Below are 72,089 nucleotides of genomic sequence, written 5' to 3' on the forward strand. Positions count from 1 at the left end.
TAAAACTCCTGTTAAAGAAGCTAAAGAAATTCCTTTGTTTATTCCCCATGAAATACCTGCTCACTTAAAATCTAGTTTTTCCAAGACTAAAGAAGATTTACTAGAACAGATCTCTAGCAAATTAGAAAAATTAAATATTGATAATAATGCATCCACTTCAAGACAATCTCATATTAATGTATTAAGTAAGACAGATTCACCTGATCTATCTGATTCTGAAATTAATAATCTTGAAAATCAATTTAAAGAATTACAGATAAACAAAATTAAAGGAAATCATAGTGGGCAATTTTATCCTAGGGAATCAGCAACGCATACTTTTACTACTCGAAATTGGTATCCAAGGCCTACCCCTCCGGATATACAATTCGAGGAAAGAGAACATATAGTGAGATCTGCTTTTGCATCAGATGCATTATATGAATGGAATATAGATGGATTATCTGAATATGAAATATTAAATCATTTTCAAGAAATGATTATGGTAGCTAATGTTTATAAAGCCAGTAGAAGATCAGATCATCAGGTAGCACATGTTCTAGTTACAGGATTCACTGGCCAATTAAAAGGCTGGTGGGATCATTATCTTACACAAGAACAAAGAATAAGAATATTAAGTGCCTATAAGCATGATGAAAATCTGCAGGAGATTAAGACAGAAGATGGTCAACCTATAGAAGATGCTGTTAATACTCTAATATTTATATTAACAAAACATTTTGTAGGTGATCCTTCCCAATTTAAAGAAAGAACTAGTGATTTATTAATCAATTTAAAATGTCCTAGATTATCTGATTTTAGATGGTATAAAGATGTCTTTCTAACTAAAGTTATGATCAGAGATGATTGCCAACAACCATACTGGAAGGAAAAGTTCATAGCCGGACTTCCATATTACTTCGCCCAAAAGGTACGAGAATCTTTAGTAAAATCAGATGGTACTATTGATTTTATTAATCTTACGTATGGAGATATAATATCTTCTATTAATAGAACTGGTCTGACTATGTGTAATGATATAAGATTAAAAAAGCAAATGGAAAAAGAAAAGAAATTTGCTACAAAAGAATTAGGTACCTTTTGTGAACAGTTTGGTTATTCTCCATTATTAGCTCCTTCTACAAGACACAAAAAAGGAAAAAGAATTTATAAAACTTATCCAACTAAGAAAAGAAATTATAAGAAACCTTATAAAAAACCCAATGAAAAATCCGTATATAAGAAACCAGTAAAGAATACAAAAAAGTTTAATAAAAAGAAAAAACAAATTGTATGTTATAAATGTGGAAAGGTTGGACATTATGCATCAAATTGTAAGGTTAAAAAAGAAATTAATGAATTAGATATACCTGAAGAAGTAAAAGAAAAATTATTAAATATCTTTATACAATCAAGTGAAGAAGATGAAATTTCTTCAGAAGAAGATGAAATTTACCAATTAAAAGAATCAAGTTTTTCAGAACAATCTTCTGATAACAAGTCAGAAGAAGATGAAATTCATGTTTGTAATTGTTTAGATAGAAATAATTGTATCTGTAATAAAACTATTAACGTATTATCGTCACATGAAGATATTATATTAGAATTAATAGATAAAATTAATAATCCACAAGAAAGAAAAGAATATTTAGAAAAATTAAAAGATACTTTTAGTAATCCCAAGACTTTTGAACTCAATTCAACCCCCTCATCATATGATTTTATGGAAATAGTAAATAGATTTCAATCAGAAAAACAAAATATTACTTTAAAAGATTTACATCAAGAAATTAATGAAATAAAGAAAGAAATTAGAAATTTGAAAGCTTCTAACACCAAACTTGAAGTTTCTAATGAACAATTATTACAAGGAATTATACTATTAAAAATAGATAAAAATAATGATACTCATAAAAAAGAGCAAGGAGAAAGCTCAGTAAAAATTACAAAAGAAGAATCAGATAATTTTATAAACATACTTAATAAAATGAATTTTCAAAAATGGTATACTGAAGTAACTATTTCCATTAATGAAGAATTCTCTTTTTCTGCAATAGCCTTATTAGATACAGGTGCAGATTTAAACTGCATACAAGAAGGAATAATACCCTCTAAATATTTTGAAAAAACAAAAGAAACATTATCTCAAGCTAATGGAGCAAAATTAAATATAAATTATAAATTATCAAATGCGCATATATGTAATAATGGAATTTGCTTTAAAACAACATTCATTCTGGTAAAAAATATCAACACCAAAGTAATATTAGGAAACCCATTTCTTGCTTTACTTTACCCTTTCTCTGTAATAGAAGAAGGAATTTCTACTAAAATATTAGGAAAAGAAATTCAATTTAAATTTTTATTCCCTCCAGTCTCAAGAGAGATTAATTCCTTAAAAGAAGCATCATTGACTAAAGAAATTAATTTTTTAACAAAAGTCAAAATCAAAAGAAAAGAAAAACAAATAAATTTCTTAAAACAAGAATTAAAATACAAAAGGATTGAAGAACAATTAAAAGATCCTTTATTAATCCAAAAAATTAATAATTTCAAAAATATAATTGAAAACGAAGTATGCTCTAATTTACCTAATGCTTTTTGGAGTAGAAAACAACATATAGTCGAATTACCTTATGAAAAAGAATTCTCTGAAAAGAATATTCCTACTAAGGCCAGACCCATTCAAATGAATAAAGAATTATTAGAATTCTGTAAACAAGAAATTAATGATCTATTAACTAAAGGACTTATTAGAAAGAGCAAATCGCCATGGAGCTGTGCTGCTTTTTATGTACAAAAACAAGCAGAATTAGAAAGAGGTGTTCCTAGATTAATTATAAATTATAAGCCTTTAAATAAAGTTTTACAATGGATTAGATACCCTATTCCTAATAAAAAAGATTTATTATCCCGACTTTATGCTGCTACTATATTTTCAAAATTTGACATGAAAAGCGGATTTTGGCAAATCCAGATTGCTGAAAAAGATAGATACAAAACTGCATTTACAGTCCCTTTTGGACATTATGAATGGAATGTTATGCCTTTCGGATTAAAAAATGCTCCTAGTGAATTTCAAAATATTATGAACGAAATATTTACACCTTTCACCCATTTTTCTATAGTTTATATAGATGATGTATTAATATTCTCTTCATCAATTGAACAACATTGGAAACATTTAAATACCTTTGTTCAAATCATTAAACAAAATGGATTAGTAGTTTCATCATCTAAAGTCAAATTATTCCAAGACAAGATTAGATTTCTTGGACATGATATTTATCAAGGAACTATTACCCCAATAAGTAGGGCCATAGAATTTGCTAATAAATTCCCTGATGAAATAAAAGTTAAGCAACAACTACAAAGATTTCTAGGAAGTTTAAATTATGTTGCTGATTTTTATCAAGCACTTAGACCTTTATGTGAACCATTATTCAAGAGATTAAAAAAGAATCCACCTCCATGGACAGAGGAACATACAAATATTATAAAACAAATAAAGGCCCATGTTAAGAAATTACCATGCTTAGGACTCCCATCACCTGATGCCTTTAAAATTGTTGAAACAGATGCCTCTGATCTTGGTTATGGAGGAATTTTGAAACAAAAATTATCAGATGGAAAAGAACAGATTACTCGATTTCATTCAGGATGCTGGAATCCTGCTCAAAAGAATTACAGTACTATTAAAAAAGAAATTTTAGCTATTGTATTATGCATTTCTAAATTTCAAGATGATCTTTTGAATCAAAAGTTTTTACTTAGAATTGATTGCAAATCAGCCAAAGAAGTTTTAGTAAAAGATGTTAAAAACTTGGCTGCTAAACAAATTTTTGCAAGATGGCAAGCTATTTTAAGTATTTTTGATTTTGATATTGAGCATATTAGAATATTATTACTAATTAGTTTTTTAATCCATAATTTAATTAGAATATAATTATTAATTAACATATAATAGATAAAATAGTAAAATATGATAAAATAAAATAAATTAATAATTATAAAAAATTTAAATATTTTTTTAATTATTAATTATCTATTACTATATAATAAATAAATAATTTAATATAAAAATGTGATATAAATAGTCAAAGTTAAATTATTATTAAATTATTTTGTTATTATTAGAACTTGTAGTTAAATTCCTCTTTACATCAGCTAAAATTGTCCAGTAGCTTTAGACAACCATTGATGGTGCTCTAAGAGCATCCCCATCCGGTTCCCCAAAGCACTAAAATCCCCATAATTTGAGGTTTATTTTGAGGTTTTGATCAAAATACCCCCTACATCCGGATCCCTATTTTAGGGAAAAGGTTTAGGGAATAAACAGTAAGTCCCCATATTTGGGGACTCACTATTCAGTCCCTAAATCATTTTTATCAATATTTTATTCTAATATATAAAATAAATAATTTTTCAATCATCTACACTTTCTCTCATACTCATATTTATTATAGTTTTAAATAATAATTTTAAAAATAATTTAATTAATTACGAAAATATAAAAAATTTAATTTTAAAAATATTATCATATTCACAAAAAAATAATTTAAATTTTTGTTTAAAATATTCACTAGAATAATAGTTCAAAAAATAAGAAAAAATATTGAGTAGTTAAATTTGTAAATAGAAGTGAAAGAAAAAAGTAATAAAAAAGAATAGAAAAATATTATTTAATAGAATAGAGATAGGGATGGGGAATGGGATGTAGGAGGTTTTTGAAAGATGAATAAAATTTAGGGAAAAATTTGAAGAAATGTGATTTTGAGTTAAATTTTAGGGATGGAGATGAGGAATGGGATGAGGATGCTCTAAGACATCCATAAACTAATCCTTTCGGTAGACCAGTGCCAACCGCAGCCACTGTGCCGACCCAACCCGCCTTGGAGAACAAATTCTGGTCAGCTTGCCGGAGCTAGTCCCTCTAGGCTTGGCATCCGATAGAAGATTTAAGGTAATTTCTATACCTAAACGCTTGATTCATGTTTATACATTGCGCAATAATCTAATAGAATGGAAGTTGATGTATCCTTATGAATGATGTCTTTCTCTCTCAACAAGAAGGACAAGCTTTTTCTTTCCATTGGCTCGCTACTAATCTCAGACATTTCATTAGGAATTTTGAGGTAGACTTCCGACTTTCGCAGGTCGTACTGTTTTTTTACCCTCTTACATGTCGACCTTTTGCAGTGACCTCTAATTTTGTTTTTGTTTTTGTTTTTTTTTTTTTTTTTTTTGTTTTTGTTTTAGTTAGGAAGCCGTTGGAGATAGATTAAAGCTAAATTAGATGGAGTGCGTGGTTCAAGGAATTATAGAGACACAGGTGAAAGTTGAAACCTCAAAGGCTTATCCCTTCTTATTGGTCCTCTTGATTTTGTTGTGGGTGCTTAAAAACTTTGTCCAATTCTAGTTGTGACGATAACTTCTATTCTCTTCAATTTTCTTGGATTAACTATTTATTTAACAATTTAGGAAGAAAGATTTTTATTTGAATCATTGGCTTTAATTTGTGCAGAAGATGATGAAGGTGTTGACTTGCTTAATTAAAATACTTACCGAACAATTTTATGACAACAATATCTTGATTTAGATGTGTATCTTTGGACAAGTATTTAACTATAAGATCATCCAAAAACTCTAAAATGCATTGAAGCTTTAAGTTATAACCTTGTCTCTGGGGATCTTAAATCAAGTTTCTCTTGGGTTTCCTTACGCGTGATAGGAAGTTATACACTTTAAGCAACGTCCATGTGATTGTAACCTCATAGATTTGGTACTATATGCATAGAGCAGAATTGATACGTGGTTGTAGTTTGGGTTCAATATACTCCATGTGTACTTGGGCTTTGCCTATTCTTATGAATAAAACTTCTTGATTATTGATTAAAAAAAAAAAATTATCAATACATTTAGATTAAATTTGCGTTATTGTTATGCTTTCATTCACGTGCTTATGCTTTGTATAGAATTTATAGTTACAGTTCAATTTGCCTTCCAAATTGAGTTTGTTGGCACACTAACTTGCGAAGTTGTGAGACTGATATTAGAAATGAGTAAGAATTATTGAAGTCTTTGGTCATTTGATATTGAATTATCGGGCTTTACCATCTGAAAGAATGCATGTCGTAGGAGTAGCTGAAATGGCATTTCTTTCCCTAAAAATAAACGGGTTGGAGAGTGAAGTCAAGTGTCAAGATTGGAAGTAATTAATGAAAAATAGTCTCTGAAAGTTTTTGTGTGTACACATGTGCTCCTGCCTATATGTCAGCTTGCTGCTTTCTACTATTATTTAATTTAAAGTGTTTGAAGCCTACGGAAAAAAAGACTCTGTACCAATGTTGGCTTCTGATCCATACTAGACCCATCCAACATTCAGCTTCCCTGCTCCTTCTTTCTTCAATAAGATTCTGTCTGTTGACGACAACACTTTGGAGTTCTTTGCATAGGTAATTGTTTTTCTTGGTAGTGAGGTCCAATAAATCCTCCCAACTGCATAGGTAAATGTTTTTCTTGGTAGCGAGAAAACTCACATCTCAACCATCTCTTTTGATGCTCTTTTCTATATACTATATCTCAATTTATATAAATATATTTATATACATACACTTTTTCATCTTGTTTTCTTATTTTTTTTTTTTTCTCATTATGGTAGCTCTCTTGACTCACTTGTGGAGATCTTTGCCATTAGGGCACTCTGGACCTCTCCTGGGAGTGCAAAGCATATTTCCTCTTTGAACCTGACTTACTTTTACCCTATTTTTCAATCTTAAATAAAAAGAAAATGTAATTCCAGCCTTTGCCACTTTATAACCTTGCATTGACCCTCTGTTGCAAGCGGTTTTTTTGCCTTTAAATTTCCTTGGCCTTACTCCTTTATCTTCTGCAGTAATGAATTGAACCTTCTTGGTACAATTTGTTGTCTTGGAATTGTTATATACTTCTGGTTTCCTTTGGTGGAATAAGTCTTGGAATTGTAATTCTATTTGCAAGTCCATCCAATTTTATTTGCTTGCTCTTTGGGCATTTATGAGCATGTGTGCATGCCAATTCAAATAAAATATCAAAATTTTCTTGTACTGACCTTATCACCAGAAGTAATTTATTTAAAAAAGGGAATCAAATGAAATTTTACACAGAAATTACTGGGGTAGTATTTCAAGTTTTGTCTTAAACGTTATTCACATTTTGCAGCATGTTGAGGCCCTCGAGATTCTTCTTCAGGGTCTTTGTGGTGTTCATAAAGAGCGTTTGAGGACCCATGAAATATGCCTTAAAAGTAGCCCAAACCTAGGTAAGTTTATGCATTGTATATTTCCTTTCTGATGTGGACCTGTGTAGCTAGGGCAAGCTTGATATGCATGTGTCAAATATCAGGCAAAGTTGGAATGGCTCCTTGAACATTTGGTAAACCTATACTGAACTCAATTAAATAACCTCCGTGGTTATTTGACACTATTTTGACCCACCCATCTTGGTTGCCTGTCTGACTCTTTCACTTTGCGCCTCTAATTATAGGCTTATGTTTATTGGTCACCTTGCTTCCAGCCTAGTCCAATTGAATGAACTTGGAATGGGTCCCAGTAAAATTTAGGTGGAACTTGTAGTTTTGTACTTATTTATTTATGTTTTGATCTGCATGTTTTGATATCATACATGCAGCAGCAAAACTTATCATGGTTGCTTACACAGCCACCTAGCATTGAAAGAAAAGGAAAAGTGAAAAAGGGTGGGAGTAGAAAAGCTCTTCTTGCCATATACGTGCATAGATGAACGTTATAGTCATTTATCAAATTCTACCATATTTTATGCACAATAATTTTTCAATGATTACATTTGTACATAATCAAGTTAGCATGTCAGAAGAGCTTGCCCAGCCACATACAATAGAGATCCATGCTAGTCACATGTTAATTCCTATGCAATATGCATAATGTTAGCATGTCATGATTTTCTGACAATGTTAGAGTCACATGTTTTTATCTGACTTCAAATGAAAAGCATATTAATTAGGTATATTAGTGGTCTCTGTATAGCTGACAATGAAGTCATCCTCTCTCTCTCTCTCTCTCTCTCTCTCTCTCTCTCTCTCCTTTTTATTGCTTTGTTGTTTTTTTCCTTACTTTTAGGCACTGTGTCTTCGGAGGTTCGAATCTTATGTGATCTTGAGCAGCCTGAGCCCACATGGTAAAATGTGGAATTTTCCCTCTTCCCTACATATTTTTTTAATTCTTTTGTGTGCGCGGTTGTGTGCATCTATGCTTCTTATTGTGCTCAAGAGAAAAATTAAATTCTGTAGGACTGTTAGACATATAGGAGGTGCAATGAGGGGTGCAGGTGCTGAGCAAATTTCAGTTCTAGTAAGAACCATGGTGGAAAGCAAAGTTAGCAAGAATGTGCTCCGCTTATTTTATGCACTCGGCTACAAGCTGGACCATGAGCTTCTAAGAGTGGGATTTTCATTCCATTTCCAAAGGGGAGCTCAGATCACTGTTACTGTGTCCTCGGTTAATAAAATGCTGAAACTACATGCAACTGATGAGGCTGTGCCGGTAACACCTGGTATTCAGCTTGTTGAAGTGACGGCCCCTGCATCAGCTGAAAGTTATTCTGAAGTTGTCTCTGCAGTATCATCTTTCTGCGAATATCTTGCACCGTAAGTGCTTTATTATTTTATTAGGATGTGTAATTAGTATGCTCGCAATAATTGCCAATCATGCTTATCGTATTTAAGTATAGGACACTTGAAAACTGGCCAGACTAGTCCATGACTTTCTCTCCTGTTAAACATGCATTGTGTGAAGGAAACGCTCCAACATTGTTTGACTAGGGAATTTCGTTGATCTATCGCATGGCATTTATGTTGTAGGGTACTTTTAGATTATGTGGTTGTGATCCTCAGTTTCCAGGAACTTGATAATTAGTGGTCTTGATCACTGCAAGTAGGTTAGAACAATAAAAACAAAGTTTAACTCACATGCCATGAAATTTTGAAGAGGCCTGAACTTAACATCTTTAAGCTTCTGACATTTATGCATCAGGCTCCTGCATTTGTCAAAACCAGGCATTTCAACAGGTGTTGTTCCTACTGCTGCTGCCGCTGCTGCCTCTCTTATGTCAGATGGTGGGGGTACACCCTTGTAGCAGGGTTATAAAATTGCAAGATTTGTGGAAAGTTCTGTATTTATGGCGACTTCTGTTGGAGACTCCACAAAAATTGGCAGTATTTGAGTACTAAACTATATGAAGTCCCTGTAGAGTCTTTGTACAAAAGGCTTAATGATGGAATAATTCACTTTGGTGGGTATTGGTTTCAGAAATCTATTTTGGAATCATTTCCCGCAGGTTTGGTAGAATGTTTGAAAGGTGGGTTAGTTTTTATTAGGTATCCAAACTTTTGGGGCCACAAATGATGGCAGACAGTCTGTTTTGATGGCCAATTATTTAGGTATTTTCCAGAAGCCGGTCTTTTCTTATACTACTATCCATTCTCTGCCTCTTCTCTGTACTTGTCGGCCTGAATATTATCCTGTTCATTTTACCTATTACAAGTTCATGATTATACCTTATAGCAGGGTTATAAAACTGTAAAATTTGTGGAAAAGTCTCTATTTATGGCGGACTTCTGCTGGAGACTCCAAAAAGTTGGCAGTCTTTGATTATTCGAAGCAGCTGTAGGGTCTTTGTACAAAAAGCTTAATGATGGAATGATTCACTTAGGTAGGTAAATTGATTTCGAAAGCCTTCTTTTGGAATAAATTTCTTCAGGTTTGGAAGAATTTGAAAGGTGGGGCTAGTTTTTATTAGCTATCCAAAACCTCAACTCAAGAAAGACTTCTTTGGGCCACAAATGATGGCAGACAGTGTTTTGATGGCCGATTATGTAGACATTCCCCAGAATCAGGTCCTTTCCTCTACTACCATCTGTTTCTACTTTTGATGGACGTTTTCTTGATGAAAATGCTACGCCCACCGAGAAACAATATCGAGAATGCGTTCCTAATAGTGCTCTGTGTTCTTTTTTTCTTGTACATTTGTGTGTATTTCTAGTATATATATTTTAAACATTATACACGCTGTACACATTTTGATACCCTTTCTAGGTGGGAGTAGCAGAACCATTTCTTTATTAAAAGCCAAAAAAAAAAACAGAAATCTCTCGTTTATGTTTTTGTGATTTCCATCTCGTGTCATGGAGTGACACAATAAAAAAACAGAAACAGCCATGGCTACCACTGTCTAATTTAAAAGTCTATTGCCCTTTTCTATTTATAATCATCCAGGTTAAAAATACAAAGTATTTCCCATCACTCCTTTCATGTCGAAGATTTTAAAGTCCCCAAGATATTCAGATGTTCTTTACCCAAATGAGTGCTTTGGATATCTACCAAATGTTATTTACCAAATGCAGATTGACAGAAAGTAGGCAACCCAACCAGAACAGACAAACTAGGAAACCAACATAATCATCTGCTAGCCTAAAACACAAGAGGCATGACGATAATCCTGTGTCTTCAAAGCTAAAGAATCATCCCTAAAGGACTGAATCTCTAATGGACATTTCTCTCATGCTCTGATAATCTTTGCAATCACCTTGGTCAGTGCAACTACCCTTCAGCAGAAGCCATTGGAAAGTTTTGTCCTATTTCTTCAGTCCCAGAAACTTGCACCTCTGATAGACCATTCTCTAATGCTCTCACCAGCTTCTCAAAGTATTTCCTTGTAACCATGGTCAGGCCCTTCAGCTTTACTTCGAACTCCTTGAAACCTTCCAACGGGCTGCCATAATCAACGAGAAACTGATTCAACTCCAGCTCGGCGCATTCGTGAAGCCTTTCGAGACCTGTCTCCGCCTCCCCTTGCAAGAACTCAAACAGCCTTCTCTTTGTATGCTCATTCTCAGGAAGGTAATACCCATATGCATAAGTCCACTTGAGTACTTGTCTACATCCAATGATCTGTTCCCAGGCATCCGTTATGAACAAAAGCTCATATTCTGCTTTGCCCTGTGTCTCAATAAGCTTCCTAATCTGCACGCTCTGCACTCGCTGCATCTCTGCAATGGCTTTTTGCCGTGAAGAGTGATTTGCTGCCCATCTGTCAAAGTAATGGGTGTATTTCGTTACATGTTTCTCTGCATCTTCTCTGTTCTTGTCAGCCTCGACATCAGCCGCTTCATTATACCTATTACATGTTTCATGATTATACCAATCTCCAAGGCATATCCAGCAAAACTCATATCTACATGGCGGATTGCATGTCATGTGCATACACCCGCCGTTCTTTTCGATTGATTTCTGGCACCGGGGGCAAGGCTTTGTGCGAGCTAGAATCCAAATCTTGGTTTCAGACTCGTCCGTGTTCTTGGAGAGCCAGCTCGACACAGTTTGACAGTCAACCGGACGGTGAGAGTCCTCGAGACAATTCCAGCAGAAACTGTAAGAGCAACGACAAGAAACGTCCCAACTGTCATCACCCCCGCCACCTGCGTCAAACTCAACGGCGTACTCGCAATCCGGACCGGGACACCACTTGATTTGCTTGCTCTCCTCGACATAGGATCTCAACAGGTACTGCGAGTACTTCTTCTTGTCATCATCGGACAGCGCCAACATGTCGATGATGTCTCTGTCGGCAGCGGCACTACACGACACGTCGGGGCATCTCAGCGTCAAACACCCGGGACCATCATTGATCGCCGAGCTAATGTAACCTCCCCAGCACTCTCTGCAAAAAGGGTGACCGCAACCCACCGAGAAAATCCTATACCGAGGATATACGTCGAAACAGATACCGCAGGTGGCTCGATCACCGGCGTTAACATCGGAAAGTTGCTTCTCATAGTTCAATAATCCCACCCTCTTTCTGACAACATCTTCGTCAGCGAACCACGCCTCGTGAACCTTTCCAACACTCCAATTGAAATGCCGGAGTAGAATCGTTGCAGTCGCTCCGGAGACACTCAGAACCGTGGATATCGCTGCAATAACATCCTCCTGCCGTTTTCGTATGTCTGCTTGGTTCAAGATCGTGTATTTCTGGCCTGAACCCTCACGAGACTTGGCATCTTCTGAGTCCATGGGATCGTCTCCTTTGATGAAGAAGTCGTAGTAGCAATCGTCATCAATAGCTATTTCGTCGTCGCTATTCAAGTCGTTCTCGTCCATGGCGGAAACAAAGACCCTATACACGAAGGAACAGAATTTATTGTATGATTGCGATCGGTTTTTCGAGATTTTGGGTGTGGCGAGGGGAGTAAGTTCACCTTAGGGAATTCGAAAGCTAGGGAATTTCTGATGGGAAAGTTGTATGCCCCAGAAAGAGAGAGAAAAGGAGTTTTCTTCGCATATAAGAGTCCTTCTCCAGTCGTCCTAGTCCGACTGAGCCTCTTAAAACAAACATAACAAAAAGACAAAAAAAAAAAAAAAAAAAAAGAAGGTATATTTTGTAAAAATTATTCCTTAAATTGTCATAAACACCAAATTATTATGAATAACGTTAAATATAGTTTTAAAATTCATTTGGATTTCAATATGAGATTAAATAACTTTAGATAAAATATTAATTTTTAATGATATTATTATATTAAGATTTTAAAAAGTTGAATTTGTATTATTTTATAAAAATTTAAAAAAATTGTAATGTATGCAAATCACACACACTATATTTAATAAAAAGATAATTATTACATAATTATTTAATATAATATTTTTTTCATCTTAAATTATTGAAAAAGGGTGGAGTAGTGTTTTCATCTTAAATTTATTACTTTTTAAATATAATATTTTTTAAATAATTGTATGTTTAAATAGTTGAATAGTAATTTCATTCGTATAATATTTTGTAAATATAATATATTTAAATAGTTGACATAATTAAAAGAAAAATGAATAATATTTTTCATGTATACTCTTAATTTTAGGGATGACACGTGTCAAGGTTTCAAAAATTAAAAAGTACATATTCATTCTACTACCTAATAAAAAATAAACTATAAATAAATAATTAAATAAGAATTAAAAAATCTTAGAACAACTAAAATCAAATTATCATCAATTAAAAAAAATAAAATTAACGACTTAAAATTAAAAAAACATTAGATAAAATTGTAAAAGTATTTACACATAAATAAACATTACAATATAAGTTATGGAAAAATAAAATGTAAAAATTAAGATTAAATCACAGACTAAAATAGAAGAAACACGTAAAAAATAACTTTAAAATTAAGAAATTAAATAATATTAAATAAAAAAAACTAATTAGAAAATTAATATTAAAGAAATAATATGGAGTTCTGGGGTCGTGGGTTGGAAAGTTGCTGCAAGCCACCAATGACTTTTAACCAGTGAGCAATGCCAAGTGATGTAGGATGTGTACGTTGTCGTTTATGCACGGTGGTCCACTACATCTTTATAACAAGCAGCTCATTAGTTTGGTTTGGACAATTTTTGAATTGATATAAGATAAGTTGAGATAATTTATAAATAGTAATAAAATATTTAAATTGACATGAGATGAGTTAGAAATTGTTTAAATTAAAATATTTTATTGAATTTTAAAAAAAAATAAAATATTGAATAAAAATATTATAAAATTAAAATACGGTTAAAATATAATTTTTGTTTTAAATTTTGAAAAAGTTAATTTTTATTTTTTTTTTATTTTTATTTTTTATGTTTTGTTGGGAAATTTGGAAAAAATGTAATAATTAAGAAATGATTAGATGAAAAAGTTTGAAAATTTGAAATTGAAAAGTGTTTGTGATGTTTTGATATTAAGATGAGATAAAATAAGATGAATTGAGATGGGACGAGATAGAAGCATCTCTCTATCCAAATTAGGCCTTCGAGTGTACATAAAATATTTTTTTTAACTACAATCTCTATGTTTCCCTCATTAGCAGAATATTTAAGATGGCAAATGGGTATATAACAGATGAGTAATGTTATATACAGTTTTTATTTGGGGACTGCAATGTAGGTATAGATAATTTTATTTTTAAAATTTTTTAAAATTATTAAAATATCCCTTCTAAAATAATATTTTTTCTTTTTTAATAAATGACTTGCACATGCAATCTTCACTTAGAAACTGTAAATAAAATTTCTCGTAAAGGAATTTTCGTTTATGGTGGGTGGGAGAGGAGGGAAGTTGGGGTTTCAGTTGTAAAAAATTAAAAATTCATCTTAAAAAGGATTGGTCTCCTTGCAAACAAAGTCATGATTACTAAAGAAACCAAACATGGAACACTATTTCTGTGGTCATCCCAACACCTTATGAATATGTTACGGAGTGTTTGGGTGTCAATTTTCAAGATACCCACGTCGCTGGACAGAGATGGATATTTGATTCATAGATGGGGAGAATACTCTGTGTACCTATAAAACAAAGGTGCCTACCGTGTGTGAACTCACTAAGCCTCTTTAAATTTAAAACATTTTTTTCAAAGTAAAAGATTTTATTCATACTGACGGAAGAATAGCATAACCCAAGTAGACATAATGTATATAAAAAGAAACATCTTGTCAAGAGGAAGAAATAGATAGAACTTAAATTCCAAACACATATGAACAGTCAGTAAAGAAGTCAAATGTCAGTTAGACCATATACCTTACTAGGATAAGGAACATGTCCTAAGTTCTCCAATATATGATAGTGGCCCTCTTTTCACATAGTTAGGATCAAAATTTGGAGCTTCAAGGGCAAGCAAAATTTCCCCTACGGTAGCCGTCATCGTGGCGAATAAAGGGGAGAGAAAAGGAAGAAAGAAAAAATGCTCGTCTTAAGTTGTTAGTAGAGCAACACTTTGTTCCACAATCATTAAAAAAGTTGCAAAGAATAAATAAAACATTAATCCTCAGAGAACTTGAAACCCTGAATAGATCAATGTAGGTAGCAAACCATCACAAGTAACATTCAAGTACAATTCATGCTAAAGAGACCCCAACTTCTTCACGCAGTCAATAACCTACTCCATGCCACATCATACAGCGCCACATGACTTGCTTGACTATATTATGGACTTCATCTGTTATGACTATAGTTAAAAATTTTCAATCAAGAACTTTCAATGGCTGTTGGAAAATCATCAATTGGGCTATTCTCTACAATCTCCCCAACTTCTTAGTCATTCATGAGGAACCTAATCCGGAAGTTCCTTTGACAGTCACCTCCTGAGAACCTTGCTGCATACTGCAATCAAGGAAATTTCATTTGAGAGCTAAAAAGGCCAAAAGAGTAAAGCAAAATATTTGAATAATCGGATTATTTTTTTTTTGTATATATGAGTAAAACTAGTTTGAGGGGAGTAAAATTCCAAGGCGAGTCTCAGCCCACCTAGTTGGGTGTGCTAGAAGACAAATGGGGATAATGAGAGACATGAGACAGGCAAATGGCAGGAGGCTTTAGGGCAAACAAAAGGGAAAGTGGGAAAAGAAAGAAAGCTGGCACACGCAAAAGGATAGGGTTCCATCACTATAGATCAACGCACGTAATAAAATGATATATAAAAAGCCTCCACGGAAGGTGGGGCTCGACTTCTTCTTCCTTAGTCTTCCTCTTCAACTTCAGAGGACTTATGTGCATGCGTTCTTCTCCAATAAATGTATCCCTAGCTTTCCTTGTACAATAACTTATGAAAGGTTATGAGAGGTTGTAAACAAGAATATTATAGTAAATTTCTCCTCCCCAAATCCTGTGGACATAAGTCTAGTGCTGAACCACGTAAATCCGTATGTCCATTTCTCTCTATTTTCTTTACATTTACTTTCTATTCACTATCATGGATGTACGCACTGACACCATACGACTACTGGAATACCGTAGAGAGCCCCAAACAACACCAATAGAGGCTCAAATCGTGTCAATGGGCTGGGAATAACTCTTTCTCTCCCTCCAGCCCGTTGAGTGATTTTTACAGCATCAAATAATAATTTGATTTTTACAATGGAATGATAGAGAAATACCTGAAGGGACACGCAACTGCTCAAGAAGCTTATCAAGTTCCGCAAATGACCCATAGTATGTTTAACTACTCTTGGATTAAAGCAGGGACATCCTCTTACGGTAAATACAAAAGTTTTACTTAAAACTATATTGCAAACAGGGTGTAAAGATAGAAAAGATAAAGTCTTTTCATGCATGGTTGATTTGCCATGAAGGCTAAAAGGCCAATGCTTCAACTTTCAGTTTACATTGCTTTCTAATTATTTTATTTCTTGGTTTATAGAAGTCTGTGTTCGTCATTTAATTATAAGGGCCTTCTTTCCTTCCCCAACATGAAAGGAGATTTTGTGGAGCAAATGTTTGAGAATGGAGATGAAAATGAGAAAAATACTTTATGCTGGTTCCTCCACATTTATTGTTCACTGTTGATGTACATTGCTGGTTATCCTACCATATAAAATGAGCAATGTTGGTTGTTTGGATGAAAGGAAACAATTGAAATGAAAAATGCAGTTTTTCAAGTTAGATTTTATCATTTTTAAGTTAGTTTTAATTTAAATGGTTGACTTATGAAACTTCTTAAACGTGTCCTATCAATATGAGAACAAATAACGATCAAACTTTGACCAACTATCTGTATAAACCACTAGCCCGAGACGTATGATTGACTATATTTATACAAATAGTTGGTTGGTTATGAAAATTGTGCAATGCTTCAATGTTCAAGATACATAGAATTTTAATGCTTAGGACTTTTTTTTTTTTTTTTAAATGTACAATTACGCCTACAGATTAGAATCACAGGTATTTTAATTACACATGCATGCCAATCCACCCACCAACCTCCAACCCAATCGTTACGCCATGCTTGTGATCATCCTCTTTCTTTTTCTTTTCTCTCTTTGCTTATTAATGATAAGCGAATGAAGAGAGAGAGAGAGAGAGAGAGAGAGGTTCTTTAGATCAGTTGATGATGATTATAGATGAGACTACCTCTCAGACCATAAATACAAACTGAGATCTCTTCTAATTCCCTGTTTGGATGGAAAAGACAGCATCAAATACTCTTGTAGGTTTCATACTTTTCAAAACCTTAACACGAACGACATTAGGGATTGTTTAGATGTTGAGATGGTTTCATCTCATCCTATATCATCACATTCAAACATTACTCAAATATACAATTTTCAATGTCAAATTTTTAAATTTTTTTCATCTAACTATTATCTAATTATTATAACTTTTCGAAACTTCCAAACAAAATATAAAAAACAATTCAACTTTTTCATATTATAAAATAAAAATTATATTTTAACAACATTTTAACTTTATAATATTTTTATTCATTTTTTTCTCTCATTTTCTAAAACATCACAACTCAAATCATTTCACTACTATTCACATATTTCTCATCTCATCCCATTCTCCAAGCAACCCCTAAATGTTATAATGTTATAAACCGCATATTGTGTCTCCCGTTTCAAATTAAACCATCCAATCCTAACAGACAATTGAAGAATAAATCCTACCCAAAAAGGAATGTTAGGAGAATGATATGAGATGTGAAATATGTTAATAGTAGTGAAATAGTTTATGAAAGTAATAAAATGGTTTGAGTTATAATATTTTATAAGATTTTGAAAAATGAAAGAAAAAATTGAATAAAAATATATAAAATTAAAATATTGTTAGAATATAATTTTTTAATATTATGTTTGTTTTGAAATTTGAAAATATTGAATTATTTATCGTAATTTATTTAAAAGTTTAAGAAAGTTGTAATGATTAATTTGAAAAAATTATAATGATTAGTTTGAAAGTATTTTTGTTTAAATTATGTTTAGAAAGAAAATGAAGTTTGATGAGATGATGCAATATGGGATGAGATGAAAAACATTACCAAGCATTCCCTAAGTACCCTCGCAAAGAGTTCTATTTCAATGTAAACTCTTGAGTTCTTTGACTGACCTAAACCGTAAAAAGAGAGACTGGTGAGCAGAGTCTGCAACACAACCTCATGTTTCATCAATCATCCTATTAAATTTCATACACTGTCTTATTTCATCCCAACACATTGGATGAATAAACCTCACCATCATATTTAGATTATGATTGAATTCAAGTTATTTATGGAACAAAATCTCAAAAGGCCGGCTTAAGCTTAACTTGGCGGGTAGAAAAAGGCATTATTTACAGCTACAATAGTATAGCTGAGATTTGAGATGTTTGACATAAAGAATATCATGATTATTTGTGGAGAAAAGAACAGGGAAAGTCATTGCATTAAAAGTGCACAGAATCTGATCATAGGTAGGTAACTAACCCAGTTCTTTTAACGGTCAGGATATCAACAAAGCATGTACAGATATATGAACAATATATACCACCCGCTGTGATTATTATACATAACTTTTATTCAACCTATGCTGATATGAGAGAGACCTGAAATGCTTGTCCAATGAATCAAGTTATATGAAAAAAATGTACCAAAGAATGATTACAGCAGGCTAAAATAACTCTGTACTGAAAAAGAAACTATTCAAGATTCTACAATACGAACTCTCTCTACATGGAGGCCAGAAGTTCTCTCATTTCTACAACAGATGGAATGGTCTCCGTGGGGTAAATCTTTGCAACAAGTTGAGCAAAACTTTCATACTTAACTAGAAACTCCTTCTGGCAAAAAAATAAAACACTCGATTAGATGTTGTCATCAAGCAACGTGCTAATCACATTAATGGTATATCCAACATTAGTCAGTTACGAATCAAACTCAAAAAAGTAAATTAACTCCCAATGACAACATAATATTAATTAATTTCTCAACATCCATAAATAAATGAAGAGTAATCCACAATGGCTATAACTTATATATAGAGGAGCAAAGCTCCCTTGAACTCGGCTTTCTAAGTTTGGAATTCGGATAGTTGCACTTGGAAAGATTCTTACGTTGGTAAACCTAAGGAAGTGATGGGTTGTAGAATATTGTTGTATGTGCAAGAGAAATGGGAAATCCATCATCTTCTACTCTACTGTGGGGGCAGTTACCGCATTATGGAAAGCTGTTTTTAGCCTCAATGGCCTATGTTGGGTGATGCCTAGACAGGGGCAGAGCTGTTATAATGCTAGAAGGGGGAGGAGGTAATGGTTGGTGGCCATCACAGTGCGAGCATGTGAGAAATTATAACGATCTGTCATGCAGCATATAGGAATTGAATGTTAAAGTTACAGAAATAACACAAGGACCATCGAAGATCTCAAGGCTTTATTTTTTAATTGGGTGATGTATAACCCTGGCCATTTTTCTCTCTTGATTTAGTATTTCCTGGCCATACAACTAATACCATCAAGACAACAATGTTGCCCATTTATGACTGCAAGTAGGGCAGAAAATGAACAATACTACTCGACACGCTGCTCGTGATCAACTCCATCAAACTCTAGTTTAGCTCAATTCATTTATTAAATGAAGCTCAATTCATTTATTAAATGAGCTATTTGTGATCACAAATTATAATCAAATATTTTTTGATAAGTACAAATTATAATCAAATATTATCAATACAACTCCTACAAAGCTCGGCTCGGCTCGAATAAGCTCCAATAAACCCGAATAACTTTGTATTTATTGTTTTTTATAGTACTGTTTTTAATAAGCTCGAGCAGCTATTTCATTTACTTCAATCCTTGTGAATCTAAGTGTTAACATATGTATATAAAAACTTTACAGAGATATTATTGAAAAGTAAAAAAATTGTTTTCAAGATTGTTAGATAAAGTTAAAATACAATATAAATAATCTATTTTATCTAAATGAAATAGCTCGTGAATAATCTTGAAGTTGCTTGAATATTAAGCGAGCTCTTCATGAATATAAAATCCAACTCGATGAAAAGTTTGAGCTCAAGTCGTGTTTGAATAAAAATTAAACAAAATGGGGTTTGACCACTCAGTACTTGCTCAAACTCGGCATGTTTATACCCCTAACTGCAAGACTTGAGAGTCACTTCCTATATCTTTGATAGTAGGTTGAATCAATACTTAGCTTGAGGAAATTTCGTCCAGCACAAGGTTCCTTTCCCTTTCTTTTTCTGTTCTTCTACTGTCCCAGTATTTATGTTTTAAAGTTTGGTTCCTATATACTTTTAACGGCAATCAATCAGATTTCTACTCAATGCAGTAACAGAGCATTAGAGTTCAACAGATCTGTATAACGTTATGCCAATGACCATGCAAAACAGCCTTTTTCAAATACTAAGCCCTGAACATATTTTTAATAGAAAGGATCCAACTTACCTTGCACTTATCCCATAAAGAAGGCAAAAGTTCCTCTGAAGTTAAATTCTTCTGCAACTTTTTATACATTACACCAATGTTCTTGTCAACCTGTATCATGGAAGCAACGATATTATCTTTTGATAGTGCCAAGTCAAGTTTGAGAGGAAGGGATAATAAAGCAGTAGCCACTTACCCCAGAAACACTAGATTTTAGCATCTTCCGGAGGTCCATTTTTGATAACCCAAGCTGGAATGGAATCTAAAATTTGTGAAGGCATATGAAGTAAGCCATAAAGTTGAGCATATTAATAAATGCAGGGCACCTAAATCAATAAAATAAGAAACAGCTACCAAAAATTTATTTAATAGTTTTTCTGATAAGAAAACGGCTAAGGCTTCCACCAAACAGTTCATTAAAACACCCATATGTAAAAGACTAGAGCTACATTACCTTAGTGATAGAGCCATCCCTACTCACAAATTTACATCTTAACATGGAAAACAGTACCACGGACAGTTTTAAAATTCATTGAACAGAAGATCATGACAGAAATCCCAAATGGCATAAACTGACAATACCATTAGACTCCATGTCTAATTTAGGCACTGGAGATGAATCCTATGCATCTTAAGCAAACTATAAATCACTGGTCACACACACGTGTGGATTTTTTTAAAATTGAAGCGTAATTCCAAAGAGTGCATCTACATACAGTGATTACTTCTACAAAAGCAGCAGTGATGCATATTTTGAGACTGTCTGATAGAACCTGCTTAACAACCTATGAACGTAGGATAATACAATCACCAGCAGACTAACCTCTTCTGGCGCGAGTGTGTACATCAAATCCTCAATTCTTCGAGCAAACTGGAAGAGTCTTTCAAATTGCTGCAAAAGCCAGAATGATGATGTGCCAAATGTTGAGGAATGTAACAAAAGTTGAAAACCATGAGGCAATAAAGGTGGATTACTTACAGAGTAAATAATCACAGTGATATGACGTGTGCTAGCTTGTTCATAAGCTTCACTTGCCTGATGATAAAATTTGGCTAACGTAGGCACAATATTGGCTAGGTCATACAAACTGCATGCAAGTGCTTCTAATCAGCCAAGTCAACCGGATAGAGATTGAGAAGCAAAATTTTTTTACCTTGAAAAACACCATGAAGATCAATATTAACTATGGAAATTTTATTTTTAAAAAACAAACCTGTTCTGAAAAGCTGCATAATTCTCTAACAGAAACATATCAGCATATTTTGGATCTGTTTGTGAAATTTTCTCCAACGTAACAAACATTATGCTAACCTGTCAAAATTCTCCTATTGTTAGGAACATATATTAATACAGGACAGACTAATTCATAACCAGACCCCATCACAAGAAATCTGTTTTATATATATATAAAAAAATAACAAATATCATCCCCCATAATATGAAAACCAAAGGAACAAGCAAAAGATGTCATCAGCAAAAATTTTCACACGAGCAGGCCACTTTTTCAGGAATGCGGACCAGGAGCATCCCTAATCCCGATTTGATATATGATTCAGTGGTAAAGGTTTCACCAAGTGATACTTGTATGTAATAGTAATGAAATGGAGATACAGACCAAGGTATTTAATATTAAAGAAAAATGCCCCATTTGCACAGGTTTCTGTTTGGTTGACCAAGGGTGGAAAATAGGGTTCACCACTACCTCCCATCTTGAATAATCAGAAAGTCAGCAGAAAGTTGAGCAAAATTTATTTACTCTCAAGGAAGCCAACAGTTAAAACTTCTTTTTTTTTTTTTTAATAAGTAACCAACCAACTCTTTTTTTTTTTTTTTTTTTTTGTTGTTGTTGATAAGTAAGACCTCGTTTGTTTTCACAACTCTTCTCAACTTATCTCATCTAATCATTACAACTTCATCAAATTCCCATACAAAATAAAACAAACAATCCAACTTTTTCAAATCCCAAAACAAAAATCATAGTAAAAAATATATTCTAACAATATTTTATTTAACTTTCAACTTTTATTTCAACTCATCTTATCTCATCTGAGAAAACAAACAAGAGGTATTTATTAATGTCAACAAGCGTAGCCAAGTACACTGGATGTATACAAGAGAAAACCCTTGTGAAATGATCCTCGAATCCTTTGCAGGTAATCCCCACACACTGTTGTATCTCATTTACCTTGTCCAAAACCTAATCCGATGATGAATCAACTATATTATTAACCGGTGGGGGAGATATCAGGGGGACAACATCTTCTGCAGTCTCCTCTCCAAACTGTGGACCAGGCCCTAAAAACTCCCACTCGCAAGGCACCAATGACAGCCCCATCCCTTCCTCCACACCAGTTCCTAAAACTTTCATCTCCTCCACAGTGCTATTGATTGTGTCACCACCTTGGCCAAAGTTATGTGTCGACCCACAAGATGCCTAAAGTGGTACACCGGTTACCTCCCACATGGGTGGTGGAACCATGGTCACCATTTGAATTTTGGGGTTAGCAAAAACTTCCCCAAAACTAGGCAATACCACAGATTCCATCACAGGTGCCATCGTCAGCAATTTCCGAGTCACCATTGGTGACGGGCAGTTCGTTTCGGTCATCTCCACGCCAATACCCAATGTAGATGACCTGCTTCTCCTTTTGACCCTCCACACTCGCCTGGGTCTAGATATTGAAACTGGGCCAAACCCAACTTTTTTTTTCCTTTATCTAATTTTTTAGAATTCAACCCATCACTTAACACGCCAAGCTCGCCCTTATTGGGCCTTACAGCAGCACCATTACCACCTCTTAGCTCACTTAGCCCCTCCATTTTTGCTGATAACATAGCAACCACTGCCTTCAACTCAGCAAGCTGGTGTTGCATCTCTTTTAATGTATAGTGCATTCCATTGGGAAGACCCAAACCATCTGTAGAGGCAGCCTTCTGACTTGGAATGTTTCCATGGACAATCTGTAGAGGCTGCAAACCCCTTTCACTGCTTCCCCTTCTTGCCCTTATTAGCAAACTGATTCACCGAAGCAGGACCCGTATTCAGAGCTTCTGCCTATGACCGCCTCACCGCTATGGTTGCACTCGGGTCTTGTTGTTTCAGGCCCATATTGTTGTTCTCATGAGCAGATAAATTCCGTTTACTTTTCCCCAATGACCCATCTCCATGATTGCGAGAAAAAAGATCAGCGAATTTCCAGACCCAAATTTCTCCCAATCCATGCCTTCATATCCTTCTGGTATGACTAGAACCCCCCACCGACCTCCTACACCATATTCAGTTACAGATAAGAATCTACCGTGTATGTTGAAGCATCGTTCAGCCATAAAAGCTCTATTTCCTTCACGCATGTGTTTGATGAATTCCGATCATCTTTCTGCCTAAAACACAGCTTCCACTGTATACACCAGCCACCCTATACCGCTACATCCCATAACTAGAGACCTCCAAACCCTTCTACTCTTCTCCACAATTTTTATTGAGGACCATCATTTCTCTAGTGAAAATTCGAAAGTCTTAGATCCCACCCACAACAACACAAACTGACCCATAATGACGTGAACACTGAGTGAAATAGAGAACTATTTCTGGCAATCACCACCAGAAATATCCATTTGTGCACTCATTCCCAGTGCTCTACTCCCAACGACATTCAGCTCCCAATGACTATGAGAGAGCTTCGATTAAGAGACTGTAGATATACTCCAATGATGCAGGAAACACCAGATCTAAGCTTTTTCTCCACCAAATCTGTGCCGATGAAGCCAAATGGAAGGCTTTCTGATAAAATCCCTCTCACTGGCGGGAGGACGGTTGCCGGGGTGTCCTCAGAGGAGTTGCCGAAGCCCGTAGGCCTTGTCTGTGAAGGAAGCGTAAGCGCACACCAGATCTGCGTCAACAAAGCTAAATGGAAGGCTGTCGCCAGAGCTCATTGGTCTTGTCTGTGGCAGTGGCGGAGCCACAGGTTTGACAATGCCTAGCAAATCTCGTTTCTCTCTCTCTTTCTAGATCTATGCAGATGAAATGCTAAATTTAGTCTAACCAACACTTGATGAATTAATCAAATACCTACTATTGTATTTAGGTTGATTTAGCATTTAAATGAAATGATCTAATTAGAATGGGTTATGCACATGCAGTAAAAATTATATTTTCCAATTTATACTTCTTCCATTGCTGTTTGCCCTATCATTTCTTTTAATAGGTTTTATCACTGAAAAAACGGAGTAAAGATAATATAAGTACTCTTAGGCCAATATCATTTGGGTTTCCTATTGTAAAACACTCTCAGATGCATTCTATGATTCAATCACTAAACGGGTGAAACATCAATAGCATACACATCTCTGACTCAAGCTCTAATCTGGTTCTACAAGCACGCAAATATCTCCTTGCTGGATGGTCATATTAGACTATTTTGATGCACCATACTGCTAACTACCACAAGAAAAATGAATCTATCTAGGTTAATGCTGTGTTTCCATTCCAAAAATGAAAGAACCCACTCAACTGGACACATCTCTAACCCAACAACCTGCACTCCTGCATTTGAATTTTGAGATAAAACCATTACCTTGTCATGTGCAGTGTATTGCTCATGCAACAATAACACAAATACATCTTAGAGAAGGGAGCACTCACAAATTTTGTGTACGCTTGATCGACCAAATCCCGAGATTGTCCCTGGATGTACTGCTCCATTCGAGTTGCAAGAATTGCAAATCTATCCAAAAGAATGACGAAAACATATTTTGATGTAATGCCAAAAAAATAAAAAGTTCTGAACAACTATCAACTGAGAATTCAAGTTTACAACATAATTATAATGCAAATTTAATACCATTGTACTTCTCCAAATTTCCACAAATATAATTTAAAACGAGCTTTTGGACCACCACAAAACCCAGATAACCTCATCTAGAAAAGATTTTACACCAAAAAGGGAAAACTAATAATACAAGTTGGGACAATATAATCATCAAAACAAACAACAGAATGCGTACAAGTCTAAAGAGTTTTGGTCCAATTAATATTTTCATCATTGCTACTTGTAAATGGCACAAACCAACCTAGATTTGAGGCAAGTAAAAAATGAGCATTTTCACAAGCTTAAGAAATGAACAAGTTCTAGCATTTTACTCATCAGAAAAAAAGAAGTCAAGAAGTTGGTTCAAGATTTTTGGTCCAGGCAATTGAACAAAGCACTTCTCCCCACCATTTGAGTGGCTTTTATTGTTGTGTAGGGTCCACATTGTGCATTGACAAACAGATGCAAGTAAATTCAAAGAAGATTCATAAGCAGAAACTAACTTAACCTTTGGTTTTGATATTATTCAATGCAGAAGCATAAAAACATTCTTTTCTACCAGACCCTTGTAGCATTTCAAACTTATTTAGATAATTATGTGAATAATTAAAGGATGTAAATTGTTCAAACTAACCTTTGGTTTTAATTCATCGCACTTAGAATGTATTTAGGTGTTTTTATGTATACTTCCTGTGTACACGACCTATACCTATTTCATTCATATCAATAAAATTTATCTTACTTATCAAAAAAAAAAAATGTTTGCTAATATTTTTGGAACTAGCATGTGCAGCCTAATATATGCCCAGACAACAAATTAGTTAAGTAAAAATTATATAAAGAGCTTATCAACCTTATGAACTATATGTAATGCCACAAGTTGAGTATGAGATGTGGTGAATGAGATCCGCTTGAGAGATGTTCTTGTAGTTTATAATAATTCCAAGTGTCTCCAATCATAAGATTGACTAAACCTTTTGAAGTATCAGCTTAGATGTGACTTGGACTTTTCTTAGACCATTACAGATATCAGAGACAATCTACACCAGAAGCGTGGAACTTGAGCCCTATCACCTATACAACGGAATGGCCTAATGAAGACACCAATGATTTAAGGGGAGGAGATTGTAATACCCCAGGTTTAGTAAAAGGGGTGGTTAATGCAAACCCACATTGCTTGGTATTCTTGTAGTTTATACTGATTCCAATAAGCTCCAATTATAACTTTACTAGTCTTTTTGGAGTATATACCGAGATGCAGCTCAGGCCTGTTTTGGGTCATCACTACATATTTTTTATGCTTTAAAATCAAGTTGCAAAGCAAACTCCTCTTAGCTTATAAGTTAGAAACCTTATGTCATGTTAGCACAAGTGAACTATAAATTCAGATCCTCCACTCCCTAGTTCAAAATAAATGTTACTCCAAGTCTATGCCATACTTGCACAAGAATTTCTCCTCTCTTTTATGGTCTTCCAAATAATTAAAGGGGGTCAACATGAAACATCAACATTATCAACTATAGGTCATATGCAACTAGTTGAGCTCACCGAAGACAAAGTTAAACAAGCTAAACATTTTTTTTTTATTGGCACCAGGCATCTGAGAACAAAATCCCGACTAATCCCGGGGATGCACAAGCCCTTGGCAAGGAGTTTCCCGCAAGTGCACCTCAAGTAATCCAAGAAGAAATTCTCCCAGTACGACGGCCCATAAACATACACTACAGACATTACATACCTTGGACAGCTCACATGTAATTCAGGAAATTTTGAATCCACATTAAAAACAAAGGCTTCTAATTACTACTTCCCTTTTCTGTATCCAATGTCCATATTCTCAGTAAGTTGTCAATTTAAATCAGACAAGAGAAGCACAAGCCTTAGGTTTCTACTTTACCTTGGGATGTATGATAAGACACCCATCTGCCTCACATTGCGCTCATTTCTTTCAATTTGGTGACAAGCTTCATCTACAAACTGTAATACAATTCACAAGTTACGGTTTTATAGATCATGCTCTTCATAATGCATATGATCATGATTTCCCTCTGCTTATAGTTAAATCTTACACGGCCAAACTGCAAAGAAATTCTTGACTCTAGGTCACCAAGCAAGAGACGCACAAATCCTGCTGCATCAGCTTTCTGACCTGAGAGATAGCGCTCTGTAATTCCATGCATTGATATGCAGCGTAAGGGATCAATCTTGTATGCCCATTCAACCACAGCATAGAAGTCTTCCTGAAATTCATATAAATCGGCATCTGTTCATAAAACTAATTTAAGCACCTCCAAGTAGTGTCTAGCGCTAAAATACAATATCATGAGTTAGAATGTAGAAGGCAGTTGTGAAGAAGATGAAGGTCACTTAACAACCCATATCAATTCATAAAATTTAAATTAGAAAGAAATATAGGAAAATTTTATGCTTATGAACTTTTTTTTATAAGTAAAGATTATGCACTATTAAGGGGCACAAAAGAACATTCTTAGCTTCACTCTATATTATATTTGGGTGTTTTGTATCTAGCACATTTTGAAGAATATCAACTTGTCTGGCCATTATCACTTCAGCTGTCCCTTTATTGAGTTGACAACTTGGCTATCATATCCAAACAGAGAGCTGGGAGTAAGACTTAGACCATATAAACACCCTAGGCGTAGTCTTTCGAGTTCAGAAATAGATTCACTTATTGACCAAGAAAAGATACTTTCCATAAATTCATGTGACCATTTCTGATAGGATCAAAACATTGTCACATAACAAAAGCAACTACGAATTCCAGAGGCTTCTGGCTGCATGGACTTAAATTAGCAGTAGCTTGTGTACATTACTTGGATTCCATCAAGTAAATCCTGAAGAGAGTCATTTAGTGCTGCAAGCTCAGCTGAATTTTTACCTACATAAGATAAATAATTTCATTAATATCAGAGTCACAAAATTAAGAGCAGAAAAACTTCAGAGCATAGATTACAAACTCAAATAAGACAGATAGAAGGAGGGGCGGGCTCCAGGGGGCTGTGTGGATACCATTTTTACTGTCATTTTCATCAATATCCATAATCCCCAGATCATCATCATTGGCATCGCCGTTGTCATATGCAGGTTTGCTACCATTAACATGACCTCCAGGAGCAACAAGTGCAGGTACTTCAAAGCACATGAAGTGCGCAAAAAAGGAACTCTGCAGTTTGAGCCATAAAATAGAGTTTAGCACAAATAATTTAATTGAGATTTTAGGATGAATATATATAATGAGGAATCTAACCTCATCTACAAGAAGAGGAATAAAAATTGTCAGCATCTTAGCATAAGCATCAGAAACAGTAGAAGTGTCTGCAGCATTTGTGTTTTGACCAGAGCCTGTGGAAGCTTCAAGCCAAACGGTTGGATTTTTTGATGCTTTTGTACTAGCACGAAGTTCATTTGCAAACTCACGAGCCTGTAAATAATTAATAGAATTTTCAAACCAAATTTTAGAACTGAGACTGGAAATACCACAACCTAATACGAAACGCAAGATCTATATAAGAAGAACAGTGCATCCACCATTATTGTACACCTTAAAGCAAGTTTTCACACCAACTCTTTGGAGACTGCATTAATTAGAAAACACCGAGTACAAAGAATATTTTTTTAACACAAAATAGCACCATGTTTTGAAGACGAAATCTTCATTAAACTAACTAGAAAAGATGTACGAGACTAGTTGATCTACAATCTCTATGTTTCCCTCATTAGCAGAATATTTAAGATGGCAAATGGGCATAACAGATTTCTCTTTTCTCGTCGGTGGGAGAGGAGGGAAGTTGGGATTTCTGTTGTAAAAATTCAGCTTAAAAGAGAATGGCCTCCTTGCAAACAAAGTCACCGTTATTAAAGAAACCAAATAGAGACACCAATCATGGAATACTATTTCTGTGGTCATCCGAAAATCATATGAATATGTTACGGGGCATTTGGGAGTCAATTTACAAGATATCCCATAGACAAAGTGCAAACTTTGTGTACCTATAAAACAAAGGTGCCTATTGTGTGTAAACTCACTAAGCTTCTTTAAATTTAAAACATTTTTTTTATAAGGACTTTATTCATACTAACGGAAGAATAACATAGCCCAAGTACACAAAAAGTATGCACGAGGAAACACCTTGTCAAGAGGAAGAAATAGATAGAATTTAAATTCCAAACACATATGGACAGGCAGCATGGCACTCGGAAATGCAAGAGGAAACACCAATTCCCCCACATCCTTCCATATTTAGCATCTACAATCTGCCTCCACAATGCATTACTCTCTTTGTTGTACCTCCAAAGCCACTTCCCAAGGAGGGCTGTATTAAAAAGATTTAAATTCCGCACTCCCAATCCTCCACAAGACACCGGGGTACAAACCATATTCCAACTCACCAATCCTCCACAGGGAAAGCTTTATTAATAAGATTACATACCTTACTAGCTGGGATAAGGAACATATCCTAAGTTCTGATGGGGTATTAGAGCCTTTTAAATTAGATCATTGACGCAAGATATGGAGCTGCTTGGGGTGGTTGGTGCTCTAACGAAGTGAGGATGGTGTGGGTTTGTGGAAATTTATAAGGAGTGGGTAGTCTTATTTTGAGAGACATGTTCGTTTTGTAGTTGGAGATGGCAATCGTATCAGCTTCTAGCGGGATGTGTGGTGTGGAGATCATGCATTGGAAAGAATTTTTCCGACTCTTTATCATATTGTTGCTAATAGGGAGGCTTCAGTGGCGGATGTGTGGTTATTCTTTCATGGTGTTCATCAATGGAATGTTCTTTTTATTAGGGACTTTCATGATTAGGAATTATCTATTGTATCAGATTTTCTCAGCCTACTATACTCCTTGGGGACTCCTATGGCACAATGTGATCGCTTGAAGTGGAGGTCTAATAATCATAAGAAATTAACTGTAAAGGCATACTATAAACTCTTATCATCATAAGACCATCCTCCATTTCTTTGAAAGAACATTTGGAAGTCTTGTGTGCCTTCTAAAGTAGCCTTTTTTTTTTCGAACGCCGCTTTTAGGAAGATCTTGACCACAGATAACCTAAGGAAGAGGAGGTGAGTAGTGATGGATTAGTTTTTTTTTTTTTGAGAAAAGTAATAAAGTATATTAAAAAGAATAGGCAAAAAGCCACGTTCAGTACAAAGAATGTCCTACACTATGTAGGGTCAAAAGAACTAAGAAACTCATGTAAATTTTGGCCATTAAAACTAACAGCAGTGGCCCAAGTACAAAGAGTTCTAAAAAAGAAAACTTTCAGCTCCTCCATTGATCTCTCTTTATCCTCGAATGTCCGTTCATTGCGCTCTTGCCACACGCACCACATAATGCATATCGGGATCATCTTCCAAATTGCCTTAATCTGGTTGTTACCCCTCAAACCTGTCCAGCTAGCAAGAACCGCCACAACTGTTTCCGGCATAACCCAACCCAAGTCTAGTCTACAAAAAACCTCATTCCATAACCCTCTAGCTACCTCACAATGTAATAAAAGATGGTCAACAGATTCTCCCCCCTTCCTGCACATACAACACCAATCTGCGATGATCATCCTTCGTTTTCTCAAATTATCCGTTGTGAGAATCTTGCCCAGTGAAGCGGACCACACAAAGAAAGCCGCTTTGAGAGGCGCCTTGTGTTTCCAGAGCTTCTTCCATGGAAACTGAGAGGGTTGCCCTTATGTTAGGGCCTTGTAGAAAGCACGAACCGAGAATAATCCTTTACCCGATGGTATCCACCACAACAAATCCAGAAGCTGGTTACTTGGTTTAGTCGAATACAAGAGGCTGAAAAAGGCTTCAAAAGTGTCCATTTTCCAATCTTGAGCAGCCCTGCTAAAACTGATATTCCATTGGATTTGCTCCCCCATAACCACCATGACTTCCGCCACTGATTTCTCTTTGTCGCTTGCAACCAAGAATAATGTCGGAAATAAATTCTTAAACGCACAATTACCACACCAGGGCATAACCCACGCAACATCAACCCTTTGATGGATTAGTATTAGATGTGTAAAAAGAATGAAGAATCTGTGGATCACCTCCTCTTACACTGTGAGGTTACAAGGGAGCTGTGAGATGAAATTTTTCAAAGGGTTGATGTTGCGTGGGTTATGCCCTCGAGGGTGGTGGATTTGTTGGGTTGTTGGAGGAAGATGCAAGGATGTCATCAAGTGGCAGCAGTGTGGAAGATGATCCCGTTGTGTATCATGTGGTGTATTTGGTTGGAAAGAAATGCGCGCTGCTTTGAAGACAAGGAACGCTCTATGGCAGAGCTGAATAACTTTTTCCTACACACTTTACTACTTTGGTTTTCCGCTATTATACTAAACGAGGACAATGTTCATGATTTCTTGTCTTTAATTCATTGCTCATAGAACGTACTTATGTGTCTTATGTATACTTCCTATGTACACGGGCTATTATTTTCTGATCAATAATATTTTTCTCTTACTCAAAAAAAAAAACTATTGTGGTTGGCCTCTAAGAAAGCATGGATTAGAAACAAATATATATGTTAGATAAGCCTCTTCCAGTCAAGCAAAGATAGGATATATGCAGCCAAGCAAGTAAAATTGTTCCAAAATCCAAGGAAAGCTAAAAGGGAGCTTTAAAGCTAAAGCAGCAAAGTTTTTTTTTTTTTTTTTTTAATCGTTGAACAAAATATTATTGATGAAATTGATAAGCATAGCCCAAATACAAGGGAGATATACAAGAGCAACACCTATGCATTAGTGACAAGTGATACAAGGAAGTCATGGATATTGAAGCCATCAAAATCTATTACAATCAACCAATGGAATAAAGCATAATTAAAAGATGAAACTGCTCACTCTGAGCAAGGCAGATAGCAGAACCCAAAGAACTGCATTTGATTTGAATTAGTTATAATGAATGATGCAAAGTTAAACCAGTTGAAATTGATACACTCCATCGTATGACTGCATTTGATTTGAATTGGTTATAATGAATGATGCAAAGTTAAACCAGTTGAAATTGATACACTCCATCGTATGACCAAGAAGATAATGATCACAAATTTAGTATAAAGGAATGCAGTTAGTATTATCCATTTGACTAGCATGTATATGGAGAAACCAAGCCTTCCCATCATAAATCATGAAGACAACCAGAAATCATGGCATCAAAGTCCTCACTTGGTCGAGGGGGAAAAGGGGGGAAAAAAATAATATACATCTTTACATGAAAAAAAATAAAATAAAGATAAACTTGCACAACCTTAACAGCATATGAATATGTTGATAATGTACAAAAACAAAAGTAAAATCAAGATGTTGCTAAAGAAGATTTGAATTGCTGACCTCCCGACGAAGAAGCAAGTTAAGGGAGATACAATAAGCTTTTCTCAGTGGACCCAAGCAATTCTTATCAAGACTCTGCTACAGGTAAAACAGTAAGAAATTGAAAAGAAGACACATGCACAAACACAATCTAGCTTTTACATTTACTGCCGTTTGTCTCACTATTAACCTTTAGATGTTGAAGAAGGCGGGCATATGTCCTGCATTTGTACCGCAAGTCTGCATGATCGGGCCTCTTCAACTGTCCTCGCTGTTCAATAAAAGCAGACAAGCAATATTTAGAATTGCATCTCGCATAAAAAAGATCAGTGTACATGGGCTTTGCCTACTTCATTCGTATCAATAAAATTTTCATTTTACTTATTTAAAAAAAAAAGAAAAAAAAACAACAACAACAACACAAAGATGGGGAAAATTTACCTGAGAAAAGAATGTTTTGTCACTTATCATGAAATCCACCAAGTTGGCAAAGTAGTTTCTCAAGAACTCAGAAGCTCTCCTGACAAATGTACTTTTTAACTTTTCAAGTTCTGCCCGCTTCTCCTTGACCTACAAGTTTTTCAGCTACTATGATTAAAATGAGACGGTTTTGAAGAATATATTCTTATTCAGAAATGCTTTATAATCTAGATCCATTGTACCAGAGAAAATCTTAACCAATCATCGTTCAAGCTCACTAGTACTCATTAATCAGTGAGTTTCAATGAATAACATACTGAGTCAAAGTTCTACATTCAGGTTCAACTGGTATATAGTCAGTTTGGCAGCTAGCAGCTATGATAAATATGGAGCAAGATGCTGACAGTTGATGTTGGAATCAAGATGAGAGAGGAGCACTTGTAAAACACCGAAACATTCGAAAAAATATAGGGTGATGTTAAAAGACTCAAGTTCCATGGTCCTAAGATTATCTGCATTAATAGAGTTGGCACTTCAAATTTTCTGTAGCTCTACTCCATTGTTACAGTTTCCCATTCCCTGTCCCAATTCAACTTATGCACCCCCCATGCAGGAGTGAACCCAAGGTCTCCCCTTCCTGTCCTTGTTTTGCAGAAGGAGATGCCATTTGGCCAAAAGACCATCAGCAGCTAAAGTTAGTCTCTTAATTCTGGTTTATATCAAATCATGATGTATCAGATCTTTTCTCTTTTTTCGATAGGTAAGCAATCATTTTTATTAATAAAGGCAAAGCATAGCCGAAGTACTTGATCTATCAGATCTTAACACAACATTAGTTCATTCTGTAGCTTATGAAAAGATAGAGGTCATGAAGCACCACGTCACTTTTTAACAAGTGCGCATTGGAATAAGCATAATTATAGAACAACGCAAAGTCCTGTATTATCTGGATGATAGTTTGCTAGGCCACCTAATTGTTTAAATAAAATAGACAAAAACAAAGAGAAAGACAGTGCATACAGCTCGCATTTTCGCATAGTTAGGATCAAAATTTGGAGTTTCAAGGCCACGCAAAGCACCAGTTAACCACTCACATGCTTCTATATTTTGAAGCATGCGAGCCTCATCAAATGAACCTCCTGTCAAACTTGCTGCATACTGCAATCAAGGAAATTTCATTTGAGAGCAAAAAAGCCTGAAAAAGTTAACCAAAATATTTTCATAATCTGAATTTGTATATATATATATAAGTACAACTAGTAATTTTATTTTCACAATGAAATGATAGAGAAATACCTCCGAAGGGATATGCAATCGCTCAAGAAGCTTATCAAGTTCCACAAGGAGAGTTTTATTATTCACAGATTGCATCTCCAACTTGTTATTGCGGGTCTCTATCTGTGTATGAGTAAGAAGGTTACATAAGAGAGGTCAAGGCTACAATTTAACAATATGTTGTTTCCCAAATGAAGAGTAAACACAAAAAATATTGACGCAAAAACAGAATTTGGTACAAAAAACTAGCAATGTTAGTTGTTTTTTCTTTTCTTTTTCTTTTTGCATAAAGAGCAGGGAGGGGCAGCCAATGTAGTTTCCCCCTCTAGGCGTGACCATAAGGGCCCCCAATAGCTACGGCATGTTCGGTTTGAGCCATAGCTACTGATCCCGAAGGAAGCAACCCGTCACCACATCCCCACCAAGGTGCCAGCATGCAAAGAACTCCAATACTTTGGTTTAGAAGTTTTCTTAAGACAAGCCATTTTGAACCTATAACCTCGGACAAGGAAGGGAAGAACAACTAGGCTACCACCACCTTTGTGGTAACTAGCAATGTTAGTTACATGGCATATGGCACAATTACTCCTTAGACAAAACCCTAATCCAAAAATAGCAGCAACACGAGTCAATCTCCAGCAGAATTTACCAATAAAGCTTCTTTTAAAAAAAAAAACAAAGTACTTCAAGTTACCACCATCAAAAAGTTTGTTTAAACTATACCTGAAATGTGAAAATAAACATCAAAACTATCACATGTACTGACAAGCTAGGTAAACAAATAGTCGCCAGCCAGGATTACAAGAAGAGAAACTCACAAGAAATTCCCAGGTGTTTCATTAGTATATGCCCTATGTACATGGGTAATGCCTATCTTTATCATCAATAAATTTCTGTTTATCGATAAAAAATAATCCTGTGCGACATCACATCCCATAAAAAAAACAAAAACAAAAGAAATATTACATGTACTGAAAAGTTTGGTAATAAATAGAGGGCTGACAAGAACTAAAAGAGAAAAATCACATGAAAACAGTAGTATGAAGAAGTCCCCCTACCGACTCAATGTCCTCTCTCATGTGTCTAAGTTTAACATTAAATATGCCTAGCCATTCGTCCATGTCGTCAACACAGTTAGTTGCTGCCTCAAGCCCTTGCAACACCTGCGTGCAGGACCCACAAATCAACAAATAAATCACCACTGTAGCTACCATCTTAAAGGACTTTTATAAGCGATAATCATAAACAGTAAAACCATTCACCAAGTACTCTGAAAATGAAGAACCAAAATTACCTCATCTATCAAAGGTTCACTTTCCAAAATGGCATGCACATTTGCTGCTTCCAAAGCCAGAAGCTCCCGCTTCAACCGTTCAGAAAATGCCTCTGCCTCACCAATACCCATGACATAACTGCAAAGTCATACCATTTTGGAACACTCTAGTTATATTGAGATAGTTTCAACATAAAAAAAATAAAATAAATAAATAAAAAGTAGTGGGTGTTTTCTTTAGGTCCATTAGTTATTGAAGGACAAAAGCTGCATGAAATCGTTGCTTCCAGAACACTGCTGATCAACCCATTGCCAAAAAAATAGAAGACAAATCTGTACAAAACCCTAATGGACATGATGCTTGACAAAAATAAATCATTGCAATATTGAGAGCCCGTTTGACAACACAACTGTTTTTAAGTATTCTCATATATTTTCAGATATTTCCTTCCCAAACATCACTTAAACACAACAGTTTTCAATTTCAAATCTTCAACTTTTTCATCTAATCATTACCTAATCATTACAACTTTTCCAAACTCCCAAACAAAAAACAAAAAACAATATTACTTTTTCAAATTTCAAAACAAAAATTATATTCAAATAATTTTTAACTTTATAAACACCAGCGAAAAGTTATAGTCATGTGCACTATATAGCAGACAATATACTGACATGAAGACACCACAATATTAAAAAGACACCGAAATGAACATGCAAGGAAAAAAAAAAAAAAATGAACATGCATGAGCAGAGATATGATACCATAATGCAGAAGGGCTATGAGTTTCTGGGGCCAACCCCAGGACCGAAACTAGTACATGAGCTATTCAAAACAACAACAACAACAACAAAAAAAAAAAAAAAAAAGAAAAAGAAAAAAAGAATGAGCAATCAAACTCTATGCAGACCCATAATTAAAAATTTTCAAACTGATACTCTATTGCAGAACGGCTATGAATTTCTGGGGCCAACCCCAAGAAACTAGTACAGTTATTCAAAACAACAACTAAAAAAAGAAAAGAAAAGAATGAGAGATCAAACTGTATGCAGTCTTCCTCCTGGTTCATTACAGTTGGTATCAATGCAGACCAATAATTCAAATATTTCAAACTCATTCCATAGATTTGTTTCAGAAAATCATTAAGAACCTCAAAGCATATAGTCTGAACAGTTGAATTCAAAGTATCCTCTCCACCTTTAACCTACAGTTTTTGCTTGAATTTGCATTTCATACAGCTAAAGAAATTTATAATCTTGTATTGTCATTATATAACTCAACTTGACCAGATACAACACACTGTCATTATCAAGTATCACCATATATACATTTCAATTTAACCAAACAACAATAGAAGATATGAATAGTTCCACCTCAGACTAATGAAACTAAGCAAACATACGTGTCCAAAAGAGCTTCCATATCCTCCTCCTCAGCCTGGGATACAAGTTCTTTTTCAACAGTCACTTTCAACTCAGTTTCAGTCACAGTTGCTGCAACTGGCCCATCTTCAAGGTTTTTTTGAGTGCTAACTGAGGGTGTGTTTTCCTATTTAGCAGGAAATGAAATGAATAGAAGCCATCGCTAAAATTGACGAATAAATCAGACAGGTAGAAGAGTGTCATATGCACCTTTGCCCATAGAGCCATCTCCACAACGTCTATACCAACAACTTTGGGAAGCCGACCCAGTACATCTTTGCAGATATTTAAGATACAAAGTAAAAGGCGGTTCCTAAAAAAATAATAATTAAAAATGCATGCAAAGAATCAATAACTAAATTTTTTTCCCACAACAAATGATAAAAAGAAGGATATTTTTAAGAGTATATTGCCCCCATCAAATTACCTGTCATCAATATTGCGCATGGTCCACTGAGGTGGAGCAACACTCTGGCTCCTGAGGTTATCAAAACCCTATAACAAGGAAAAAGTGTCTATGTATATTGTTGGCATACACAAATAAAAGAAAAACCAATCTTTAGAAATTTGAATGAAAACTTTGCTTTTCATTTTGCTCAAGTGCTAGATGCATGGTTATTGACACAAGTTGCCACCATGAGAAATTTAGCTAATTGGAATTCACATGTATTGTGTAATGTAGAAAGGTTCGTCAATACCAATGTAAACGTGCATCCACTAGGATCATTTGCTATAACCTCCACCTTTGATAGATGCTTTAACTTGTACAATTTCGCAGGCTGCAAATGCAGAAAATATCCCAGAGAAAGTTAAATCTAAAGAAGACTACCACACAAAAAGTACAATTTTACAGCAAATCAAGAAAAAGAATGTAACTCGATTTTTATCACTACAATAAATCATAGTTTTTGTGACGGATGAAACTATCACAAAAAAAAAAAAAAAAAAACCATCACAATTTTTTTGTTGCAGTTTATGACCCAACATTCAATTGAAGGTTTGAAAATGATCAACTTTTGGTGATAGTTGATTTCCGTCACCAAAAGTACATTCGAACGTACCAACAAATGTTCGTATGTTACTAAACTTCAAACGTATAAATCTACATTCGAACATAACCACTAAACGTTCAAACATAAATATAGTATGACGTTTGAACGCGAACATTATAATCTTTTTATAAGAATTTGATAATATTGCAATATCATTAATTTTAATGTTTAAACTTATTGTTTATATTCTTTAAGGTGGAATAAAGCATACTTTCATGTTTGAACATACAAATGTTAAACCACCAATAACAAACTTTAATTCAATAATAGGAAACATGACCAATTTTTTTTTTTTTTATAATTAATAAAATTGTATACAAGCATAAAAATATACAAAATGTGCAGTAATCATCAAAATAAGAAAAAATAAATAAACATGATGATTGCTTAAACATTAAAGCCAAATAAATACAAAATAATAAAATTTATTTTTTAACTAGGTGGATGAGACATTTTTTGTTTATCAATTTCATTCCACATCTATTATCATAGAAAAATCTGAGCTCCCTTAATCAAAACCCGACCTCAATGAAATGCTTAAAAAATTGATTGAAATTCACATTCTTCTCATGTGACTTAATATAACGAAGACTGATGAACAGATGAACATTGATTATAGCTTCAACCCCAAAACATCAACATCAGCAAATATAACCCCAACTAAAGTGCTCAAACTTAACAAAGTATAGCCCCAACTTGTACAATCTGGGGTAAGATTCATATGGAGTGACGATTGAATGATCTGGAAAAATATGTTTGAACATAAAACTAATATTTGAACCCAACTAATTAAAATGCTCAAACTTAACAAAGTAGATGATCATTGTATTTTAGGATGGTTTAAACAAATTAACACAAAGGAATAGCAACATTCAAATATTTTGGAGTGACATTTAAACGTTCTAGGGTGACGTTCGAACAATTTGGGGTGACGTTTGAACCATCCAGAATGACATTCGAACTACATTGGGTAGTGTTCAAACGATCTGGGTTGATGTTCAAATTATTTTGGGTAACGTTTGAACTATCTTGGGTAACATTCAAACGATCTGGGTTGACGTTCAATCCATTTAGGGTGACATTTGAACTATCTTGGGTAACGTCCGAATGATCTAGGTAGCATTCAAATAATATGAGATGACGATCGAACTATCTTTGGTAACGTTCGAACTTCTTGGGTAACGTTCAAACGATATGGGCAACATTTGAACAATCTAGGAGACGTTTGAACTATCTTGGGTAATGTTTGAACTATCTCGAATGACGTTCTAATTATCTTGTGTAATGTTCGAATAATATGGGTTGATGTTCAAACAATTTGGGGTGACATTTGAACTATCTTGGGTGACGTTCAAACTATATGGGTTTATGATCTTGTTCGCACGATTAATGGTATATGTTCCAAATTATTTAACTATAAAACGACAGCGTATTATAGACGTTCGAATGTAATTTTTATACGTTCGAACGTTGTTCAAATAATATTCTGACTTTAGTGATGATTTAACGGTCACTAAATAATATCTTCTATGACATTTTAGTGACCATCACAAATTCTAAACCGACACAAAAACTCAAATATGTTGTAGTATATCATTCTACGGACCAACACATTGTTGGTGCTTCTATATCCTCTCTTTTGATATCTTATTTGAGTGCATAGGAAGTCAAATTGCTTTTTAACAGTTTATTCTATTTTTACAAAATGCATGATTTTTTTGAATCACGCAAGCCTAGATATCAGAGCCAGGATCATAGCAACAAACTAGCCGATGGGTAGAGTAGGCAATGATCACATGTATATTGGGCTTTGTTAGGGTCTGTTCTCTTATTACTTGGTCTCTATTTATTTTGGAATCATAAAATTAAGAACATTTTTCGGAACTTCAAAAGGAATAAATTAAAATAATATCGACAATTACCTCAAGAACTCCTCCATTGGAATATTTTAAGACTCGCAGAAAGGCTTTTGTCCGCTGACCTTTCAATTTTGCTGCACATGCCGCACACTCATTATGTGCCGTTTTTAAGTTTGAGAACATGAAAAGTACTTTTAACAACTTAAAAACTCTTTTAAAAAAATTAGTATGTTTAGTAAATTTATAAAAAGCACTTTTAAGTACCCTGATAAAGCTGAAAGCTCACTTTTTTGAAGAACCCCAAACTAGCTTTTATTGAAAAACACCACCAAAGATATTTATGCAATACCCTAAAAACAACCATAAAAACTTTAGAAGTACTTCAGACATATGTTTACCAAACCAAAAACAACTTTTCAATAGTAGAACTTTTTTAAAAAGCTCAACGATTAAAAGCTCTATTCTCCACAGCAATCCAGGCACTAAAAATGCTACACAAATTAAACACAAAAACCCATTCTTAAAAATCAATTTAACTCTTGATAAATTAATACCACTATATCCTGCATGTGAGCAGGTAAAACTTTCCATTTCCTTGTCATCAACATGTAATTCAAAGCACAACCAAATCTTACAAAATCTAATGAGTGCTTCAAACAATAAGAACAGGCATGATAGAAAGGCCGAATCACACCTATTTACACAACCATGATGAACTTTTATCATATATTGAAAATTTTCAAATTCTTAATTTATTTTTTTAGAATGTATTTAGGTGTTCTTTTGTATACTCCTTGTGTACACGGGCTATGCCTATTTCATTCAAATGAATAAAATTTACTTCTTACTTATAAAATAAAAATAAAAATAAAGTTTATTTTTTTACAACAAATTCTTAATTTATTTAACTTTTTGTTCATACCATTTACCAGTGCCTTAAAGTGCTTCAGAGGTACTTAAAGTAACATTTTTGTTTTTTTTGTTTTTCCTATCAAAAAAAAAAAAAACTTATGCCTCTTTTTTTTATTATTATTGGCACCTGATGCCTGGAAACAGCATCCCGACTAATCTCGAGGGTACACAACACTTCGACAAGAAGTTTTCCACAAGTACACATTTGGTAATTCAAGGGAAAAATCCCCCAATCCAATAGCCCCTAGAAATTGTTTGCACCCAGTGGGATTCGAACCTTAGACCTATAGGGCACATACCTCCAAGCCCAAGGCCTTTACCACTCGAGCCAACCCCAAGGGATTTCTATAAACTTACTCTAAGTGCTTCAGAGGTACTTATGGTAATATTTGATTGATTCTATAAACTTATAATTCCTAATCATAACAAATACACAGCCATAAATAGCCTTACTAAAAATCAGCACAGAGATATACGTTCACATTGACCACCACATATATTTATTTTTTGATAAGTAATAAATAATTTTATTGAAATAAAGATGGGCATAGCCCGGGTACACTGGAAGTATACACATGCATACACCTAATTAAGAGCTAGAAGAAGTTGATTCTCGAACAGTCTCTCATTTCTTTCACTCCAAATACACCAAAAAATACATATTGGAGCCATCTCTCATTGACCACCACATTTATAACCGGTTCCATTGCCAAATGTGTTGAAATGTCCCATAATTTTGAACCTATTCAAGCCAAGTGCTGCAATAACATTTTAACCGTCTATTGGTCGAGGTGACCAACTTAAGTTGAACGAATCCAAACCGCAAAGAACTGAATGTAACAATGATAACTTCTCTTTTTTGTGAAAATATACCAAACGTAAGAAACATAATTTTTTTTTTGAAAAAACTATACTATTAGGAGATGAATAAGTAATTGATCACCACTTATGGTTCGATTCTATGCGGCACTAACTTAAGTTAACAATGGACCTCATTTCTCGCTTTCAAAATTAGACATAGCCAAAACGAATTGAATTTTGTTCAAATGGACCAAAACGTACATCGTAAGTGGAAGAAAAGTGGCAAATGTAGACAACCAAAAAGGTGAAAAAATGCACGAAATTGGAAATAAAAAGTACAAAGGGAAATAGAAACACTAACTGGAGAGAGCAAGAACCCTAGGTTTGGCCATCTGACGGCCTAGCTTGCCGGCTTTGCCCCAAATCCCTCGGCTCTTGGCCACACGGATCGACATCACGATCTTCTGCTTAGTGCCCTCGATTGCAGCCTCGCAAGCTCGCCTTAGCTCCTCATCGTCTGCGCTTGATTTCGCCATTTCTCAATCTCAAGTTCAACGTTTCCTGCAGCTTAAAAATTCAGGAGAGAAAGAAGTACAAGGAGGGAGAAATACAGCAAGAAAATATGAAGATTGTGCATGTGCGCAAAAAGCGTCATGCTTTGAATTTTGGTTTCTGGACCACTTATTGGGTCCCTGGAATGGAACCTGGTCGTCAAGTGTGACCCGGTATTCTCGCTAAATTACAACTACCAAGATAGGTGTCACGGCATTATTTTCTTTTGAAAAAAAAATAGATAAAGAAATTGGCAAACAGAAGGAAGGGAGGATAGTTCACAGACGCGTAGGAGGTTGTTCTTCTTCTTCAACCGCACTGCAGAACTAGGGCATAGCATTTCCAGTCGGCAAAATAAAGGATCTTCCGAATAGAATTTTTTGACAAAAAAAAGTGGCAGAGTTGTGTGAAGACGAAAGGGCCAGCAAATTGTATTTTTCGAGCAATGGCCTCTTCCTCTGCAACCCTTTCCTTATGCTCCTCGCTCCCATCCCACAACAGAATTTCTACAAAGCTAAACCCTTCCCAGACGTTCTCTTTCTCTAACAATTCCAATCTCAGGTTTCTCTCCCCCTCTTCCCTCAACCTCTCTCTCTTCTTCTTCTTCTTCGCATACATTTCCACTTCTCCCCTAGTCCTCAGAATCTGAGGCAGCCGTGCTTGAGTCTGAATCTTGTTCACCGGAGGCCGAAGCGGCAGAATTCGTCCAAACCTCCCCTGTTCAAGTCCCTAAGCGAGAGGAAGTGTTCGATGTGGTTATGGTGAGTACATGCAAAAGCAAGCCACAACTTGTTTGCATACTTCGAGCGCTCCTGAGGTGATGCATAAATTTTAATGGTTTTCGGCTGATATTTATAGTTTTCGGAGGTAATTCTGTGGTTATCGAGCTGGTGGAGAAAGAAAAAGAGGAATTTTGAATTAGGGTGAAATTGTAAGTTCATACCAAGTGACCATGAGGTCGTGGGGGTGTGCAAAATAAAGGGATTTCATTTTCAAAATTCATCATTTTCACATATCATATTTTTTTTTTCTTTTATTAAATTTGTAATATATGAATGATAAATAGAAAATTTTAATGAATTTAATAAAAATAAAATAAAATAAAAATTTTAAAAATAAATTAAAATAAGTGTAGTGTGCAAAGTTTCAAAAACTGTTCCGTTCCGGTCGGAATGGCCGGAATTTTTCGTGCCGGAACAGTGACCAGAATGGGATAGGTATCTATTCCGTTTCGGATCAAATTCCGGCCGTTCCAATCAAATTCCGACATTTCCGGTCAATTCCGTCCGGATTTCGGTATTCCGGCCGGAATAGTAATTCCGATCTAAAATTAAAATTCAAATTAAAAAAATGGCTCTCTTGTAAATAAGTTGAAAAATAATAGATAAAATTGTACTTTTAGAATTCAAATACCCCTTTCTATGCACTAAAAATATTATTACTTTTAATAATTTGTCTATTTTTTAATTTTTCCTTTATTTTTGTGTCTCAACTCAAGTTTGTGATTTTTTTCAATATATATTCATTTTATAAATATTTAATTCTTTTATATATATACACATATACATGATACACACTTACATATATATATATATATATTTATTTTATTAATTGTTAGTTTATATATACATATAAATATTCATATATAATATATAATTAATCTCGAAACGGTACACCAAAACGTACCGGTACCGAAATATTCCGTTCCAGTGCCTCAACCGAAATGGTCTCCGGAACGGATTTCAAAACTTTGGTAGTGTGTGGTATGTGAGGATAATAAGTAACAAAACTCGTTTTTTTTTTAAATATATATGCACTATATATATCATAGTATATATATATAATAGGACAAGAGTAATGTGCAAAGCACGTTTGCTAATTAGGTGAAATGATTTTTTCAGAAAAATAATATATTTCTTAAAAAAATTTGATCAATTAATAATTTAATGCATAGAAAGAGGTCTCTCTCTATTTTTTCTCTCTAGCTTTGCTTGGATAAAAGTGGTGGTGAGTCCCTGTTCTTTTAACAGCAGATTCCTCAACACTATTTTTTTGCAAATAGTTGCATGTTTTTTGTGTAGGCCATTACAAGGGATAACCTGCACAAATTGTGGAGTAACCTTCATTAAAGTGAGGAAGAGGATCTTCCCATAGGTTAAAGAGAAGGGTGATCGTAGTTTGATTGGTAAAATATGGAGTGATCAACAATTGGGAAAGCACGTTGTGGAATTTGCTTTGGCAAAGATATGGCGCCTCAATAAACCTACTGTATTGTGGGAGGTTGGGAGAAATACATTCGTGATGATCTTTGCAACTCATACTGACAAGCAAAGGATAGAAGGAGGGAGACCATGGTTCTTTGATGGTCAATTTTTTGTTAACAATCCTTTTGATGGCCTCACTCCATTGCATGCTTTGAAGTTTGATGCTGCATCTTTTTGGGTGCAATTCCATAATTTACCTCTATTTGGGATGAATAAGGATGTTGGTGTAAAGCTGGGCAGTTCAATATGGGAGGTCCAAGAAGTTGATGAAGATGAAGATAATGTAGGGTGGGGTAGTAGTTTAAGAGTCAAAATTATGATAGATTTGAAGAAACCTTTGGGTAGAGGTAGGACGTGCACACTGAATGGGGTAAGGGTCTAGAGTCCAGTGCAGTATGAAAAGCTCCCACAGTTTTGTTTTACTTGTGGTAGAAATATTCATAAGAATGCAGTTGCCAAATTGAGACAAACTCCTCACCACAATTTGGTGCATGGCTGTGTGCTGAGTCCAATTCAAAGAAGAGGTGGGAGTCATCTCATGAGTCCAGTTCAAAGAAGAAATTGTCCATGAGTACAGGGGTGGGGGTGGAGCAGAACATGGTGGCACCTGGTGGAGCTACGATTCTGATGGAGGGGAAGAGTAATGGTTCTTCTAATGATGATGATCTATTGAATTCAGCCACAAGTTCAGCTACTGTTAGAGAAGTTTTAAAGGCTCAAGCGGTTACTAAATGTTATGGTCAGAAGGTTTTCACTTCTGCTGAAATGGATACACTAGAAGATTCAATGTCTGGTGATAATGTGGAAGGGTAGGAGCCTAAAGGTTTTGTTGTGCTAAATGCAACTAAGGTTGGCCCACCTTCTGGCCTGCTACTGGGCCTTCTACTATGCCTGCTACTGGGCCTAGTGATGGGCTCAAAGTGCAGGATCCAATCATTTCAACCCAAGATATTGAGAAGTTGACTTCACAACAAGCTGATGTCTAGAAGCAAGGTAGAATTATTAGAAGTACTTGGAAGAATAGAGCAAGAGGGAACTATTCTTTCAAGGAAGAAGAGAACTGTAGAGGAGATTTTTGAAGGAAAAGCTCTTGCTGTTGGCAATAAGAGAGGTAAACTTTCTATCATTTCCACTGTGAATGATGTTTGTTTTAAGAAGGGTGAGCATGAGAGGAGAAGCAAAGATGCGTTGGTATCAACAGAGGCTGTCCAACAGCCCTGCCGTAGTCGATGAGTTTCATAAGTTGGAATTCTTGTGGGCTTGGGAACCCATTAGGAATTCAAACCCTTTCTAACTTGGTCAGAAAAGAAGTTCCTGGTTTTTGTTTCTTCAAGAGACAAGGCTACATGCTCGAGTAATGGAAAAGTTGAAATTCAGGTTGGGGTTCTATGGTTGTTTTGCAATGAGTTGTGAAAGCAAGAGTGGTGGACTAGCTCCATACTGGAAGAAGCAATTTAAAGTAGAAATACAGAATTTTTCTAAATTTCATATCCATGTTAAGGTAACTGAGGTAGGGGAAAATGTGGAGCCACAGTGGTTAACTGGTTTTTATAGTCAACCAAATGCAAGTAAGAGACATGAATCATGGTCCTTGCTGAGATCTATAAAAGTTCCAAGTGATAAGGGATGGTTAATTATGGGTGATTTTGAGCAATAATGAAAAGAGTGGGGGAACAGTGAGATTAGATAGGCAGATGAAGGCTTTTTGAAATGTTACAAAAGAATGTCATTTACATGATCTGGGTTTTGAAGGTAACCTTTCTACTTTGTGTAATAGAAGGGAGGAAGGACAAACTATAAGTGAAAGGTTGGACAAGTGCTTGTCAAATTTTAAGTGACAGTATTTCTTCCCAATGGCTACTGTACTACATGGTATTGTTGCATATTCTGACCAACTGCATATAATCTTGAAGTTAGCTGAAGGGGTTCAGATGCAGGTTGTAAGGAAAAAATTATTTAGATTTGAGGCTACGTGGGTAGAAACTACTGACTGCAAACAGATTATTCAAAGGGCTTGGAGGGAAAGTTGATGGTGGGAGAGAATTAAGAACTGTGATGAAGAAACTACAACATTGTGGAGAGAAGATTACTGTGTGGAACAAGTCCAGCTTTGGACATGTGTAGAGGAGTCTTAGAAAGGCTTAGAAAAAGTTACAAATTGCATATCAAGTTGATCCCTTATCTCAGAACAAACAATAGCTGCAAGATGCTAAAAATGAAGTTAAAAAATGGTTACAAAGGAATGAAACCATGTGGAGGCAAAGATCTAAGGCATTCTGGCTAGCTGATTGTGATAAAAATTTAAAATTTTTCCATCATAAAGCGACTTAGAGAAAGAAGAAGAACTAGATAAAAGGGTGAAGGACTCAAATGGAAGATGGCAAACTAATAAAGCAAGAGATGAAGTTATTATCAATATTTTACAAATCTCTTCAAAGCTGCTAAGGTACCTGGTAATATGGATTTTTTAGCTGGCAGAATAACCCCAGTTATGGTAGAGTAACTTGACTCAATTTATACTCAAGAGAAAGTGAAACAAGCATTAGATGAGATGCACTCTACAAAGGCACCTAGACTAGATGGTATGACTCCACTCTTTTATTAAAAATTATGGTCTGTTGTGGATAAAGATGTCACCAATGCTATTCTTCGTGCCCTCAATTCTGGTCATTTCCCTTCTGATATTAACCATACTTTTGTCACTTTAGTCCCAAAAAAGAATAAGCTTGAGCTAGTATCTGACTATAGGCCTATCAGCCTTTGCAATGTTCTTTAGAAGTTGATTTCCAAGGTTCTAGCAAATAGACTAAAGAGGATATTGCCTTCCATCATTTCTCATTCTCAAACTGTATTTGTTTCAGGAAGATTAATTACTGACAATGTGTTAGTTGCTTATGAAGTGGTGCATTTTCTGAGAAGGAAAAGAAGTGGAAAATATGGTTTTATGTCTTTGAAATTGGATATGAGTAAAACTTATGACAGAATTGAATGGTGTTTTCTTGAGGAAGTGATGAAGCAAATGGGCTTTAGTGCAAAATGGGTGCAAATAATGATGTTTTGTGTCAAGTCAGTTTCATTTTCAATTCTAGTGAATGAAGAACCTAAAGGACCTGTTTTCCCTACTCGTGGATTGAGGTAAGGGAATCTTATCTCACCTTATGTTTTTCTGTTTTGTACAGAAGGTCTCATATCTTTGTTGGATCAGTCTAATACACCTGGACAAATTGAAGGGATTTGGGTATGTAGAGGGGCTCCACAGCTAAACCATTTATTGTTTGCATATGGTAGTGTTCTCTTCTGTAGGGCCAATTTGCAAACTTGTCTAACTTTGCAACATAAGCTGGACATCTATGAGCAATCATCAAGGCAAAAAATAAATCGAGAGAAGACCTCAATGGTTTTTAGTCATAATGTATAACCATCTCAAAAGGGGGAAGTTATGCAGTTCTGGGGTGTTCAACATTTCCAGCAGTATGACAAGTATATAGGTTTGCCACCTATGGTTGGTAGAAGAAAATATCATGCTTTCTCAGCTTTAAAGCATAGAGTATGGTCAAAATTATAAGGCTGGAAAGAGAAGCTTTTGTCTCAAGGGGAAAAGAAATCTTGTCGAAAGCAGTGGCTCTTTCGATACCAACTTATACCATGAGCTGTTTTATGTTACCAAAGTCTCTATGTTCAGAACTAGAGAGGATGATGGCCAACTTTTAGTGGGGACAAAGAAAAGAAGAAAGGAAACTGTGTTGGGTGAGTTAGCATAAAATGTGTAATCCAAAATCTGAAGGAGGGATGAGTTTTAAGAATTTAAATCTCTTCAACAAGGCTCTCTTAGCTAAGCAAGGTTGGCGGATTATGCATGATTAAACCACTCTACTCCATAAGACTTTTAAGGCTGGATATTTCCCTATATCTAATTTTAAAGATTTTAAATTAGGTGGTTCCCCTTCCTATGTTTGGAGAGACATTTGGGAAATAAAAAACTGTTTACTTCAAAGCTGCAGATGGCGTGTTGGGAATGGTTTGTCAATTAAAATATGGTCTGATTATTGGCTTCCAAACCATAAACTCATTCCTCCTCCTCCTTCTGCAACTGCTGATGGAACAGATTTTCAAAGTGATTATCCAGTGGCTTATCTTCTGCAGAATGATCAAAGAAGGTGGGATGTTGAGAAGGTCATGCGCTTGTTACTAGTAAGGGAGGCAACTGAGGTGCTCAGTATCCGATTACCAACAAAAGATGTGCCAGATACTCTTGTTTGGAAGCATGAGAAAAGTGGAATCTATAGTGTAAAGAATGCATATACTTTTTTCACTATTTTGGAGTAGCAGAAGCAGGAGGCAAAGAGCTCAAGAGCTACAGATAAGAAATTAATATGGAAACACCTGTGGAAACTTCATATACCTCATAGAGTTAAAGTTTTTGCCTAGAGGGTTTGTAAAAATATCCTTCCTACTCTCAGAAATTTGAAGACTTGAAAGATTATTGATGATGCAAATTGTCATTGGTGTCAAAAAGAAGATGAAGATTTAAATCATGCACTAGTTTACTGCCCACTAATCATTGATAGTTGGCTGAAGCTATTTCAATCTCTCAAAGTATCTACTCAGAAATTGGATTTCCTACAACTTGTTGGGACTGTTATAAGAAGGAAAGCAGAGGAAGAGTTGGAGAAGTTATTTTTGGTGGCTTAGGCCTTTTGGCATAAACGCAATTAGTGGCTATATGAGGAACAAATCTTGTCACCAGACCAAGTCTTAGAGCATGCATTATCATTATATCAGGAAAACAAGGCAGCATCAAAGGCAGTAAAGATTGGACAGAGGTATAGATGCAGCTGGCAACCACCCCTTACTAGTGTCTTAAAACTCAATGTGGATGGAGCTACCTTTAGTGATCAGTGTAGGTTTGGTATTGGTGTGGTATTAAGGGATGATAGAGGACATGTTTTGCTTGCTACAAGTAATCTAGAAATTGCACTTGCAAATCTTATAGAGATTGAATTAATTGCAATGTTAAGAGGCTTACATTTGTATATTCCTTTAGGAATTGTGATTGAGCTGAATTATTGCATTTTTAATGCTTTTGGAACCAATATATATTAATTCTTTCATTACTTTATCATTGGTTTTATATGGCAAAATGAATAAATCAAAGTTGTGATTTTAATTGATTAAAAGCATGAATTTCTGCTCTAATTTTATCAACTGTTGATTAATATAGTTTATGGTACATATCGCTCAAGCGGCGACAGAAGCCGCCGCTCGAGCGAAGTCAGGCAGATTCAAACGCTCGACTTCCGCTCGACAGTGGGCTCGAGCAAGATGCGGGAAAAGAGATCGCTCGAGCGGAGGCATTTGGCCGTTCGAGCGAATTCAGGCAGAGTCGAACACTCGATGTTCGCTCGACAGGCCGCTCGAGCGAATTCAGGCAGAGTCGAATGCTCGATGTTCGCTCGACACTCCGCTCGAGCGAATATCGCATTTTTACAGATCAGGGTTTATTCCGCCGTCAGAGTATATATATGTTTTTTTTACATCTTAGGACGACTCTTGGGCTGGAAAACTCGGTTTTGAGTAGAGAAACACTTAGAATTCATTTTTTCTTTGATTTTCGTTCAGATTCGGATAGGAGGATTCATTCAATCGATCATTCATGCAGCTACACAATTTCCACTGGATCATTCACTCACACTGCAGCAGATTGAAGAACTCCTTGAGGGGTCCAATTGCCACTGCAGCTCAGCCTCCTCCACTGCTTTGAATCTTCATCTCCATTCAACTGGCTTGATCTTTTCAATTCCCTACTTGCTATTTCATTTCAGTTTTGAGTTTCTGAATTATTTTAGAGAATTTTGATTTAGACGTTTGAGTAATTTATTTGTTATTCATTTAATTCATATTATTTATTTTTATCGTTTCGTTAAACTTTCATTTTAGTAGTGATTACAATTACGGTGGTTTAATTTGAGAATTTGTGATTTAAATATAATGATGAACCCTAGAACATTGAATTTTGGGCTTTTCAATTTTCAGTGCATGTTTTATCAATTACTTCCTAATTTAGTTTAATTCTTAATTTAGTTTTATTAATTTCTGAGTTTAATCTATTAGTCCTTTACATTCCAATCCGACAATCAAAATCTAAAAACATGAATCTAGTCCATGACTAGTACCCTTTTCCATCCATTGCACATACCATCATTTTATTTTCTCTTTGTTTCACCTTTTTCAATGAGTTTGATTTTTAAGTAACTTTCCCTGAGGAGACGATCTAGGAATTTATTCCTAATTATTACACGACATCCTCCTGCACTTGGGATAGCTTTAGTGCTACTCATTTTTAAGTGAGTCAAATTGCAGATCTACAAATTGAAACCGGTGCATTACTTGTAATATAGGAATTGCAAAGAGAAGGTTTCTCTTCAACTTTGTTGGGAAGCTTGGTTCAAGAAATCAAATCCCTGCTCAATAGGCATTTGTGATGGCCCCAGATTTCGTTTGGGATCGAACGGACATCTGAAGCGTCGGGACATGCAACACAAAATTACCTGCCCCCGTTCATGACATATAAAACGCAATATTCCTATCATGCATCTAGCATTATACAATATTCGCAGCGGATAATTTTGCTTTTGAGCAATACTATGCACCAAACTTATAATGTCCCGAATAATTAAATCGTAATCCTAGCATACTTGACAAAATAAACATCCACAATTTCAGTACCAGTTTCAGAAGACTGTAATATCGAAAACATGGGAGACCAGACTCTATATTTACATTACCAAAATACACTATTGATGAAGTTCGTCGAGTAACTCGTGTAACTCGACTAATGAGGCTAGAATACTGTCCAAAAACTATCTATGGAATCTGTAAGCTCTACATTGTGTCTGTGGCATCCAGTCAACCTCCTTCAATCTACTAGTGTCTGTTCCCTGCTCTGATCCTGACACATTGCCTATCATTCAGGGGGAATGGTAATTGGGACTATCACGGTGAGATTTGATCACAAATTTTAGTAAGTTAACAGGAAACTCTCACATAGGTTAATGATGCATACATGGTAGTAAAAGCATGAATGCATAATTAAAGTTGTAAGTAAGCATAGCATAACTTGATATATAGCATAGCATAACTGATATAACCTAAACTGAAACGTGAACCGAACTTGACTTTATATGACATGAACTTGAACTTAAAACATAACATAAACTAGCAACATAACAAGACACATGAACTTAAAACATAACATAGACTTGAAACATATCATGAACGTGAACATACATAACATAAACATGAACTTGAACTTAACATAAACCTAAGCATAATATGACATAAACATGAATTTGAGACATAATGTGAACGTGAACATAACATAACATGAACATGAACTTGAACATAACATGTACGTGAATATAACACGGCATGAACGTGAGCATAGAACATAACGTGACATGAACGTGAGCTTGAACATAACATTAATGTGAACATAACATGATATGAGCATGAACTTGAAAGTTGAAACTTAATGTAAACATGAACATAACATAACATGAACGTGAGCTTGAACATAACATAAACGTGAACATAATATGATTTGAACTTGAACTTGAAACTTAACGTGAACATGGACATAACATAACATAACATGAACGTGAACTTAAACATAACATAAACGTGAACGTAATATAACATAATGGCAGATTATACTCCTTCACCATAGTACTCAGCAACGTATAACCTTGATCACAGTACCAGGTAGCGCGTATCATCTTTCTGTAGTATGGCAGATTATACTCATTCACCATAGTACTCGGTAGCGCATAGCCTTGACCACAATACCAGGCAGTGCATATTGTCCTTGACCGTAACATAACTGTAGATTATACTCCTTCACCATAGTACTCAGCAACGCATAGCCTTGACCGCAATACCAGGTAGTGCGTATTATCCTTAACCATAACATAACTTAACTGATTTAACCATCTGTAGTATGGTAGATTATACTCCTTCACCTTAGTACTCAGTAGCGCATAGTCTTGACCGCAATACCAAGCAGTGCGTATCCTACTTGACCGTAGTACAAATTAACTGATAACTAAAACTTAACTGTTCTCAAAATACCAACTGTATTCGAGACGAAACGTGACTAGAATATGAAAAAATAGAAGTTCTGACCTCACATAACATGATTTGAATGTAACTTGAGAGACATGACTTACTTGAGATAGAACTATTTTATAGTATGACATAACATGTAACAGACAACATTTCATAACATGGCATAACATGTAACAATAAATATTACGTAACATGGCATGCATGTAATAGATGGCATAATATAATATGACATACTTATAACATATATCAATACGTGGCATAATAGATTGTGTAACAGATAAGCATTTGTGACAGAATAAATTATGCGTAACAGATAAACATGTAATGACATGGCATGACATAACATATATGATAACATACATACATAAATTATAGTTCACTTACCCATCATACATACATAGTAAACTGATAGTAAGTTAGAAGCTAATTTACCTCGATCGTCGCATTCTATGAGAATAAAGCGGGAAACACGAGGAACTGTAAAAGGGTATTTTAAAAGTTAAAAATTTAATTACTAACAATTAGAAATGTGTAAAAGAGATAATTAGAATAAAATGACCATTTTACCCCTACCTTAAGAATTTCACATCCTAACTCTAAACATTTTCAAAATTTACATTCCACATGTAAATTTTGTAGTAAACTCAAATATGAACTTAGAAAATTTTAAAACAAATCACAACTATAAAAAATACACTATAGCCGAAACATCCATAGGCCATTTCTCTTAATTTTTGTTGCAATTCCTTCCAACTTCAAAACTCATGCTTAAATCAAAATTTTGCAGCAAGGATCTTTCTATCCTAAGTTTAAAACCATACTTAAAATATCCATTTAGAAAAAGGTACAAATCAACGCCAAACTTTTTTTAAAAAAATACAAATACTTGAATCACAAGTTATCACAAGTTTTGACCCTAAACCAAAACATCTCCAAGAATTCCAAAAAATCAAATCATTTTTCTAACATATTCATAATATTATCATAAGATCAACCATGCTTTAAATCATCAAACTAAAGTCACCAAAATCACAAAATAACACTTGGAGTTTTTGGTTTTACACTTAATCCAAAAACAGAAACTTTTTCCTCAACTAGTTTTGATAAATCTCTTGATCAATGGTTTAAGAATGTGAGATCTTCGAAATAAAGAATCACATGGTTTAAAAATGTGTCCTAAAGAATATCCAACCATCAAACTTAAAATCACATAGCTAAAAATCAATAAAACATGGATCTAATCCAAAAAATCAAATTTTAGGCCAAACCGAAATCCTCTTGCATAGAAAAATCTTATATTTGAAACTAATATTATATATTTTCAAAATAACATCCTAACATGAAAATAAGAGATTTAGAATCATCATATAAAAATATCAAAACCTTTAAAGTAAGATCAAATCTTGAAATATTCAAACTTTCTCCAAATAAAAACTGTTTTTTTACTTCCAGTTTTCAAGTTTCTAGATCTAAGAAAATCTATCATCAAAAGCTTTAGTCATGCAACAAAACCTCAATGAACACTTTTAAACACATGCTAAAAACAGTCTATAAAAGTTTTGGACCAAGATATGTCCATTAGCTTGGTAAAAAATTTCAAAACATAACATACTCTCTAGTTTCATGCCCAGAATGACATTTCCATGGTTAAAAATACTTTTGACCAATCAAATGACCATGGAATGATACGAATAATATGTCTACAGAAACTATACTCAAATATAAACAAATTTTATGAAAGAGTTATTGTGTGAAAATACTTAAAATGGTCAAAAAGGGCCACGTAAAAAGACCCAGAAATCTACCTGAAAGAGCTCTTTTAGGTTTCTCTTTAAGAACGGGGTGAAGAAATGATTAAAGGGAAAGAAGTGTGTCTTGCATGACTCTATACTTATAGAGGGGGAAGATATGTGCTTGAATGACCTTTGATTAGATATGGCTATGTGACATAAAGTAGAGAATAATGAGGGGAAATGACTGCCTACAGAAGTTGTGAAATATGGAGGTTGATGAGGTGGGTTTTTTCATCACATCAAGACACTAATAGGTGCAACCAAGGGCAGTAGATGGTCTGCCATATGGGGGAGGAAACTTTTTTAAGAAGTTTTGCCAAGGTGACCAAATTCGTGGGCCTTGGTGGGTCTCAAACAAGTGGGATTCAATTTGTAGTTTAAAGGGAGTTTGGTTAGGGTTTGAAATGCTATCAAGTCCAAATCCAATTTTTCTTGACCTAATCAAATTTTCAAGATTTAAAAGGTTGGATAATGATTTCATAATAATGATTTGATGAATTAATAGCATGTGGAAAGAATTTAATCAAGTGATTAAACACAATGCTAGGAATCAAATAAAAAGGGGTTTGTAGGCCAACTTTAGGGTTTAGGGAAACCGTTTAGGGTTTTGGTTTTCAACCAAATTTTTGGAGTTTCAAATGGATTCCAACCATTTAGAGTCTCGCTAGGGTTGAAATGGTTGGAATCCTCTTTGGTCTGACACAATTTGGTTGATCAGATAAAAAAAGTTTTGCCTAGGTGACATGATCTCACACATTGATTTCCTTCACAAATCCATCTAATGGTTCCTCTTTATGTCAAGTGTCTAATACTATTTACTACGTGTGGCTAAGATCTTACCAAGTGTCCAAATAAAACTTCTCTAACCTAACTTGGACATTCAACACTGTGATTTTAAAAACACTGCACTTAGTACGCTTATTGAGGTTACTATTCATTCCAAAAATGCATAATAAACTTAGTACTGAAAATCCTAAATATTCATATTAACCTATAGTGAAAATCGTTTACCAAAACTTAATTCCGAAGTGCTCCTAAAAATAATTTCACAGTTTCGAATAACCATTTCGTCTGAAATTATGAAAATGAGTTATTGTGTCATAAAATCCTAAATAATCAACTGAGTCTAGTGGTGCAGATCATAACATATTCTGATACTTTTAACTACTTCAAATAATTAAAATTGCATTTATGGCACCATAGTGAGTGGTAACATTGACTATGTTGACAGATTAAAACCTTTGCAATTAGTTAATTTGTGAAAACTTACAGAGTTTTCACGAGATTCCTAAAGTCTATAGAAATTCTACCATTAAATTTCTAGTGGACTGTTGTAGGATTCAACCTAGAAAGTGCAACATAAGGGACGTGAAGCAAATGGAGTAGCTCATACACTGACCAAATTTGCATGGAATCTAAATGATATAGTGCTTTGGTGGGATTCAATCCCAGATTGTATTTCCCAAGCTGTTTGGGTTGACTTATCTTTGTCATATTTAGTTTGATTTGATGAATAATGAACTAGTTGTTATAAAAAAAAATAATAATAATAATAATTTAATGCATAGGAAAAAAAAGGTAAATTTTTGTAAATATTTTTGGATAATAATAGTTAAGTGGAGTATAATCCTTACATGTTTGTATAGATTAAAAAATAAAAACATTAGTTCAAAATATACCATAATTTAATACAATTTTATCATATTGATAGTTTTAGTAAACTTGTTTAGGACAAGTTTAATACAAATCTAATAATTGAGAGGACATTAAAGTTTTTGTGCTGATGTCGAATCGATTAGGGTTCACAACAAGTTGAATCATCCATTTTTTTTGTGAAACTTTTACTGCAACATTTTTTTATATATGATTAATAAAAAAAGTCAGAACCATGAAAAAAATTGTAGAGAAGTAAAAATCACATAAAAATATGCATAAAAACCAAACCACAATCCAAAGTCCTTAAAGGACAAAAAATAAAAAAATAAAAAAAAAATAAAACCAAATCAGATCAATTAAACTGTAAAAACATGCACAAAAATCAAACCACAGTCCAAATTAGTCCTTGCAAAAAACAAACCACCAAATCAGATCAATTGTGACGCCCCCAAATCCCCACGCACGGACACGGAAAAATCGAGACGTCCGGATGATGACATCACGGGTCACCACCCTATCGACGTGTGCCAAGTGTGTGTATAAGTAACGAATGTGCACAAGAAACACGTAGCGGATAGCAAAGTCAATAACTAAATACCAGAATTTTTCTTAGTTTAATACAAAGCTGTTTAAAACATACATAATAAAATATTACAAAGCACAAATATAGCTTTAAACCAAACAACAAAGCTTAAACTTTAACTCAGAACTCCGGCGGAGCCGCATCCTCGAGCTCAGCCTCCTCCTCTTCCTTGAACTCTGCACCAAAATCTACGGAACCAAAAATGGTGCCGCAGGTAAGTAAAATCCAAACACCACTAGATAAAAACATATAAAACTCAAACAATATGCATGAAAGAAAAACCAACGCACACGTCCCGTAAAACCATTTTTTCCACACACGCCAAAAACCCATTTGGCCCAAAAACATAACGCTTAAAACCAAGCCTCGCCATTATCCCAGATAATGGCCCAAACCACCATTTTTCCAGAAAATGGATCAAAAGCCTCAAAACCAAACTTCGCCATTTTCCTAGAAAATGGCTCGCATCCGAAAACCATAAAAACGATCCAATTATGCATGCACCATGATCTCCCCTAGGGATCATCCGCACACCCTGGCTCTGTGTCACACCGCAGGTAACGACTATGCATGTGACACCTAAACGAGCGATATCCAGACTCGCGCCCAGCGCGTACCTGGCCAGGCCATCCTCTAGTCCCCGCCACTCTAGAGACCACGGAGTCGACACGACAGCGTTACCGTATCGTGCGATCCGGTTGTCGCAGAGATGTCACTCAGTATTATCCACTCCCGAGTGACCAGATGAGCTCCACCGAGATAATAACTCATCCCGGTTTGGGCTCGTGAGACACACACACCCGAAAACCATTTAAGGCAAAAAAAGGACGATTTTATCAATTAAAATAAAATGCACATGTATGCAATATGTAACGCACGCCTCATGGCTCAAATAATCAAGCAATCATAAACAACCAAAACCAAGCACTCCGTCCTCAAACCATCCGACCCCCGAACTCCTCGGACTCAATCCGGAATCAGCCAACCAATAGAAAATATTTATTGTATGAGCAAAATATATTTAAATCTAAAAGTAGAGTTTAGAAAATACTTACAGCGCTATATGGTATTTTTCAAAAGCTCGCAGCGTTGCAAACGGTGGAAGAAAAGCAATGTAACAGTGAAATTTTACTGTGGCCGTGGGTTGTAAAATACCCACTTTTGAATAGGGACAAACCAAAGCTCGGGATTGATAGGGAATAGTCTAAGGATGTTTATGAAGCTAGTGGAAGTAGAATTTGGCCGTGGGTGGCGGCGAAAACGGAAGAGGAAGGCCAAAATACCAGCTCGTGGGGATTGTTCCGGCGACGGATTGAGGCCGGAAATGGGTGGTTTAGGACGGCAAGGAGTCGATGATGAAGTGGTGAAGAGGTGGTGGCCGGAGGTGGAGCGACGGCGGCAAATTGGAGCAAAAGCCGTTCGGCTTGATGATGGTTTTCCGGCTAAAACGGCGGCTCCGTTGGCGGTGGAAATTTGTGGGGTGGTTCACCGGAAGGAGGGAAAGAGATTGGTGGTGGTGGTGTGCCGCACGGTGGTCGGCAGTGATGGGTCTGGGTGGTTGGAGTTGTGATGCCCCTAAATCCCCACGCACGGACACGGGAAAATCGAGACGTCCGGATGGTGACAACCCGGGTCACCACCCTATCGACGAGTGCCAAGTGTGTGCAAAAGCAACAAATGTGCACAAATGAACACGCAGCGGATAACAAAAGTCATATAACTAAGTACCAGAATTTTCTTAATATAATACAAGCTGTTTAAAACATACATAATTAAAATATTACAAAAACACAAATATAGTTTTAAACCAAACTATAAAGCATAACTTCGACATCAAAACTCCGGCGGAGCTGCATCCTCGGGCTCAGCCTCCTCCTCCTCCTCGAATCCTGCACCAAAATCTACGGAACCAAAAATGGTACCGCAGGTAAGTAAAATCCAAACATCACCAGATAAAAGCATATAGAACTCAAACAATATGCATGAATTAATGTCAATGCGTAAAACCCATAAAATCACAATTTCCACACACGCCAAAAATCCCATTTGGCCCAACAACAAACCCGTTCCAAAAACACGCCAAAAGTCACATTTGGCCTTTACTCATCTCAAACCAAAAACCATTTTATCTGTATGCGCCATGACCTCCCCTAGGGGTCATCCGCACACCCTGGCTCCAGTGCCACACCGTAGAGTACCACCACGCATGTGACACCTAACGAGCGATGCCCAGTTCCACGCCCCGCGTGTTTGTAGCCAAGCATCCTCTAGCCCTCACTAGTGAAGGGCCACAGAGTCGGTGCGTAGGGCGATGCCCGGTTCCACGTCCGGCGCGTTCGTAGCCAAGCATCCCCTAGCCCCCACTCCCGTCGTCGCCCAGCGACGACCCAGGGGACATCACTCAGTTTATTCTGCTCCCGAGTGACCAAAGGAGCTCCACCGAGATAATACCCCATCCCGGCTTGGGGTCTTGATACACACGCACCTGTAAGTCCACTTACGCCAATAAACAGGCTTTTCTCAATTAAACAAAAACACACGTGCATGCACCATATAAATGCAATATCGATGCGCAAAAATAAACAACCAACATATATCAATAAAATAAGCAAGTCCGTCCTCCATCCATCCGACCCCCGAACTCCTCGGACTCAGTCCGGAATCAGCTAACCAACAGATAAAATTATTGAATGAGCAATATATATTTAAATCTGAAAATAGGGTTTGAAAAATACTTACAGCACTATATGGTATTTTTAGAAAGCTTGCGGCGTTGCAAACGGTGAAAGAAAAGCAACGTAACAGTGTAATTTACACTGTCGCCGTGGGTAATAAATTACCCATTTTCGAACGGGGATAAACCAAGGCACGAAATTGATAGGGAATGGTCTTGAGATATTTATGAAGCTAAATGAAACGAGTTTTGGCCGTGGGTGGTGGTGGAAATGGCGGTCGAAGGCCAAAAAGGGGCTGAACGGAGTTGAGCTCGTGGGAGCTGCTCCGGCAACGGATTGAGGCCGAAAATGAGTGGTTTAGGTCAGCAAGAGGTAGGGGAAGAAGCTGTGAAAAGATGGTGGCCGGAGGTGGTGCGACGGCGCCGGAATCGGTGAAAAACCTTATGGCTTGGAGGAGCTCGTGGTGGCTAACGGTGGCTCGGATGAAGGTGAAACTTGGTGGGGATGTTCACCGGTGAGAGGGGAAGAAAACTGGGTGGGTGGTGTAGGCCACGCCGCCGGCGAGCGACGGTTCTGGGCTGTGAAAGCAACCGGCGACAGGGGCAAAAACAGAGCAGGTCCAGCGACTTCCGGCGGCTCTCGAAAGCTAACGGTTGGTCCGATGGCTCTGAAAATTGGTGGGGATGATCTCTGGTGAAAGGGGAAGAGAATGGTGGTGACGGTGCACCAAACGGTGGCCGGACGGCGGAGAACTGGGCGGTCAAAGGGGCGGCGACGGGAAGGAGAAAAACAGGCTATTCGGCGTATGCGGGAGAGAAAGGAGAAGAAAGAAGAAGAAAAGAAAGAAAAAGAAAGAAAAAGAAGGAAAAAGAAAAGGAAAAAGGGAAAAAGAAAAAGAGAAAAGAAAAGAAAAGAAATGAGGTCCAATCCTCACTCCGGAGACCAAAAACCGATCTGCCGAAAACGATATTAAAAACCGTAAAACGACTAAAATAAATTAAACACAACATCAAATAAATTAAAACTAATTTAAAATACATTAATTTAAAATAAATAAACCAATATATTAATTAAAATAAAAACAACAGTTCAGTAAAAATACACGTAAAAGTGGGTCATCACATCCTCCCCCCCTTAAGAACAAATTTCGTCCTCGAAATTTGCAAGATCAGCCATCAGCGCCAAACAGATACAAGGTACAACTACGAACATATTTGAGAGATACATAACGTCGACAACTCCCAACAAAACCAATGGTTATTAACTTCACACCATAAATTGCTAATATCGGCGACGCCTTTGCTTTACCTTCCGAATTTTCATCCTATTCCAACCTTGGTAACCTAATAGCCACTTCCCAAAATACACCTGTCTCTTCTAAACATAAGGAACATCTCCAAAAGGCCCAAGTCCTTCCCGGCCAACCAACGAGAGCGCCTATAACCTCTATCCGATATCCCACACTTCAAGCTCATTTCCTATATTTTGAATAACATCTAATCTTGCAATAACTAACTCAGCATAAACTACCATTGACTTTACCTAGACATAATCGAAATGCTCTTGGTAACTCACCCACCTACTTGTACTCTCAAAAACTCTAGTTTTAGCACAACTAATTTCTTCATAGCACTTCACAAATAAATCTCAAGACAGGCCATACTGTTTAAATCTTCAATCCATCAAAAACTATTAAACAACACTCATGGATCCTACTGCTTTATTACTTCATACACCACACATGGTGACCTAATGATCTCTTTCAAGTTAAATAACCATATCCCCAATTCTCCCAATTGAATACTTGATCTCCAAAGAAAAGTATAGCCTCACCAATTTAAATTCCTATGACTTCAAGTCGCAATTAATTCTCAAGATGAATACAACAGTCGTTTCAAACCATCATTTCAATGGGTAACCCGATTCGACTGTACATTCCGTTCAACTTACCAAACGACCCAGAGCCAAAATCTCTTGAAATTAGTATTATCACACAGATTCCTCTTCGACTCCTACCAAGCCAAAAATAGATGAGACTAGAACCAGCACTCCCCGAAATCCATACACACTTACCATTACTACTCATCGATCTCATGTACTCTTAGCCAACACCACAAATCATTCAAACATACAAGTGATCCATTATTACATTTCCATCACCTGGACTTATATCCTCAACTCAACAAGAATCATTCCTAAATCTACTCAACTTATATTCTTAAATCAGCAACTAGCCATTGCTTAAAGTTTGGTACCGAGAATGGCCTTGAACCTGCTAAGAATTCATTTCCAAAAGTCTACAGATCATATAGCCTCAAATTCAATCGTATACAATACCAACACAAAATCTACTATTTCCAACACCCTGATAGACCTATATCTTTCGAATTGATATAATCATTTCCTAAAATCTGCCACTACAACCTCGAGTTAACAATAATTATTTTCTAAACTAGCTCGATATCTTCAATCCTCAAAGAAATACACGAAATAGATCATTACCGCTAATCCTCAAAGAAATCTACTCTAGAAAAATTTTCATATCAATAACTCAACTCTAATCAACCACATTTTAATGGTTACAAACTAATCACTCACTAGAGTAGATCAAGCTATAGCACTAAGTCTGTAAAACTAAGAACTCAATTCCAATTATAAATCAGTCCTTCAATTCTGCAATTCTAAAACCTTAAATCAAACAAGAATCATCTTCCGGAATCTCTAAGATCAAAGAACTTACATCCCATAAAAGAAAATCGACTCTCAAATCCTTCAAATTCTAAAACATTACCAGATAATAAATCATTTTCTGAAATTCTCAAGATTGGTAGCTTTAATCCAAAACATTCAACTTAAAAGCTTGTAAAATCTAAAGCCCCAATTGTCACCAAATTATTCATCCGAATCACGAAATCTAAAACTCGAAATTTAATTATTTCCCCCCGAAAGCTTGTCGAACCTAACACCTTAATTACCATAAACTTATTTTCCTAAAATCTATAAGATCCCAAACTTTAAAACTTTAATGAAATTTCATAAAAATCTATCCTTGAAATTTGTTGAACTTACAAACTACTACGCTATAGACCATTTCATAAACTCCACGGAACTAAAGAACTCAATTATTCTACTTCCCTAAAAGATCACCCAGATCATGCCACTCTCTCTAAGCCTCTATAATATAAGAAAAACAAACCACACAAGGCGTTCATCACTAAAGATTAGATTAGACCCCTACCTGTCATGACTCTAGCATTCTGAGTCTCCGTAACCTCGCCTCCAACGGTACCAAGAGTCACTGCGCACATGAGCCCGAGCTAAATGCCTCTGGTTAGTTTTACCACTGCGACGAGCTCCACGGCTTTCTTGAACTCGACTAGGGCACTCACGAGCAAGATGTCCCGTCTGGCCGCATTCAAAACATTGGTTACTACCCAGACGACACTCGCTTCCATGAGCTCTATTACATCTTCCACAAACTTGCACTCGTCCTCCCATACGCACTCCCGAGGCTGCTAATGGTCGAATCCCAGTCTGCTGAACAAACTTCTGAGGCAAACCCGAACTACTTCCTTCACAAAAAAAAAAAAAAAAAAACTCCGCCTCTTATGTCCTGGAGAGGAGCCCATTCTCAAGTTATTCTCTCGCTCCACAAGAGTGGCCACATCCACTAAATCCTGAAAAGTGGATATCCGGTGGCTGACCACCATACGGCGTATATCAGGACATAGACCCTCCTAGAAACGCTCGGCTCACATTTCTTCTGTGGCGATGGGGTGGGGAGCAAATCGCCCAAGTTCTATAAATTTTCGGGCGTACTGTTCCACGGTCATGCTCCCTTGGACTAAGCTTGAGTACTCTCTTGCTTTTTGCTGCCTCACGGAGCGGGAAAGAAGCGATCATTAAATTCTTTCTTAAAGCGCTACCAGGTTACAGTGGCAATAGACCCCAATCCTTAAACAAAATTCCCTTAAACACATCCTTAAAGTTTGTTAAACCTACACTCTCCTATACTATAGCCCCGTTACATAAATTCTATAAAACCTTGACCTCAATCATCGTACAAGCAAACCACATCGCAAAAAAATTCAAGCCTACTACACTAAAGGTTCAAGCCTAATAATAGTATCCTCGATTATACCGTCTTCCTGCCACAACACAACATTTGACCCCCTTTAAGAAAAACAAATAAAACCAACAACATAAAACCAAAAACCCAAACCAAACCACATAACAAGAAAACAAAAAAAAGAAACCAGCATGCAATAACACAACTAAATAAATACATACAAGCAAACAAGCTCAAACAAATAAAACAATTAAAACATATCAAACAACAACTTTACTTAAAATAAATTTTAAAACACAACTTTAAAAATATTCTGGTACTACCTACGGGACATGTGGTTTTACCCAGAGCCAAACCGCTCTAATACCACCTGTGACGCCCCAAAATCCCCACGCACGGACACAGGGAAATCGAGACGTCCGGATGGTGACAACCCGGGTCACCACCCGATCGACGAGTGCCAAGTGTGTGCAAAAGCAACAAATGTGCACGAATGAACACGCACCGGATAACGAAAGTCATATAACTAAGTACCAGAATTTTCTTAATATAATACAAGCTGTTTAAAACATACATAATTAAAATATTACAAAAACACAAATATAGTTTCAAACCAAACTATAAAGCATAACTTCGACATCAAAACTCCGGCGGAGCCGCATCCTCGGGCTCAGCCTCCTCCTCCTCCTCGAATCCTGCACCAAAATCTACGGAACCAAAAATGGTACCGCAGGTAAGTAAAATCCAAACACCACCAGATAAAAGCATATAGAACTCAAACAATATGCATGAATTAATGCCAATGCGTAAAACCCATAAAATCACAATTTCCACACACGCCAAAAATCCCATTTGGCCCAACAACAAACCCATTCCAAAAACACGCCAAAAGTCACATTTGGCCTTTACTCATCTCAAACCAAAAACCATTTTATCCGTATGCATCAGGACCTCCCCTAGGGGTCATCCGCACACCCTGGCTCCAGTGCCACACCGCAGAGTACCACCACGCATGTGACACCTAACGAGCGATGCCCAGTTCCACGCCCCGCGTGTTCGAAGCCAAGCATCCTCTAGCCCTCACCAGCGAAGGGCCATGGAGTCGGTGCGTAGGGCGATGCCCGATTTCGCGCCCGGCGCGTTCGTAGCCAAACATCCCCTAGCCCCCGCTCCCGTCGTCGCCCAGCGACGACCCAGGGGACATCACTCAGTTTATTCCGCTCCCGAGTGATCAGAGGAGCTCCACCGAGATAATACCCCATCCCGGCTTGGGGTCGTGATACACACACACCCGTAAATCCACTTACGCCAATAAACAGGCTTTTCTCAATTAAACAAAAACACACGTGCATGCACCATGTAAATGCAATATCGATGCACAAAAATAAACAACCAACATATATCAATAAAATAAGCAAGTCCGTCCTCCATCCATCCGACCCCCGAACTCCTCGGACTCAGTCCGGAATCAGCCAACCAACAGATAAAATTATTGAATGAGCAATATATATTTAAATCTGAAAATAGGGTTCGGAAAATACTTACAGCGCTATATGGTATTTTTAGAAAGCTTGCGGCGTTGCAAACGGCGGAAGAAAAGCAACGTAACAGTATAATTTACACTGTCGCCGTGGGTAATAAATTACCCATTTTCGAACGGGGACAAACCAAGGCACGAAATTGATAGGAAATGGTCTTGAGATATTTATGAAGCTAAAGGAAACGAGTTTTGGCCGTGGGTGGTGGTGGAAATGGCGGTCGAAGGCCAAAAAGGGGCTGAACGGAGTTGAGCTCGTGGGAGCTGCTCCGACAACGGATCGAGGCCAAAAATGAGTGGTTTAGGTCGGCAAGAGATAGGGGAAGAAGCTGTGAAAAGATGGTGGCCGGAGGTGGTGCGACGGCGCCGGAATCGGTGAAAAACCGTATGGCTTGGAGGAGCTCGTGGTGGCTAACGGTGGCTCGGATGGAGGTGAAACTTGGTGGGGATGTTCACTGGTGAGAGGGGAAGAAAACTGGGTGGGTGGTGTAGGCCACGCCGCCGGTGAGCGGCGGTTCTGGGCTGCGAAAGCAACCGGCGACAGGGGCAAAAACAGAGCAGGTGCAGCAACTTCCGGCGGCTCTCGAAAGCTAACGGCTGGTCCGATGGCTCTGAAAATTGGTGGGGATGATCTCTGGTGGAAGGGGAAGAGAATGGTGGTGACGGTGCACCAAACGGTGGCCGGACGGTGGAGAACTGGGCGGTCAAAGGGGCGGCGACGGGAAGGAGAAAAACAGGTTATTCGGCGTACGCGGGAGAGAAAGGAGAAGAAAGAAAAAGAAAAGAAAGAAAAAGAAGGAAAAAGAAAAGGAAAAAGGGAAAAAGAAAAAGAGAAAAGAAAAGAAATGAGGTCCAATCTTCACTCCGGAGACCAAAAACCGATCCGCCGAAAACGATATTAAAAACCGTAAAACGACTAAAATAAATTAAACACAACATCAAATAAATTAAAACCAATTTAAAATACATTAATTTAAAATAATTAAACCAATATATTAATTAAAATAAAAACAACAGTTCAGTGAAAATACACGTAAAAGCGAGTCATCACAGGAGTGTTCGGCATGAAGGAGAGGAGAGAGAGAGAGAGAGAGAAACGCACAGGGGAGGGGGAAAACGCACGGGAAAGGGGAGGGAAAAAAAGAAAGAAAAAGAAAAAGAAAAAGAAAGAAAAGAGAAAAAAGAGAAAAGGGAAAAAGAGAAAAAAAAAAGATAGAGGAAAGAAATGAGGTCCAGTCCTCACTTCGGAAACCAAAACAGATCCGCCAAAAATGAGATTAAAAATCGTAAAACGACTAAATAAATAAAACATAACAACAAATAAATTAAAAACCAATTTAAAACACAATAATTTAAAATAAATGAACCACTATATTAATTAAATTAAAAACAACCATTCAGTGAAAATACACGTAAAAGCGGGTCATCACATCAATTAAATCAAAAAATGAAAAATAAAATAAAACAATGACATACAAACCAAAAATATAAAATCCATTAATTTTTTTACGATGACAAGTCATAAAAAGTATTATAATGTGTTTCTTAAATGACTAGGATTTCATATCCCACAAAATGGAAAACCTCTCTAAATTCCCATGCATCTATATATATATATATATGCTTAAAATAAAATAAATAGCTTATGATCTATTGATCACATCAACATTAATCAAATAAGTTATACATCCATCCATATACAAACTGCAAACCATCATCAACTTCAAACTCAAAACTCTAAAAAGAATTGGAAAAAATGGGAGAGAAACACACTGAAACAAACCTGGATTCAGAAGGAGGAGAGCTTCGACCCTAAATTCCACGCAAAAAATAAACCACAAAACTGGATCAATTCAAGAAAAAAAAAAAGACTAACACTCACATACAAACAAACAAATGAAACCCAAACATTTTTTACAAATTAAACATGAAAAAAATAGAAAATAAACATGCACAAAAAGATGCTAATTCAAAAAGAAATAGAGCTTCGGTGAGAGTGAGAGCCAAAAAGTGTAGAAAAGAACTGTAAAAAATAGAAGAGAAAACACTGTTACGGGAAAAACAAAAAAGGGATCAAAAGGAAAAGAAGAAAAGATAAAAGAGATGAGTTTTGAGAAGAGAGTGAGAATGGAAATTTGGTGAGAGAATGAAGGGGAAGAGTTTAGGAGAGAGCAGCTTCGACAACAGGAATGAGAAGATGGAGGAAGAGAACCTGAAGCAAATAAAAAAAAAAACTTGCACTGACACACAAAAGAAAGAAGAAAGAAGAAAATAAAAAATAGAAAAGTAAAACACAAACCAGACTTAAACAATAAAAAAATATTTTAAAAAATATAAAAGATATATGTGAACAATGTTGAGAAGGTAATACACAAACCAGATTTGAATAGTAAAAGATAAAAATAAAAATGCAAAAGGCACTTGTGAACATTATAAAGAGAAGGTAATAGAAAACTAAAACACAAATATAAAATAAAAAAATAAATGGAAAATGAAACAACCCACCTACTCTTCAACCTATCTGACCTTTTTTTTTTTTTTTTCATTTTTTCTCTTAGCCCTACTTATCTTCCCATCTTGTTTTCTCTTAGCTCTACTTACCTTCCCATCTTGTTTAAGTCTGCTACGTACCTTTTCTCATCATGTTAGGTGTCAAAAGTTATGGGTCAGATGAAGTTTCATAAATAAATAAACATCCTAATACTCGATGACAGGGAAGAAAAAACTCTCAATGATAGACATAATTACCTAGACGAATGGACTGGTGTATTGACAAATGAATAGAAGACTCAGACTAACACAACCGGCAAAACCTAAAGAGAAATGATACACCCACATTAATTTGCACAACAGCTTTCACAACATACTTACGTGGCAGTAGTTTTCTTTTTCTTTTTATCCTCAATGAATGGGCGGTCAAAGAAGGGACTTGGCGGGCAAATCTGAAAGATATTAGTGTTTTTCTTTGCCTACCCATTCCGCACCTCCTGTTGCCCAGCTACTTTGAATTTCAAACCCAAAATCCAGCCACCCCCATTTACATGGTTGTTTAAGGTAAGTCTCATTGTAGAGTGGCCACCACCATCTGCACTGGTGCCGCAAGTAAGTTATGTACTGTTATTGTTCTCTCTCTTCAACAAAATACTTGTTTTGACCACTACCATCTACATCGGCATCGTAGAGGCTTCTCTCTCTAAATAAGACATTCGATGAGCTCCAATCCCACTACTCCTTCTCTGCCCCATGCCACCAAGTCCCAATCAAATTCCACAACATATTCATCATCTATGCAAAAAGAAAAAAAATAATTACTTTACACCACAAAAAGGGTCCAAAAAGATTTCTTGTCATTTCTTGGGAAAGAATCATATTTACATTGCTATAATCCTATCCAACAAAACCATGGATTTACCCTATCAGACTAGATTCAAGCAGTGCTTGTCTCTGACACATACCCTCTTTAGTTTTTTTTTTTTTCATTGATTTTTTAGAATTTATTTTGTATAATTTTTATAACGACAATAGAGATGTTAAAAACATAGATATCTTATATCTTCTTCAAAGCAACATTTTTTTCAGCTTAGTTTCTAATATTTAGTAGAAAAAGCAATTAGGATGATCGCTTTTTAAGGAAAAAATGACAAAAACACACCCAACAAAACTAGCTACTATTGGTATATAGAAAGTTGAATAATTGATCTCTTGCTTTGAAAGTAGTAAAAAGTGGTCTTTCTGATTAGACTATAATAGATTAATGAGTTGATTAATTTGTAGTCGAAAATATGGGAGTTTGTATATTTGTTTTTCATGTGGTAGACTTTATGAATAGAACCCATTGACCAATTAATTATACACATTCGGATAAACATCACACCTAGGGAAGATCAAAATAGGACAAAAAAAAAGAACAAGAAAAATGATGAACTTCAACTAAAGCAACTTGAAATTAGTACTGATAAAGCTTTTAATTAACCTGTGTTAACAGATCATTAGCTTGTGTTAGTGTGTGTTAGCTTTTTTTCATTTTTATCATGGCTTGTTTCCAAAAAATATTTTTTTCTTGATATATTGCTCTGTTTTTGCCCTTTTTTTCTTAATAGGTCATTATTGTATACAACTTAAGCTTTGATCATTTTGTTCAACTTTTGAAGTTCTCTTCCTTTTTCCCTTTCATATTTTTGTATGATTTTGTGGGTACAAAATGTTGTTCTAGCTTTCTTTCATGGGTTAGTGTAATATGCTTCTATCTTTATTTTTGCTTAATTTGTTCTGGCTATAATGGATTGCCTGAATTATTTATAATATGAAACATGAACTTACTTAAGATGGTGGTGGAGAATGGAGGTTTTACGAATCTTTAGATTCGTTTTTGGGTTATTTCCTAAACATTGGAAGTATTTAATATATTAGCTATATTGTTTTCTTCTTTTCTATAGTTGTATAATACAATTTTGTATTGATATTATTCTAACCATATTGAACCATTCTAATTTCATGATGTGTGGTGATGGTTACAGTATTTTTCTATTATTTTTCAATAGGCCATAGTGATTTTTGTTTCTAGTTGGGTTAAGCATGGACCACCTTAGTTCCAATACGTAAATCCACAAGTTTCAGCCCACTACAATCACTGAACACCACCACAAGCCAACAGTGACCTCCATGTCCAACTCTCTTCCCCTTCCTTTAAACTAAAATCCATCACTATGCAGCTTCACTCCCGACATCGTACGCCACAAGTTGCTCTCTTGACATTGTCGAAATGAAACAAATGTTGCACTACACCTCATCGTCCATTATAAGTCGATAAATTTTATTTTTACATATATATTTCAAAGATTTTTGAAAAATATTTATTTATTGATATGATGAACTTACATTATCCACAAAGAATTTTGAATCTGAAATTTTCATGCATTAAAGAGTGTTCTGAACCTTTGCTTTGACAATTAATTATTGCATAACTTAGTAAAAAAACAACCTAGCCATTTTTTTAATATCACACAAAGAGATGTGAAGTGTTTTTTTAATATAAATATTTATTATTTTATTAATGCAGTAAATGGACTCAAGTATCTCACATGCGGATAATGAGGATGATGTTATGGAAACTGATAGTAGAATTGATCGGCGTGAAATCGTGGAAGAACTAAAAGTTGGAATGTGTTTTGATTCAAAAGAAGAAGTGAGATCATATTATAAGAAATATGCAAAACAGGTGGGGGTTTGGGATGGCAAAGAGAAGTTCTAGAACTAGGAATGATGAAAAATTAAACTACTTCACTCTTGTATGTGTGCGGGAAGGGATATCAAGAAGCACATCTTTGAATATTATTAAACCTAGACTAATGGAGAAATTCGGGTGCAAGGCTAGGATTAATGCATCTCTATGTGCTGATGGAAGGTTTACTTTGTCATGCGTTGTGCTTGAACACACTCATTCTTTAAGTCTCGGTAAAGCAAGGTTTTTTTGATGCCACAAGAAGTTAGATACTCACACAAAGAGGAAACTTGAAGTAGAAGATTTTTGTATTTTATGGTCATTTCAAGACTTTGTGGTGATGGAGGAGAGGAGCTTGTATTTTGTGGAAGTTGTAAATTTGTGAAGTTGGTGTACCATGATGGAGAAATGTTTATTTTGTACAAGTTGTAATACTAGTTTAATAGAATTTGTCATGTGGGAGTACGTATATTTTTTGGCTTTCATTTTCTTATACATGTATTTTTTGGCTTTCACCTGAGATGTTATTGAACGGTTGTAAACCATGTTTAATGATGTTGGTGCACTGGTGAGAAATGGATGTTGTGGATGCAATTCCTAACATGTGAAAATAGATAGTTGTTTCTTGTGGGGAGAAACGTGAAAATAGACAGCTGATTTAGTTTATGTTTGTTCTTTTCTCCCTTTTAGAATATGTTAATGTAGGTGGATTATAGCATACAAAATATCTATGATTTGGGCTCCACAAATAAAAGGTTTCCTAAATGGATGACTACATCCAGAGAGCAAATCTCTATCCTGAGAGAAACCAAAGGTCTTTTAAGAACATTTGGCAGCTTATGCATGGCGCTTGTGCATAGAGACTCTTGTAAAAAAAATTGAGGGTGATATGTTCTACATGCCTCCATCTACATGCTAAATTATGTCACAATTTAACATCTGGTGCCATTTCAACAATATAATTCAAAAGTTAAAAGCAAAATACTTTATAAGCAGATGTCAACACTTTATTCAACACAATTCAAGTAACTTACAATTAAAATACTTGTTGCACTCACAACAGTAGAATTCAAAATTGTGAACAACACAACTCAAGATAACACCAATATACATTTGTTTGCAATAAATTTACAATGATTTTTCACAAGTACAAATAAGGGAAAAAATTTATGACATACAAAGTGCTACTCTATATCTATTGCTTGTGGTCCTTTCTCTTTTAATTTCTACTTCACATTGGATTGGTTTGATTTCTATTGCCAACTTCATGCATTTTTGCTTGCTGTAGTTAGGTTTCTGAGGCTTAATAGGAGGAGCTTCTGCAGGTCGTTTTCTATTTGCAATCAACTTCTCTAGCACCTCAATGCACTTTTCGGATTGAATTTTACCTAGAAAAAGAATAAATAAAAAAAAAAACAGTTTATAACTAAATTTTAGGGAACAATACACTTTAGAAACCTCTGAAATTGAGTTCTATTTGTAAAATTGAAATGGAAAGAAAGATAATGTAACAAATTTCATTTTTATAAACTAAAAAAAGAACAGGAAGAAAGAAAATAAATTACTATGAAAATAACAATCAAGAGCCTCAATAAAAATCACTTATAGAGAATAGCAAACAAGCTCGACAGGTAAAACAAAATGCAATAGAAAATTCAACTAACTTAAAATCATGATAAATCTGTAGCAAGTCATTCAAGAGCAAAATAGATTCATCACTCTACAAGTGAAACCCAATCAGAGTTATATCTAGGACCTACTTTTTCCTTGCCAAAGTAAAATCCAGAACTACATCAAAGCTGAAATTAAATAATTGCCACACTTATAGTCACAATATGTGAGGCAATGTTAAAATCAATATCATGGCTTCAATTAGAGTGTTAGAACTTAGAAAATTAACTACAATACAAGTTCCATTTATTCAGAATTAACAAAGGCTACAAAGCACAATCTATTTAAGAGATATTAGCAGTATTCCTTAACTATATTGATCATAAAAGTCGATTGCAGTAAATTTTTTCGTATAGAGATTGTATTGAATATATGAGGCATGAGTACAAATTAACATTATACTCATTATGCAGTGAGTCTTGAAAAAAATTTACTCAATAGAAGTATAAAAGATAAGGTTGACCCACAGCTTTACTGAACTGACCTGCATACACCACCTATTTCCATATACTATCAAATCCCACAAACCAGTTTTGCATAAAGCCATAAACAAATAGATTGATAGTCCTATTCTCTATTGT

The 72,089-nt window shown here is 35.7% G+C and overlaps 3 protein-coding genes across 14 annotated transcripts; 1 reads left to right on the forward strand and 2 right to left on the reverse strand.

The window, feature by feature from the left end:
- The first annotated feature begins 4,746 nt into the window (after positions 1-4,746).
- Positions 4,747-9,461, forward strand: LOC122295966 (mediator of RNA polymerase II transcription subunit 18). Of its 6 annotated transcripts, none has more exons than XM_043105251.1 (7): positions 4,747-4,942; positions 5,050-5,114; positions 5,243-5,311; positions 7,180-7,279; positions 8,115-8,172; positions 8,285-8,641; positions 9,027-9,461. In XM_043105251.1, the coding sequence occupies exons 3-7, from the start codon at positions 5,276-5,278 to the stop codon at positions 9,127-9,129; spliced, it is 654 nt and encodes a 217-aa protein (XP_042961185.1). In that variant the 5' UTR covers positions 4,747-4,942; positions 5,050-5,114; positions 5,243-5,275; the 3' UTR covers positions 9,130-9,461. The 6 variants fall into 6 exon arrangements, with proteins under 6 accessions (XP_042961185.1, XP_042961187.1, XP_042961188.1 ...); XM_043105253.1 differs by having other exon boundaries at positions 5,053-5,114; XM_043105254.1 differs by having other exon boundaries at positions 5,105-5,114; positions 5,239-5,311.
- A 764-nt stretch (positions 9,462-10,225) lies between these two features.
- On the reverse strand, positions 10,226-12,355 carry LOC122295965 (probable E3 ubiquitin-protein ligase ARI7). Its single transcript, XM_043105248.1, has one exon. It carries the CDS (start codon positions 12,150-12,152, stop codon positions 10,593-10,595), a length of 1,560 nt encoding a protein of 519 aa, XP_042961182.1. The 5' UTR covers positions 12,153-12,355; the 3' UTR covers positions 10,226-10,592.
- A 5,887-nt stretch (positions 12,356-18,242) lies between these two features.
- On the reverse strand, positions 18,243-42,855 carry LOC122295990 (exocyst complex component SEC3A). Of its 7 annotated transcripts, none has more exons than XM_043105295.1 (26): positions 42,202-42,853; positions 41,725-41,924; positions 39,714-39,784; positions 37,438-37,518; positions 37,167-37,234; positions 36,950-37,052; positions 36,721-36,866; positions 35,339-35,456; positions 35,103-35,207; positions 34,066-34,167; positions 33,790-33,927; positions 32,791-32,919; positions 32,540-32,620; positions 32,371-32,445; positions 28,286-28,459; positions 28,048-28,201; positions 27,852-27,916; positions 27,087-27,257; positions 26,915-26,994; positions 24,852-24,933; positions 21,423-21,520; positions 21,188-21,296; positions 21,032-21,100; positions 20,405-20,470; positions 20,230-20,319; positions 18,243-18,609 (listed from the first exon to the last, which is right to left on the reverse strand). In XM_043105295.1, exons 2-26 carry the CDS (start codon positions 41,897-41,899, stop codon positions 18,499-18,501), a joined length of 2,661 nt encoding a protein of 886 aa, XP_042961229.1. In that variant the 5' UTR covers positions 41,900-41,924; positions 42,202-42,853; the 3' UTR covers positions 18,243-18,498. The 7 variants fall into 7 exon arrangements, with proteins under 7 accessions (XP_042961229.1, XP_042961233.1, XP_042961232.1 ...); XM_043105299.1 differs by lacking the exon at positions 42,202-42,853 and adding an exon at positions 39,937-40,000 and having other exon boundaries at positions 41,725-41,840; XM_043105298.1 differs by lacking the exon at positions 33,790-33,927 and having other exon boundaries at positions 42,202-42,854.
- Positions 42,856-72,089: the final 29,234 nt, after the last annotated feature.

Source organism: Carya illinoinensis, chromosome 15, assembly GCF_018687715.1.
Source record: "Carya illinoinensis cultivar Pawnee chromosome 15, C.illinoinensisPawnee_v1, whole genome shotgun sequence".
In the NCBI taxonomy this organism is placed as follows: Eukaryota; Viridiplantae; Streptophyta; class Magnoliopsida; order Fagales; family Juglandaceae; genus Carya; species Carya illinoinensis.

What these genes read in the sequence shown, in the direction of transcription:
- LOC122295966 (XM_043105251.1), top strand. Translation starts at nt 5,276, where the DNA reads ATGGAGTGCGTGGTTCAAGGAATTATAGAGACACAG. An exon ending in AAGGAATTATAGAGACACAG is followed by an intron (nt 5,312 to 7,179) that starts GTGAAAGTTGAA and finishes CACATTTTGCAG; the next exon opens with CATGTTGAGGCCCTCGAGAT. An exon ending in GAGCAGCCTGAGCCCACATG is followed by an intron (nt 8,173 to 8,284) that starts GTAAAATGTGGA and finishes TAAATTCTGTAG; the next exon opens with GACTGTTAGACATATAGGAG.
- LOC122295965 (XM_043105248.1), bottom strand. Translation starts at nt 12,152, where the DNA reads ATGGACGAGAACGACTTGAATAGCGACGACGAAATAGCTATTGATGAC.
- LOC122295990 (XM_043105295.1), bottom strand. Translation starts at nt 41,899, where the DNA reads ATGGCGAAATCAAGCGCAGACGATGAGGAGCTAAGGCGAGCTTGCGAG. An exon ending in GCCTTCTTCAACATCTAAAG is followed by an intron (nt 32,446 to 32,539) that starts GTTAATAGTGAG and finishes TACCTGTAGCAG; the next exon opens with AGTCTTGATAAGAATTGCTT. An exon ending in ACACACTCGCGCCAGAAGAG is followed by an intron (nt 20,471 to 21,031) that starts GTTAGTCTGCTG and finishes CACAAATTTTAG; the next exon opens with ATTCCATTCCAGCTTGGGTT.